This window comes from Pinus tabuliformis, chromosome 5_2, assembly GCF_031772625.1.
Source record: "Pinus tabuliformis cultivar Carrire ecotype Pingquan chromosome 5_2, CPIR1, whole genome shotgun sequence".
Lineage (NCBI taxonomy): Eukaryota > Viridiplantae > Streptophyta > Pinopsida > Pinales > Pinaceae > Pinus > Pinus tabuliformis.
Window position 1 is genome coordinate 65,019,693 of NC_142306.1, and position 72,089 is coordinate 65,091,781.

Below are 72,089 nucleotides of genomic sequence, written 5' to 3' on the forward strand. Positions count from 1 at the left end.
GATCACTTTATTGGTGCTTTCTACCTGGCCATTTTCCTGCGGGTGGTATGGAGTCATGATTCTGTGCATGATATGATGATTCCTTAATGTTGTGGCGATCTTATGGCCTATGAATTGTGGCCCTCCATCCGTAATTACCTCTCTAGGCAAGCCATATCGCATGAATAGTTGGAAAAGAAAGTGGATTACCGAGTCCTCTATTGCCCTTAGTAGTGCCTCTGCCTCCACCCATTTAGTCACATACTCTGTTGCAACTAGTATATATGTCTTTTGATTAGATGATGGGTTTATTGGACCGATGAAATCTAACACCCATCGCTCAAAAGGTTCAATGACTATCTGCGGGTGTAGGGGCATCTCATCAGACTGCCTAGGGCATCCCATTCTTTAGCAACTGTCACATGCCTAGACAAACTTCTTGGCATCTTTAAAAATGGTGGGCCAATAATAGCCCATCTATAAGACCTTGTGACCAGTCCTGCGATCTGCAAAATGTCCACCGCAAGGCCCATCGTGGCAAGCTTTCAAGATGTCGAAGATCTCATCTTCCCTGATGCATCCTCTAATGTGCATATCGGCCCCTGTGTAAAATAAATAGCCTCCAATCCAAGAGAATCGGGTGTTGTACTGTACTATTTGTTTTCTTTCATTAGGCATCAGGTGCCTGGGTAACTTTCCCACTGCCAAGTAATTTGCAACATCCATGTACCACGGTGTTTTCACAGTTATAGCAAATAAATGTTCATCAGGAAACTGGTCTTCTACTGTTGTCAAGTCATTTGTCTTTGGCATTTGTGAAAGGAAGTCTGCTACTGGATTTTCTTTTCCTGGTCGATCTTTGATAGTGATATCGAATTCCTACAAAAGAATCAACCATCTTGTCACTCCTCCATTTGTAACAGGTTTAGGCGCCAAAATTTTGACTGATAAAAGGTTCCTTTTAAACTCCTAATTATCTTCACATTAATTATCAATCTGGGCAAGTCTTTCTATTTCAAGAGTGTACACAACATGTGGCTGCTATTTGATTCAGAGAGTAATGTTTCATAACTTGCAGTATAGATCTTTTAATACAAGAGTAAATGGATGCAGCAAGTAAATTCTAATTGCAATTAAAAGAAAACTCAATGCTTTAATGAAATCAAATCCTACAACAATTCAGGTAAAAACAATATGTGATTCAAGTGGCAGCAGTATCAGTTAAGAGTATAGCAGTGATAACTCTTCTCTTAGAAACTGATTGAATTTAAATCAAATGCATTCCACTGTAAAACAATGATGATATCAATCTTAGATCCTAGCAACAGTAGTTAATACTCATTATAGTTGATTACATCGAGCAGGATATTTATCTAAGAAACTCAATCCAAAGAGAAAGGAAACTAATTAAACAACAATGTTGTAAATTATACAAAACAGAGTTATTCTGTTAACACAAAGAAATAAGGAACAACAACGAAATAAAATAACAGAAAGCAATAATACTATCAAACTGTCACACTTGCAATAGTTGAAAATATATGACACAAGTGAAGCAGTGAATTCCACCGGAAGCCGGGCCTTTAGCTGCCAGTGTACACTGCTTGTTACTTCAGATAAATGAAAAGGAACAACAACTCCTCTTATGTATTAGTCATGAAAGAGTATTACAATGTGTTTGCGTTCTTCGCTACAGCAAGAGTCTGTAATTAAGAATTACAATAATAATAACAACCGTCGTCCCCCTTCTTCTTACAATCGTTGGACGTATCTACAACCGCCGCGTTCCCTCCTTAGCCTGTCGATGTTTGTTATTTCTTCACAGGGAACAGCATTTGTCCCTTTCGTGATTTTCCTGCAGAAAGGAAGGTAATAATTAGCCAAAGCGTAACTGCAAATAATTTCTGTATTTCTTACCATAATTTCTTAATAGATTAGCATATTGGGATATAGAAACGATAAGAATGAAGGAAAAGGATAATAAGTTAATAGTAAATGCATACCTTTTCCATGACCCAACACACCTCCTTTCGTCATGTTGCATTGTGCTTCCCAATGCTGCACTGCAAATCAATTACTGAGAAGTAAGTAACTGATCTCCCAACTGACTTCCCTGTTGGGCTAGAAACACCCTCTGATGTTGAAGCTCCCTCTGCCACTTCATCTGCATCTATCTCTATCCACTCAGCCAGTCCTGCTACTCCTCGTCGGGGCTCTCGTAGCAAGGTTTAATCAAAGAGGCTGGGTACCTCAAGGATCCTACCCCTATTTCAGCCTTCATGGGACTATCACTTCACATCGCCCCACCTCACACCTGGAGGTATGGCTGCATGTGATCCCTCTTCCCACTTGGCTTGAAATTTCCCCCTATTGGAGGTCTCTGCATGAGTGGATGCCTCCACTCGGTCTCCTCTCAACATCTCCAATTTTGGCTCCTCCACAATTGTCTGAGACTTCTTCTGGGGCTGCATGTTGAGAGGTAATTTACTCTCCCTCTCAAACACCAAGTCTCTAACATTTTCCTTGCTCCTCAAGGCCTTGCATGCATCTTGAACCTCAAGAGCATATAGGTTCTTGACTCGTGAACCGATCTGCTTCACCTATCTCGTGGTGATGTGTCTAAGAAAAACCTTTCCCTTATTGAAGAAAACATCGTAGCCTTTGTCCTCCAACATCACGATCGATACCAAGTTCTTCTTCAGTCTTGGCACATACTTCACATCTGTCAAGGTAATGAGAGCTCCATGCTCCCTCTGAAAAGCAACCGTGCCCACTCTTGAAACACTATACTTTTCATCATTACCCATCTCTATGCGCATCTGCAAGTCCTTCTCCTCCAAGGTACTAAATAAACTCTTATCGTCAGTCATGTGGAATGAGGCTCCACTATCAAGAAACCAACCACAACACATCATCGATGAAACCATGCATGCGATGAGGGTAAAATCCAATTTGAACTGAGAGGCTAGGGCCTCACCTTCAGATCCTTCTGAGGATCCCTTCTTGAATTTTTTCAATGGACAATTAGTTTCATAATGGCCCACTTCATGACAATTAAAGCATCGTACTTTAGATTTGTCAATCTTCTTTCCACCATGGGAAGAACTCAATTTGGAATGAGAATCCTTCTCCTTCCCTTTCCTTGCCTTACTAGCTAAGGCTAGATTTTCTTCATCCTCTTTGGATGAAAAACCATCTTTGGTTCTTCTCCTGATCTCCTCCTGCATCAGATCCTACCACAGTTGTTCCCAATCTGGTAGTTTCTCTCTTCTATTCACTGAGTCCTGGTAGCTATGCCAGCTCTTAGGAAGACAGAGGAGAGAAAGACTCACCATGTCATCATCGGCTGTCATGATTCCTACACTTCCAATCTCATCTCTGCAGGAAGTGAGCTTGTTCAGATATGTAGATATCGTGTCGCCATTTTCACACTTGATTTTCCAAAGCTTTTCCTTCAATGCCAGCTTCCTCTAGTCGCTATTGTTCTGATATAGATCCTTCAATGTCTTCCACATTGAAAATGGAGTCTCCTTCCCATGGAGACTCGAGACAATATGGTCTCAAACTCCCTCCAGAAGAATCCTCTTCGATCTTGCCACACATTTCTTCCATTCTGCCAATTCTTGGGAATTAGTTGCTATTGGCTTGGGGACTTCTCGATCAATGAAGTCCTTCAAACCATTGTCCTTTAATACCTCTTCCAGGCGATCCTTCCAAGCTATGTAATTCGAGCTACCATCAAGGGCATACTCGAGTCTTGAGCCATTGAATGCCATTGGTGAACTTTGAGATGTGATAAGAAATTGATTATGTACCTACAATCAAGAACTTCAAACTTAGAACTTCTCCCTTCTTGTATATTGTTCTCTGGTTTGATCATCTTTGCTCTGATACCATGTAGAAATTCTTCTCTCTACACATATTGTAGAGAAACTATAGAATAATCTGATTATGCAATGTACTAAAGAAAAATACTCAATCTACTTCTACTATCAAACTTGCGGAAGCTTAATCAATTTTAAGCAAGATCAACCAGAACACATATAACAAAGAAGAAGATTCAATCACACATGAAACACAGAAGAATACTCTAGGGAAAGCCTCAGCTAAAAACCCCACTATCTGTATTATCATACAAGTGGAAATATCTCAAGATTACACAAAGCTTTAGCTCTCAAGCTATCCATCTCTCAGTACAATCCCTCACTGTTGCTCATAGATAGAATAGACAACACATATGCCTTCCTTCAGTCCTCCAAGCCTCATATTTCCTTGTGCAGTTTCTCCTGGGTCCTCCAGCTACCACATGTGTTATTCTCACCTCACACACTAATCTGACCTCTGAAATAACTGTGCAATCCTAAAGGAGTTAATTCCTTCTGCATGGATGAGTTTCCTTTATAGGAAAATTCCTCCAACTGATAGTACAATTTCCCTGCCTTTCATCTCAACTGGATCTCTGTCTGAACTGACATGCATGAGTTATTTATGAGAGAATATTCTGTTATCTAGAGAACACTAGTTGCATGCGTGCATGCATTAACTGATTGAACTTACAATCAGTTCCACAAACTATTTGGAACTAATCTAACTGGACTTAACTCAGTTAACTGAGCTAACTAATTACAACTCAAATACAACTCATCCTCATCTCCTTAATTAAGGGATAACTTCCTCAATGAAAGGGATAATTGTTACATGTCTTCACAAAGACTTCATGTTTGATTTTCTCCAACTAATTAACTCAAGGTGAATTAATTCATTTTTTTCAAACAGCTAGTGAGACTAAATTCGAATTTTAATTCTCAATTTTGATTCAAGGAAAAATCAAAATTGGAATATATCTCGAAATGCTATTTATAGCAATGCTATTTTTAGCATTTCTATTTTTTTCTATTTCCAACAGAGTTGGAGTATATCCTGAAATGTTATTTATAGCAATGTTATTTTTATCATTTCTTGTTGCTTCTTTCAACACTAGCATCCAGTGAGTGCTCTGAGTGATCAACAATGGGTGCATCCGTAGATGAAGACACACATACAGAATCAGGGATGGCAGGTTCAACAAAGAATCTAGGAAAGAATGGAGGGGGCTCGGACGAAGGGGAGTCATCATTCGCCGAGTGTTGATGTTCAAGCTCCCAATCATACTCTTCATGAATAACAGTGAATGTTGGTTGTGCAACACCAACTCCATCAATGGGTTGTTCCTTGTTCACAACAAGTGAAGAGTCTAGAATGGATGAACACAAGACAACATCATCTGGAGGAACACCTGGGTGTGAAGATGGAGGTTGAAGAAAAGAATTTATATGGGAACTCGAAGGACTAACAACCAAATCTGCACAAAAATTGAGTGGAGTGATGTTGGGAGGGTGTGAAGAATGAACAGATGTGTGAACATGATCCTCAGCATCACTGGGCGATGGTGGAACTATTGAATGAAAGGGAGGTGGATAGTCCGTTGAGACAATGCCTGCTCCCACATGGGATTGTGCAGTTCCATCAACGAAGAATGTTGAGCGAGGTTTGACATCAAGCTTTCTCTTGGGAAGAGAAGGTAGTATTGAAACTGGTCCCAAAGATGAGTGAACTTCATCTGTCTCTTCGGAGCTTGAAATTGTAAGTCATGAAAGTGCTACCAAAAATCAATAACAAATTCATGCGGGGCCTTTCGTTGTTGTAACAGTTTCCGGTCAAGATGGTATGGATCAAAATGATGGAATGTGTCTTCAATAAGATCACAGAAGTTCTTACATGAGTGCATGGTTTCGGCCGATAGGCTGAGCACCCAATGAAATGGGGATTCGGGAAGTGTGAATGAAAACAACAAATCGGCCTGTTCGTCAGTAAACTCATCTTCCTCATAAATCATGGAGAGGAAGTTATGTAAGTGCTCAGGCCAGGCCACTTCACCTTCGCCATCATATGTGTGAGTGGACAAGAGATTGAAAAGCTTCCCTAAAATGGAGACATATTCACGATTCAAAAAATACCTCGGGGGAAGAAGAATGCAAAACTCCATGGAAGATATGCAAAGGTTCAAAATTGGATGAGAGGACACTACTTGTCATCAGGCCCTCCTTCTAGCACCAGAAATGTTGACGGTGTTGGTCCTGCCAACATGTCAAGGGGATCTCCCCGTAAGAAGTCCCAATTAGACCTCAAAGCGTTTGGTGTAGGAATCCTAGCAGCGGGTCATAAGATAATGATTTTACCACAATGTCGTAGAGAGACAAGTAAGATAACTCTATCAGTAGCAAGGGTGTGACTGATGTAGTGAGTCCAGGAATGAGTATGAGATTACAACACTTCAAAGGGGGAGGACAGTGAAGGTGAGTTCCAGGTTGAAAGGGATCAGTCCCAACTCGGCTAGGAACACACATCACAAAATACATGCATAGCTTCTGGTAAAGAAGTCGACACAGATGCAGGAGTCCAACATACAAGGTAAGATAACACAACCATCACTCATGGATTAGTATGAGATGAGTGTTGGGCGCGGGATCCCCCAAGGGCAGTTTTGGGACTTAAAGCCCAGATTTTGGTCCAATTTTTGTAATCCAAATGTAAAGACTCTGCATTTTCTGGTCGCGGACCGCGTAGATGTTAAAGAGTCATAGGGTTGTCTGCCCTTATTTTGATAATGTAATGTAGGTTGTAAAATATCTACCATGGTCCGCGGACCATGGGATTGTATAAATAGAGCGAAGCTCTAAGTAGATAGAAAGATCAATCAAGAAATGAAGAATGATATGATGTATGAGAGATGGTTCTGAGTAGAAGTCTAAGTCTTGAGTCATAGCATAGGTAGAGGCTCTGCAGCTGAATGCGCAAAGGCCTAGAAGTCTGCAACTGAGTGCGCGGACCCCTACAGCTGAGTGCGCAGGGCGATTCGAGTCTGTAATCATCTAGAAGTATCAATAAAGAGAAGTATTCTATAATTTCTACGTCTTTAATTCATGTTTATGCATCTGTTATATTGGGTATGAATTTCGATTCTAATGCTTATATGATGCACGAATGTGTATAACTATAATGGTTAAGTGAATACAAGTAAGAACATATATTTACACAAAGCTAAATAAGATCTATTAATAAGATAAGTAAGATACTTAGCATAGTTTGGGAAATATCACAGTTCACTACCCTAGCAGTGTGAAAGCATATCATCCCCTGGTTAGGGTAGCGCAGAAGCCGATTGTAACATTTCGTGAAGGTACTAAAGGGTAGAATAGAGGGATAAGTAACTTGCAGGAAGGCGGGTATAGTTGGAATAAACCGACATCACATCCATCTCAAGGGTGCGGAAACTTGGTTCTAGCATCCCCCCATATTGCTTCGGGTGAGACTTCAGTCTGTGCTCCGCGGGCTGATGCCGAAAGGGTTAGTAGTGTAGGGATTTGTTTGGCTAACTAACATTGAACCTGGGTCAGCCCCCCATAACCCAAAAATTGGTTCAGTTGCCGGGACCAAAATCTGCATGAGAGATTTGTGATGTCGTATTACTGGAATCCAACTAAGAAATAAATCGAAGGCTAGTTGGACAAAAGGATTCACAAGTTTGTGGCGTAGGAGAAAAAAAACCCGCGACTGTCAAAAGAATAGTGGTTGGACCAATACCTATATACAGATATCCACGAACTCTTTTCTGCCTCTTTCCCTACTAAGCTATATGAGTGGATCGTGAAGCTAGCAGATATCCAAGGAAGGTGGAAACTTGACAGTCCTATTATGTGGACCCCAGAGCTAGTGTGAAGGTTGGAAGCATCAAGAGATAAGATCGTGCACGTCGTCGATCATTGGCTTGATCATATTATAGGAGGATTTGTTAGTGAGTTCGCGGTCGACACCTCAGTCAGCTATAGTGAGGTAGAGTGACGCTTTCCAAAGGACCACGAGGTGAGTACGTAAAATCTTTGAATACTTGGATTAAAATGTTGTTGTGCAGAAAATGGGTTATGCAGTTACCTTGATTTTTGGGAATACGCGAAGTGAAAAAAGTTACAGAAATGAAGGGAATAAGGGTCCGGAGTATAGCCCCTTGATTTCACCACCATGAAGAGACAAAGAAGGGATAGTGAAGGTCTCTCCACGAAGCGCTATTCAATTAATAAGACAGAGATTTCTGTGAATACCACCTCCACCCACACCACCTCCATCTTCACCGCCATCACCTCCAACTTTGCCCATACCACCTTCACCACCACAACAATTCAGTATGGCAAACACGGTGAAGTTTCCTTTGTCCAAAGGATTGGCAAATGAGGACCTAGACCAATTCTGGTTCGTTGTGAGGGTTGTATGGGAAGCTAAGGGTGCTACAAATGATAACATAAAGAAGGAAACATTGGTTAGTGCTCTGCAATATTGCGCGCTAACCTGGTATATTGAGTACTCCAGCGATAACCCAAATGCTAGAGTAGCGGACATCCAAACAACACTGAATAGGGAATTTAGTAGACCTAAATTGGAAGTGCAATCGATTGTGGGATTCAAATAGATCACGATGCTTCCAGGTGAGACACCTTGGGAACTAGATCAGAGGCTGAAATGTATGATCCACGAAGCCAACATGAATTTGACAGATGGGAAACATCACGAGTAGTTTGTGGCTTCACTACTACCACATTTAAGGAGTGCGTTATCACAACAGAAGATAACAACTTAGGCAGAGGCCTTGGAGATTGCCATGGGACTACATGAGACCTCGATGCAAGATCCTAATCTAGGAGTTTAGTAGAGCCACGCGCAGCTGAATAATCTGTGCCTAGAGATGCAAAGCTTGAAGCAGGATAGGATGGTTCAGCCAAAGGTACGTGAAGAAGTATGGTGCACGAAATGCAAGAGTCAGGTTCATGACAAAGACCACTGCCCGGTCTTCACAAATTACCTTACAGGAGGAGGACCGATGCCTTTAAGTCTAGAATCTCAAGCAGGACCTAGCACAGTGCCTGCTTTGTGGTGCGCTATCTTTCAAATAACTAGAAAACATGCCACAGATAATTGCAATCTGATATAGAAGTATACACAAACTCCGAAATAGTTGTTCTGCAACTTTTACAGATCGGTGGGACATGACGATCATACCTGCAGGAGCTATGAATTGATGATGGATAGAACTCCCACCTACAAGATTCAAGCCGAAATGCGGCCCCTTGACCAAAATGCAGGGATGGCGCGGTCAGGATTTCAAGGGTGTGGACGAGGCCGAGGCATAGGAGGACCTGGTAGAGGTTGCAGACAGTTGATTTTCTACAATTGTGAAGGGCCAGGACACTATGCCCGCGATTGCACTAATCCAACGCGCCCATCGTGCAAGTATTGCACGTTGTTTGATCATGAAACAGAAGATTGTCTTACACTGATATCTAGGATATAGGACAAAGGAGCGCTACCGCCTCCCCCTACTCAGAACCTACAGATGATGAGGTCTGAGCCGTGGGAGGAAGATCTGAACGTAAATATAGTGCTCCGAAGTGGAATCGCGACGAGAGATGACAAGGGAAAATAGCCAGAAGACAGTACAACGGTTCGCAAAGCCCTAGAGAAAGAGGTTGAGTTTGATTTGGAGCACGCTTAGGAAACCTTCATGGAAGCTAAGAAGAGCTTTGCTGAGGCCTCCACTTCAGGAAGCAAAGATAAACTAGAGCCAGAGATGGACCCCTCTATGTTGACAACTTTCCTCGAAACCTGTATGAAGTTATTGCGCAATAGTAAGGTTGTAAAAGGGTTACAGGAACTTATCAATAGATGTGTTGGGACCACACCAAGTGATACATGCGTAGTTTGCAAGATCAGAAAACACAAGACAAGGACGAGACGTGAAATGAGACTCACCGTGTAGATCAGAGAATATGAGATGGATCAAGTTATTCTAGATTTGGGATCAGATACGAATGTTCTACTGAAATAGACATGGGAGGGAATGGGAGACCTACACTATAATGGTCTCCAATTCAGCTAAGAATGGTGAATCGGCAGAAAATAATACTGATGGGGCGCTGCACGGAATAACCGTGGATATTGAGGGAGCGAGTGCGTTGGCAGATTTTGAAGTAATAGAGATTGTTGATGACAACAATCCCTACCCCGCGCTATTTGGAATTGACTGGGCTACTGATATGAATGGGGTAATCAAGTTGAAGAAGCAAAAGATGATGTTTGAGAAGAAATCACTATGCGAAATAATACCCCTGGACCCTGCTGAAGGATCGTGATATACGGAGCCGGTCCACGACTATGGAGTGATGATGGCTTGGACTACATCTATAAGATAACAGTGTGAGATCAAGAATAGGTGAATCCCACCGCAGATGGATGGATTACGTGGGAGCATGAGAGTTCCTGCACTTCAGACTCCAACGAGGAGATAGAACGCTGGCAGAATCGGTTACATGAAGTAACTATGTTGAATTGCAATATGATGACCAGGTCATTGCGCTGTGTATCGTCAGAAGTAAGAAATATTCCTATTTATGATGGACTGAATGAGGTAGATACCTTTTTGGATGCATTTGAGAGGGAAGTGCTAGAAAAACAACGATTCCAGGCCTTGGACTGGGCACTACGCGCTAAGCCTACAAGATGGTGGGGTATGCACAAGGGAAGTTTTGATGATTGGCGCGAATGTAGGAAAATGATGCGAACACGATTTGGGAAGCCTACGATGCGATTGACAAACAAGTATGATAGGAAAAATGATCCACACGTGCATCTAGCCAAGTGGACACAAGCTTATGGGGAAAAGCCACAACTTGAGTGGGTTCACCTATTTTTTCATACCCTGGATGTTATCCCACTGAATTGGTATGTAGAAACAGAGCTTCGCCATGGGACAGGTGAATGGGATATCCTGCACGAAGGATTCATCATGACATTTAGTTTTGAGGACAATTTTGACAGTATTGAGGAAGCGTTACAGGAGGTGAAAGCAGCCATCTTTAGGATACCATAGGATCCTTTAGACCTGACACAGCCTGAATGGGCTACTCAGTGTAGTCGTGCGCTGGAATGTTACAATGTAACTGTTGAAGAAGAGGACAAGGATCCACAGAAGATTAACATTCCAGAGACAGAAGGCCACTGCGAGGTTTAGGGACCACAAATTGAGAACCTTGATATAACCGCGCTAGTGAAAACTAGACACGTGAACATTGGTACGGAGGCAGAACCCAACTTCGTGAAGATCAGAGACAACTAGGATGACGTAATGGTGGATAAGGTCATTGAATTACTCCATGAATATCAGGACTTATTCCCTACCAAGTTTACGGACTTGAAACGAATAATCAGAGACCTGGGAATGATGAAGATCACGCTAAAGCATGACGCGAAGCCAATTAAGAACAAGCCTTACCGTCTAAATCTGAAATACAAGGAGAAGGTATGCTTAGAGCTAGAAAAAATGCTAGCAACAAGCATCATTGAGCCTGTGGAAGGGTCTGATTGCGTAAGCCCAATGGTGGTGCAAGAGAAGAAGCAGAAGGATGAGATAAGGATATGTGTGGATCTTAGAAAGATAAATGATGCATGTGTGCATGATCCTTTCCCAACTCTGTTCACAGATGAAGTGTTGGACAATGTAGGTGGCCAGGAAGCATACTCCACTGATGGGTTCTTGGGGTACTAGCAAATCAAAATCGCGCTGGAGGATAGGAGCAAGACAACCTTCGCGACTGAGTAGGGTTGCTTTCAATATTCTGTAATGTCATTTGGGTTGAATAATGCGCCTGCTATCTTTTCGTGCGTGGTGTTAGCTACCTATACCAATGGGTTTCATATTTCATGATTGGCTATCAAAAGGTCCAAATATGCTCTGCTTTGATGATTCAAAGATCACATATTTCCAAGAGAATCCAATCTGTGCTTATAGCTTGGTATGGACTCAAATTTTGATGGATGGTCCAACAGCCTAATCTGGATCATGTCATGTTTTAAATTTTCAGTTGTAGAATAGAGAAAGGAGTCTGACCTGTTTAATCTTGGCAGACAAGTAGTTTAGGTAGAGAGAAAAGGCTCCCAACAGCTTAATCTAGGACCTTGGAAGAAATAAGGGTAGAAGTAGATAGAAAAACAAAAGAAAAAGCCAAAGAAAAGAAAAGGCAAGTAAGGGTCTGCAAGTCCAAGTGCACCCTCCAAGAAGAAATAAAAAATGCTAGGCAAATAGATGGGTAGGCAGTTGGGGTTGCAGAAAGGTCATTTCTGATAAGTGGCATGTGTGCTAACTCTGTTTACCAAAGCAAAATCAATGAATTGAGAAGGTGTCATTCTTCATCAAGTTGCAGCAAGCAAGAAGCATGTCTAACCTCCCTTCTTCCCCTTTCCATTTCATTACTAACACTCCCTCATCAGCTGAGATTCATGGAAGAGATTATGGTTTCATGGTGGTTTTTAAACTTTTTAGAAGCCACATTTCTTGTCTAAAACTCTTTTCATTTTGATCTACTCCCTAAACTAAGTAAGTCTCAAATAAACTTAGTGATTTTCCCCCCTCATTCACATTTTCCCCCATATTAACTCTAACTCTACTATGTAAATCCCCTATATTACCTTTCCCCTAATATTATTAACACCATGGTGTATAAACCCCAAATTTTGTATAAATATCCCTCCCCTTGGCATTATAGCCAATAGGTCCTCTGTCAGGGATCAAATTGGCATCTGGTCACTTTGATGAACCTAAACCTTACCCCTCTCCCTTCTTTGAAGTCATTCCACCCATTAAGCCTTTGATTGTAAAGAAAAAACCTTGTAAAAACCCCTCCTACCCATAACCCCTTTGAAATTATGAAAAAACCCAAAAACCCACCTTTTGCCGCTTATCCAAAGTTTCGGCGCATATAGTTGATTTTCCAAAATACATTGAGAAACTTTACAAAACCCATACCCTAATGTTTTCCGCCAGGCGCAGCTTTCAAAACAAATAATAAATTAAACCCGCCCCCCCTCCGTATTGTTCGATTACATCGCCCTTCCGTCCACCGTCGGATCGGACCCATGTGATCCGACGGCCCTCGTTAATATCGGAGTGACCCCCACGCCCGACAGTTAGCGCCCGAGAAAATGACGAAGGGTTACGTCAGTCCTCGGCCACGCGTCACCCTCTCAAGGCTCTCGGAGCGGCCTCTGACAAAACCGGGGCCGTATCGTAAGCGGTCCGAGAAAACCGTAACCACTATTGCAATTACCGCCCGGTTTGCTGGTCCCACATCAGAGCCACGTCGCCGTCGCATCACCCCACTCGTCCGTCCCTCCGCTGACATGTCCGCCACTTCAGCATATTCATGGACCAACCAGGGCTTGCCACATCACCCGGTGACGTCATGCTGACGTCATCCCAAAAGCGCGCCAATATTGCCAAAATCTATTTTAAGCCAAAATTTCGTGTTTTTTCTACTTTTGCTGAAAGAGACCGTTGTTGTTGCTGCATGAATTTGACGACCATACCAGCGCCAACCTGCACCGTTCAACTCTGAAACCAGGGGCGCCTCCGCCGTACCTGCATTTGCAACTATCAGTGACAATCCGCAAGGTATTTTTCGAAATTATTCTCTGCACCTGGTTTTTATCCAAATTTCTTCGAACAAACTGTTAAGGGAGTGTTAAAACACTGAATTCACCGTCCAGTATCCAGTAACCTGCACCTATTTCCCTCTGGCAAGACAACGAACAGTTTACGAAACCTGCATTCAACTGAAACAACCTGAATTCACAGGTAGCTCGCGCAACCGTGAGCTAGAAACCGCTGCTGGCTAAATTCACCATAGAAAAGTTCTGGTCAGCCCTGCTATTTGTCTTTGTCAATCTGTTAAACAGTATTTCAATTGTTGTATGCTCATTTCACCCTCTGGCCCCTGAAATTCATATTTTCATTGTAAGGAATCACCTCTGTGTTGTTCTGCTTACTTCAACCAGTTCACCTGCAAGTCAGAAGCTTAATAGACCATGGAAACTCCAATTGCACTGAACATCAAGCCTCTCAATACCCCTCATAGGGAGTTAGAATGGAAAGCTCTGGGAGATATGAATTATCAAATGTTGGATTGGTTTCCATTAGGCTCTAAATACAATATTCAGTTGCTAAATGAGTTGAAAGCCCAGCACCTTAGTGGAGCTGATATCCTAGGGATTTGGGACTCAAACTTGCCCATCTACAACCTCCCCCAGGTAAATCCTATGCCAGAGTTGATCCACAGATGCCAGGAGTGCTATGATCCATGCCAAAGAGCTGTCCTCAGCCCCACAGGCTCAATTCTGTTCCATATCACCCCAGAGAGCATAAATGAGATGCTGCATTTCCACACTGCAAAACCATTGACCCCCCTCTACATGCAGAACTTGATAAAGAAGGGGACTAAGTTGTCAAATGACCAGATCATCAAAATCAATCAGCTGTTTGTACAACCAGGCTCTGAAGCCATCAGAACTCCTCCTATTGGATATGCATACTTAAATGAATTGGGCAGAATGCTAGTGGATTTGATCAGCTATGTCCTAGGGTTCAGGGGAGTGGAGGATGTGGATGATATTATAATGGCAATGCTGTCTATATTCTCTCCTGGAAAGCCTCCAGCTGTACATTATGACTATGCCACATATATTGCAGATAGGATCCATGACCAGCTGATGAATCTGCAAAGGGAAAGACTGTTCAGATACACCTCCTACATTTACCATCTAGTCTTGTTTTATCAACCAGGCAGCTTCCTCATTCCCCTGAAGCAAGTTAATGCCCAAGGGAATCCAAGATCAGTTGTGTTTTGGACCTCTGTTTTTCATTGCACCTCTGTATCACCATACACATACTGTGAGTTCATAGACTTGTTCATTCATCCAGCTATGACATTATTGTATGGTGTCTCTCCTCCAAGGTTAACTGATGACATGAGGAGAATTCTCCATCTAAACAAAACCTACAGCATTGGTAATTGGTACTTTTACCAAGACCACACAGTCATCAGAGTATATGGCTGTGAGTTGAAGCCTTATAGGCTGCCAAGGTATGTCCCTATGAGACTTTTTGCCCTAGAATAATTCAGGCAATTTGGGAATGCCGACTACCTCCACTTCCAAAGTAAGAACAAGAAGGTGCAGTTGAAGGTAAGGAGCCAGCTGGGCCCTTTCCTATATAACAAAAAAGAGGAGGGATGGAAAGAGGAAAATAGTATCCTAGAGGCTCTCAAACTGCAAACTAGTTTTGAGTGGATACCCTATGACCCCAATCATTTTGTTTCCCTCAGGAGGATAAGATACAAATTGGGTACCTATTCACATGTGAGGCAGCCTGAGATTGAGCAGTATGCCAATGCATTGAGCTGGGAAGAAGGCACCCTAGAAGAGGAAATTACTAGTGAAGAGCTGCTAGAAAGAGAGGCTAGAAATATTCAAAAAGAAGCTGACTTAGAAACTTGTGGACAGGTCCCCCTCTCATATAAAAGACAACTTGGAGCAGCTGCCTCATCCTCAACAACACACCAGCAAGATGCCATGAATACTCCACAGACAGCTAACAAAAGCAAAGAAAAGCAGGTGGAACAGCCACCTCCTATGACAGAAGAGCAAATGGAAACCCTAGTGCAGCAACAAGAAGAGATGGAGCAGCAGGGAGAAGAACAGCAACAACAGGAAGAACAAAGGCAGGAACAGCCTGTCCAGCAAGAGCAAACAGTGGAAGCCCCTAAATCCACTGAACAAACTGTGCCTCCAAGGCAAGAAACTTCAGCTGAGGCATCAATCCTCCAAACTCCACAAAAGGAGGATACAAGCAGGAAAAGGGATAGAGAGACTCCCCTTACAACATTAGCAACTCATGGGGAGAAAAGACAGAGAATCAATCCCTTCTCAGAGGAAGAAATGCCAATAGGACAGTCTTTTGGTATGGTCCCACCCAGCAGGGAAGCATCAGCAAGTTCCTTTCAACAAGAACAGGATAGAGCAATGGGAGGAGAAGTGAGTTCCTCAAATCAGCAAAGGGAAGGTGGACCCAGCATTAAACAGAAGTTAATCGACATTAAGAGGAGAAATGAGCCCATCAAGATACAGCTGTATAACCATCTGTTAAACATGGCCCCCACCAATCAACAAAGACTCATGTCTGCATATGATGTGCAGGAAGGCAAAATGATCATGAGTCATTTTATGCCAACAGCAGTGCAGCCCCAATCTGCCTCTGACTACTTTAGGACTAACCTGGAAGTCCTTGCCAAGGATATTCACCCAATGGACAAGATAGAACTGCATAAGCAAACGGGTGAGATGGTCTATGCTTCCTTGGCAGACCAAACATTGGATAACTACAGGCTACAAAATAGCCTTAACAATATAGCCTCTCAGCTAGAGTTGGAGAGAGCATCATCCCAGGCAAAGGACAACAGAATAAGGTCCTTAGAGGACATCATCATAGAGATTAGGCATGATCCCAAAGATATCAAGGGCATACAAGAGATATTAAAATTGAGGGATGCAGACATGGCAGCCTTGAGGAGAAAGATCAAACTCCCAGCCACAATTCACCCTCAAACAGATGATGTTGCCCAGCAAAGACATGATCAAGAGGCCACAACCTTGTTGATATCTCTGTACAAGCAGCTAATCCAAACTCAGGAAAAGCTGGGAGAATCGGAGGCTGCAAAAGCAGCACTACAGGCAGCCTTGAAACAAAGAGAAGAAGGGCAAACCTCCAAGCCTCCTCCTGAAGTAATCAACCTTGAAGAAGCTGCTCCAACTACTGCTCCTCCTCCTCAGCAAACAGAACCTACAACACCAACTACATCGACAGCTGCACCAACAACAGAGCAGACTCATAGTCTGGATATGCAGAAGCTTCAAAATGAAATTCAAGTCCTGGAAGCTCAAATGCTAGAGCTTAATCAAGCCAAAGAATCTCTGGCTAAAGTAAATGAAAGATATGATAAGAGCAAACAGAATGTGGCTGAGAAGGAAAGAGATATAAAAGCTCTCAAAAAGAGAATAATTGAGCTTGAGAAAGAGCTCACACTAGATAAGGTGACAGCAAAGCTCAAAACAGTCCTTTGGGCCAATATTGGCCAGTCCATTACCGATCAGTGGCAGTTCATTGAGACCATAGATGAACAGTCAGTACTCATTACAAAGGCAAATAGGGAAATACACAGAGCAAGAGCAAGCCTTGGCAACATGCCTGATGCTGCCAACAGAATGATCAACATATTGAATAACAGGACAAGCTCTCAACTGACCACCATGGGAATTTCTCACAGGACTGAGACAATCTCAATGGTTAAAAGGGTCCTGACATTAAGAAACCTGGTTGGAACATTAGAAAGAAGAACCCAAGACATGCAGACCGAAATCAACAAGTTCATGGACAGGTTTCAGGTATTGCAAAACAGAGGCCTCCCCAGCCTACTAAGCAGTGTGGGAAGACTGCTTACCCATGAAAACTATGCTAAAAGGGTCAATGCCTTTGCTGCAAGTCAAATTGCAGGACAGCCCAGCACTTCAGCAGAATCAGGGCCAGCATCAGGGCAGACTCTATATAATAGGGTGGAAAACCTATTTTTTATCATGAAAGAGATCAATCATCTGTTCGATGTGCCTCCAAATTTCTATAAATATACAGAAGGAGATGAAACCATAGAGGCAATTGTGAAGCACCAATTGCCCACACAGGAAGTCTGGAATAAATTGACACAGCTAATATTATCAAGCCAGAACCTGTAATGTTATGTTTTGTCCAATTTATAAGTGATCATACACAGGGAAAATTTTGGTAGATCAACATACAGAGGAAAGATGAAAGGCTGAGCCAACTCAGCAGGGCTATTCGGTCACCACAGCAGCAAGCACAGTCACAGGTGGCAGGGCCGAGAAAATACAGCGCAGCAAACGTAAAGACACATTTTACAGCATTAAAGCAAAGCGGTTCAACCGACTCAGTGACCTCCAAAGGTCAAAATATCCTCTGACAGACTTAAAGAGCAGTTATTTTGCATTCAAAGCTGTAATAACTTCTTTTCTACTTTTCTGTACGAAGTAATGAAAATATTTCTCTCTCAGATGACTCAATGCCTGAGATATTTTGTATAAACATTTCTATAAAGTCCCCTTCGCATGAGTTTGCAAGGGTTGTTGTTGATTTCATTTCTATATTTCTGTTGTTGTACAACTCTCAGAGAAATAATACAAAAGGTGGATGGAATTTCCAAAGCCCTGTGTTCCTTGATGCACTGTGGTGGCTGGCTGAATGTTACAGGATTCTTGCATGTTTCATAGCACAATAAGTCGTCTTTAAACATTTGTGTTATATGTTTTCTAGGCTTTCATGTTCTTTCATGTTTCTGTGTTTTACACTTAATGGCAAAGTAAAAGAATAGTTCCAGGATTTAATCGCAGATTACCCTGAACTCAGTCTAAGCTGTTATAAATGTTTTCTTCCAGATAGAGTAAATAAGGTGTAATTCTTAATTGCTACACTTTCAAGCTATAATCTCTCACTGTGATAAATATTTTCAGGAATTCAAGTTTGCTCCTGAGGCATCTATCTCTTCCCCACCCCAGCTTTAGTGGAAAATTCTTAAATGCTTTTCAATGGTTGTTTACATGTCACCATCATAATCTAACTTTGTTATATGAAATATTTAATTGGCCCTGTAATTTCAGTAAATCACCTCAAGGTTTCTAAACACTTCTAGCCACAGACTCCATTGCCCAATGAAATAAACTCATCTGCATATTGCACACTTCAGGTACAGAAAGATATCCTTCAACCAAAGCATAAAGCTAAACACACTCATTTCATAGCTAGCCTAAAATCATTTCAGAACAGAGACAAATTTATAAAGAGAGAGCCCTCTCTGATTACAATGTGGCTAGGCACTGTAATCCAAAGATTGGTTAGTGGTTACCCAGGCCGTATTCCCTTGGGAGTCATAGGGAACAACCTGGGTGTTAACATAATTGGCGACTCCACTGGGGACTTCTTAGGATTTTCCAATTTCTATACATCCCTCAAAGCCTGGAATCAAGCCTGAAACAAGTCAGGAGGCCTTCAAAACTGTTTCTGTGTAACATTGACAGTTTTAGGGAAGAGCTCTTTCAGTGAATCTTCATCTCAGCTTTGAAGTATATATAGCCATTCCAAAATCTTTATCCAGTCCTTACAAATATAAAAACTTCCTATAAAATCCTAAAAAACAGTTAGAAGTTGGCTCCCAAGAAAAATCCACGGCACACTAGGGCAAATCCTGACCCTAATCCACCCATCATTGTTGATAATCCAAATACCATCCCTAGAAACATTAGGAGGCAGCAAAGGCAGGAGCAGCCTGCTGATCTAACTTCAGATTCAGATCATCCCAGCCTTATCTCTACCCCATGCAAGGTCCTTTTCTGGTCTACCCCTAGTTCCCCTAGTTCACCATCCACATCTCAAAGTCCTCCTCTCACATCCTCATCCACTGCACATATCCCCTTGACCAACACTCTAGGTTCGCCCCTACTTGTCACCCCTGTGGTACCCACTGTTCCTATTATCCCAGCTGCCCCTGTTAATCCTCTAAACCCTGTAAATATGGCTAACAGATATGCACCCTTGCAGATACCAGCTAATGCTGCAGCTCTACCTCAAGATTACCAAACCAAAATCTCATATTTTGACTCTAATGGCCCTCTGACAGCTGTCCAGCACGCTAAGAGGATGCAAGACCATTTTGAGACCTATGAAATAGATGATGACAGTGTCAGAATGAGGATGTTTGTTCAAAGCCTAACTGGGGATGTAAGAACTTGGTTCAGATCCCTGAATGCAAACTCCATCACAACTCCTGATGAACTGTACCAAGCCTTTACTAGTAGATGGGAGAAGAAGAAAGATCCTCTGCACATACTTGGGGAATATGACACTATCAAAAGAGGTCCCCAAGAGACTATTTTGGAGTATTGTGCAAGATTTAACAATGTATATAACGCGATCCCACAAAATTTAAGACCCCCTCCTGATCTAGCTTTGTACAAATTCCCTGATGGTTTTGACCCTGACATGGCCTATCAGTTGAAGGAAAGAGATCCTCAATCCCTTGCAGAGGCCCAAAGGGTTGCTGTTACAGTGGAAGCCAACCTAATTGCCAAAAGAAATAGGGCAAGGTTGGAAAAGAGGACTGCTTTCAAAGAGGAACCCTCTGCCTTTGATCAAAAGCTAGATGCAATTCTCACTGGAATGAAAAGATTGGGTGATAGAGTGGAATCGGTTGAAAGAAAATCATCATGGGAAGCACCACAAAACAACCCTCCTAGGAATCCAAATTTTAGGAGAACTCAAAACCCAAATGTTGGCAAGGCCAGTGCTGACCAAGACATAAGACCCCCTTTCCAAGAAAATTATGCAGAAACTTCCACATCAACAGAGCCCAATGAAGATCCTGAGATTAATTTAATGGGTCTAGATGGTGAAAGTCAAGTTTTCTTAACACAAGAAGATCATGAGGATGATGAAACCAAACTGTTTCAAACTAAATCAGGTGAATCCTTTGACTTTAAGCAAGGCTATGACACTGCTGTTTATGAGGTCCATAAACAATACAAGCTAAGGAGCAGAACTGTGAATGTAAACCAACCCGAAAAGATAAAGGATAATCAGCAGCCTGAAAGAGTCATAGTCACAGAACCTAATGACAAAACAAAGTCACCTGCAGAAGAAGTGATTATTGAAGAGATCACTGAACCACTGTCCTTAAAACAGCAGCCTATGGCTACTTCATCCTCTCACCCTAATCCAAATATTACTCCTCAAGAGATGAGTAAAAAGGATAAGTCCCAAAGTCAAGGTAAAAATCAAGAAGAAGATTTAATGAACAAGGAAAGGACTGTTATCCATAACCCCAAGACCCAATCTGAAAAACCTTTTGACCTAGAAACTGAAATTGGCAAACTAAAAATAGCAATCCCTCTCTCAGAACTAGCCAAGCATGACATCTATAAACTACAAATTAAGAAGTCCCTTCAACTCACTAGCAACAAAGATGATGTCAATGTGCTGGATGACACCCCAGAACTCCTGTTTGGCCCAAAAGTGGATGGAAAAACGGTAGGCACAGGGGTATTACCTTTCTATGTCAGTTTACATATTCATGATAAAATATTACATAATGCAATGTTTGACTCAGGTGCCTCTCACAATCTCATGCCAAAAGCAGTCATGGAGAGATTGAACCTAGACATAACAAGACCATACAAGGACCTGTTTTCCTTTGACTCCAGCCAAGTCAAGTGTTTAGGTCTCATAAAAGACTTATGTGTGTCTCTGGTTCAATACCCAAACAAGACAATCCTAATGGATGTGGTAGTCGCTGATATTCCACCTAAGTATGGGATGTTGTTATCAAGATCTTGGGGAGCTAAACTCCAAGGTTCCCTGTAATTAGACATGTCATATGCCACCATCTCTGTTTTTGGGCAACCAAAAAGACTGTACAGAGAAACACTCATGAAATATATGGTCAGCAGTGAAGAAAAGCCTCAAAACTTTCCCATATATGCTGTCCATTCAGACATAGACTCATACATTCTCTTCAATGACAGCACAACTCCCTCAAAAGGTGAGGTTGAAACCAAGATACCCATACAGGAGGAAGAATCAAATGAAAGAATTACTACCCATGAAACAACAGTCAATCAAACACTAGATACTGCTGTTGTTCCAAATATCAAGCATACCCAATCAAATGATGAAACTGTCCTAGAAGACAAGCTGGATGAAAAACCACAACTTCTACTCACATTGCCAGCCCATGAACAGATCATTAAATCTCCTGCCCATCAGGATATTCTATGGTTCCTTGAATTTGATGGCTCAGTCAACAAGTTAGGGGCAGGAGCTGGAGTTTGGGTGCACAATAAAGAAAATAATCATGCAGAAGGCAGAGCCTATAGATTAAACTTCATATGTACTAATAACATGGCAGAATATGAAGCTCTTTTACTAGGCCTCAAGTTAGTAAAGTTCTTACAAGCTGCCAGGGTTTCAATCATGGGTGATTCAGATTTAGTTATTCAACAAGTGAAGGGAAACTTTGTCACCAATGACAAAAGACTAAGGACTTATAGGTCTGCTGTTGCTGAGGTACTAAACTTTTTCTCTGAATTCCAAATCACTAAGATTCCTAGAACCCACAATCTGCATGCTCATAGTTTAGCCACCTTTGCAAGTACCTGCAAGTTGCCTTTTGAGCCCCATCATTGTTTTACAGCTGAGGTAAAACACAGACCCTCCATTCCAAACAATGTTAATGATTGGCAAGTATTTGAGGATGACAAGCAAATAAACCATTTTTTAACTCTGCAACAAGAATTTGCAGGATTAAATATTGACACTAATACAGCAAGTCAATCACAAATACTTGATACAGCAAGTCAATCACAAATACTTGAAAGAGCAAGTCCATCACAAATACTTGAAAGAGCAAGTCCATCACAAATACAGTTTCAACAGATTACTCACCCAATATCACCTAGAACAGCAAAGCAAATGCTAAATCCAACTATTTTCAACAAGGAGAACATTCAGCAAATTCAATTAATCAATTGTGAGGAAGTGGCCAATGCTGAAACTGAAATCATAGAGCTGAAAGACAATTTTCCACCAACAGGCCTAACTCCACTAGAAGACATCTTTGACTCAAATGATATCCCCAGAAAACCAAAAATGCAGCCCTTAAATGCAGCCATTGAAGAATGTAACATAGGTACAATTGACAAACCCAAAATAATTAAATTGTCTGCATCTTTACCTCCTGACCAAAAGCCTAAATACATTGACCTCTTTAAAGAGTTCCAGGATGTCTTTGCATGGAGTTATGAGGACCTAAAGTCCTATGACACCTCTGTTATCCAGCATACAATCCCTCTCAAGCTTGATCAAAAGCCCTTTAAACAAAAATTGAGGAGAATCAATCCTATGCTTCTCCCAGCAATGGAACAAGAAGTACAGAAAATGTTTAAAGCAGGCATCATAGCACCAATCAGATTCTCTGAATGGATCTCCAACTTAGTCCCTACAAGAAAGAAAACTGGTGAAATAAGGCTGTGTGTGGATCTAAGAAATCTGAACCAAGTATCCCTCAAAGACAACTATACCTTACCCAAGATGGATCACATCCTCCAAAGGGTGGTAGGGGCCTCAAGGATCTCATTACTGGATGGGTTTTCATGCTTCAATCAAATCCTGGTGCACCCTGATGATCAAGATAAAACAACATTCACTACCCCATGGGGAACTTTCAAATATGTAAAGATGCCTTTTGGATTGAAAAATGCAGGGGCAACTTTTCAAAGAGCAATGGATATTGCTTTTTCCAAAGAGATTCATGACTTTCTAGTCATTTACCTAGATGACCTTACACCTTTCTCAAAATCAGACCAAGAACATATAAAACATTTGAGACAGATCTTCCTAAAATGCAGAAAATATGGAATTTCCTTAAATCCCAAGAAATCCCTGTTTGGTTTAGAGGAAGGTAAGCTGTTGGGCCACATCATTTCTAAAGATGGCATTAGAATTGACCCAGATAGGATACAGGCTATCCTACAAATGCCCCACCCAAGAAATGTCAAAGAGTTGCAAGGATTCTTGGGAAAAATCAATTTCTTAAGAAGGTTTATCCCAAACTTAGCAGAACTAATCAGATTATTAAATAACATGCTAAAAAAGGATTCAAAAGTCAAATGGACTGTTGAAGCCAATCAAGCCTTTGAAGGTATAAAATTGGCCCTTACCCAAACCCCAGTGTTGACCAATCCTCAATTTGACAGGGACTTTATCATTTTCTCTTTTGCCTCCCAGCATACCATTGCGGCTGTTTTATTACAAAAAGATGACCAAGGAAATGAGAAGCCAATTGCTTTCTTTAGCAAAGCTCTTAGAGATGCACCTTTAAAGTATCAAATCATGGAAAAGCAAGCTTATGCTCTGGTCAAAGCCATTAAAGACTTTAGGATTTATATCCTTTATTCCCATGTTATAGCATATGTGCCAAGTCCTATTGTCAAAGACATTCTCACCCAAGAAAATTTAGAGGGCAGAAGAGGAAAATGGATTGCCAACATCTTGGAATTTGACATTGAGATAAAACCTACAAAACTAATAAAAGGGCAAGGCTTAGCCAAATTAATGATAGAAGCAAATTTCCAAGCCTTAGACATTAACCAGCTGGACAGTGAACCGGAGCTGGCGACTCCAAAGATCAATGTAGCCTTTGAACAATCCCCTTGGTACTCTGATATATGTTATATATTGCAAAACCTGTGTGCTCCCCCAGGATTGTCCAGAACTGAATGTAGGTTTTTAAAAATGAAAGCTTCTAAATTTTGTGTTATGGATGGAAATTTGTTATGGAAAAACCATAAAGGAATATTGCTAAACTGCCTAATTGAGAATGAAACTGACAATATCATCAAGGAATTTCATGCAGGTGACTGTGGTGGACACTTGTATTGGAAGTCCACTGTGGATAAAATACTAAGGGCTGGGTACTACTGGCCCACCATGTTCTCTGATGTCAAGAAATGCACCACCTCCTGTCATAAATGTCAACTGTTTGAGGGAAAGAGACAGCTGCTGCCCCTTCCCTTAAAGCCTATTGCAACAGAGAGACCTTTTCAACAATGGGGCTTGGATTTCATTAGGGAAATTCATCCCTCATCTTCAGGCCAACATAGATGGATCTTAACAGCTACAGATTACTTCACCAAGTGGATTGAAGCTGCTCCATGCAGACAAGCAAATGATTCCACTATCATTCAGTTTTTGGAGAACAACATATTGGCTAGATTTGGCTGTCCTGAGAAAATAATAACAGACAATGCTGCTGCTTTCAGATCCAAGAAAATGGTGAACTTCTGCCATAAATTTCACATCACCTTGGGCCATTCTACTGCATACTATCCCCAAGGAAATGGCCTTGCTGAGTCATCAAATAAAAGTCTGGTAAACATCATAAAGAAAGTGCTAGAAGAGAACAAAAAGAATTGGCATAAGAAGCTTGTGAATGCCCTATGGGCAGATAGACTAACAACCAAAAGATCAATTGGGACCAATGCATATGAGTTGGTTTATGGATTAGAGGCCAAATTTCCTTCATCACTAGGAGTGCCTGTTATGAAACTTCTTCAAGAAAGCCAAGCTAAACCAAATGATATGCAAAGAAGAATCAATCAAATCATTTGTTTACAGCAAACTAGAGACCAAGTTTTCAGCAGAGTTCAAGTTCTACAAGAAAAATTAAAGAAGGCCTTTGATAGAAGAACTAAGGCAGAAGATTTCAACATTGGTGACAAAGTCCTCAAGTGGGATTCAAGAAGAGAGGATAAGGGAAAACATGGAAAATTTGACTCCCTTTGGAGAGGACCATTTGCTGTCCAAGCAGTACAAGGAAACAACACTTATTTCCTTAAGAGTCTCAATGAAACTGATTTGGATGAAGGTCCTGTGAATGGCAGGATGTTGAAGCACTATTTTGAATATCACCCATAAGTGCACCCTGAGTTTTCCTTGTACATATCCAGATGTATATATTATTTTCTGTCAACATGTAGAAATGTAATTTCTCAAAGTTTTCCTAAACTGCCAGCGAAAGGTGAATACAATCAGAAGTCTACCAAGGAGAGAAGCACATAATTTTGGCATTTTTAAAGCATCAAACTTCAAGGTTGGCAAGAGCAGTCAAGGAGCAAGGCAATCTGACCTGCTGTTCTTGGTCTTTCAAATGAAACACCACCCCCATGTGGAGCCACTGTTAGCTACCTATACCAATAGGTTTCATATTTCATGATTGGTTATCAAAAGGTCCAAATATGCTCTGCTTTGATGATTCAAAGATCACATATTTCCAAGAGAATCCAATCTGTGCTTATAGCTTGGTATGGACTCAAATTTTGATGGATGGTCCAACAGTCTAATCTGGATCATGTCATGTTTTAAATTTTCAGTTGTAGAATAGAGAAAGGAGTCTGTTCTGTTTAATCTTGGCAGACAAGTAGTTTAGGTAGAGAGAAAAGGCTCCCAATAGCTTAATTTGGGACCTTGGAAGAAATAAGGGTAGAAGTAGATAGAAAAACAAAAGAAAAAGCCAAAGAAAAGAAAAGGCAAGTAAGGGTCTGCAAGTCCAAGTGCACCCTCCAAGAAGAAATAAAAAATGCTAGGCAAATAGATGGGTAGGCAGTTGGGGTTGCAGAAAGGTCATTTCTTATAAGTTGCATGTGTGCTAACTCTGTTTACCAAAGCAAAATCAATGAATTGAGAAGGTGTCATTCTTCATCAAGTTGCAGCAAGCAAGAAGCATGTCTAACCTCCCTTCTTCCCCTTTCCATTTCATTACTAACACTCCCTCATCAGCTGAGATTCATGGAAGAGATTATGGTTTCATGGTGGTTTTTAAACTTTTTAGAAGCCACATTTCTTGTCTAAAACTCTTTTCATTTTGATCTACTCCCTAAACTAAGTAAGTCTCAAATAAACTTAGTGATTTTCCCCCTCATTCACATTTTCCCCCATATTAACTCTAACTCTACTATGTAAATCCCCTATATTACCTTTCCCCTAATATTATTAACACCATGGTGTATAAACCCCAAATTTTGTATAAATATCCCTCCCCTTGGCATTATAGCCAATAGGTCCTCTGTCAGGGATCAAATTGGCATCTGGTCACTTTGATGAACCTAAACCTTACCCCTCTCCCTTCTTTGAAGTCATTCCACCCATTAAGCCTTTGATTGTAAAGAAAAAACCTTGTAAAAACCCCTCCTACCCATAACCCCTTTGAAATTATGAAAAAACCCAAAAACCCACCTTTTGCCGCTTATCCAAAGTTTCGGCGCATATAGTTGATTTTCCAAAATACATTGAGAAACTTTACAAAACCCATATCCTAATGTTTTCCGCCGGGCGCAGCTTTCAAAACAAATAATAAATTAAACCCGCCCCCCCTCCGTATTGTTCGATTACATCGCCCTTCCGTCCACCGTCGGATCGGACCCATGTGATCCGACGGCCCTCGTTGATATCGGAGCGGCCCCCACGCCCGACAGTTAGCGCCCGAGAAAATGACGAAGGGTTACGTCAGTCCTCGGCCACGCGTCACCCTCTCAAGGCTCTCGGAGCGGCCTCTGACAAAACCGGGGCCGTATCGTAAGCGGTCCGAGAAAACCGTAACCACTATTGCAATTACCGCCCGGTTTGCTGGTCCCACGTCATGCCCACGTCAGAGCCACGTCGCCGTCGCATCACCCCACTCGTCCGTCCCTCCGCTGACATGTCCGCCACTTCAGCATATTCATGGACCAACCAGGGCCTGCCACATCACCCGGTGACATCATGCTGACGTCATCCGACTCTGACCCCACCTGATGACGTCATGCTGACGTCATCCCAAAAGCGCGCCAATATTGCCAAAATCTATTTTAAGCCAAAATTTCGTGTTTTTTCTACATTTGCCGAAAGAGACCGTTGTTGTTGCTGCATGAATTTGACGACCATACCAGCGCCAACCTGCACCGTTCAAGTCTGAAACCAGGGGCGCCTCTGCCGTACCTGCATTTGCAACTATCAGTGACAATCCGCAAGGTATTTTTCGAAATTATTCTCTGCACCTGGTTTTTATCCAAATTTCTTCGAACAAATTGTTAAGGGAGTGTTAAAACACTGAATTCACCGTCCAGTATCCAGTAACCTGCACCTATTTCCCTCTGGCAAGACAACGAACAGTTTACGAAACTTGCATTCAACTGAAACAACCTGAATTCACAGGTAGCTCGCGCAACCGTGAGCTAGAAACCGCTGCTGGCTAAATTCACCATAGAAAAGTTCTGGTCAGCCCTGCTATTTGTCTTTGTCAATCTGTTAAACAGTATTTCAATTGTTGTATGCTCATTTCACCCTCTGGCCCCTGAAATTCATATTTTCATTGTAAGGAATCACCTCTGTGTTGTTCTGCTTACTTCAACCAGTTCACCTGCAAGTCAGAAGCTTAATAGACCATGGAAACTCCAATTGCACTGAACATCAAGCCTCTCAATACCCCTCATAGGGAGTTAGAATGGAAAGCTCTGGGAGATATGGATTATCAAATGTTGGATTGGTTTCCATTAGGCTCTAAATACAATATTCAGTTGCTAAATGAGTTGAAAGCCCAGCACCTTAGTGGAGCTGATATCCTAGGGATTTGGGACTCAAACTTGCCCATCTACAACCTCCCCCAGGTAAATCCTATGCCAGAGTTGATCCACAGATGCCAGGAGTGCTATGATCCATGCCAAAGAGCTGTCCTCAGCCCCACAGGCTCAATTCTGTTCCATATCACCCCAGAGAGCATAAATGAGATGCTGCATTTCCACACTGCAAAACCATTGACCCCCCTCTACATGCAGAACTTGATAAAGAAGGGGACTAAGTTGTCAAATGACCAGATCATCAAAATCAATCAGCTGTTTGTACAACCAAGCTCTGAAGCCATCAGAACTCCTCCTATTGGATATGCATACTTAAATGAATTGGGCAGAATGCTAGTGGATTTGATCAGCTATGTCCTAGGGTTCAGGGGAGTGGAGGATGTGGATGATATTATAATGGCAATGCTGTCTATATTCTCTCCTGGAAAGCCTCCAGCTGTACATTATGACTATGCCACATATATTGCAGATAGGATCCATGACCAGCTGATGAATCTGCAAAGGGAAAGACTGTTCAGATACACCTCCTACATTTACCATCTAGTCTTGTTTTATCAACCAAGCAGCTTCCTCATTCCCCTGAAGCAAGTTAATGCCCAAGGGAATCCAAGATCAGTTGTGTTTTGGACCTTTGTTTTTCATTGCACCTCTGTATCACCATACACATACTGTGAGTTCATAGACTTGTTCATTCATCCAGCTATGACATTATTGTATGGTGTCTCTCCTCCAAGGTTAACTGATGACATGAGGAGAATTCTCCATCTAAACAAAACCTACAGCATTGGTAATTGGTACTTTTACCAAGACCACACAGTCATCAGAGTATATGGCTGTGAGTTGAAGCCTTATAGGCTGCCAAGGTATGTCCCTATGAGACTTTTTGCCCTAGAATAATTCAGGCAATTTGGGAATGTCGACTACCTCCACTTCCAAAGTAAGAACAAGAAGGCGCAGTTGAAGGTAAGGAGCCAGCTGGGCCCTTTCCTATATAACAAAAAAGAGGAGGGATGGAAAGAGGCAAATAGTATCCTAGAGGCTCTCAAACTGCAAACTAGTTTTGAGTGGATACCCTATGACCCCAATCATTTTGTTTCCCTCAGGAGGATAAGATACAAATTGGGTACCTATTCACATGTGAGGCAGCCTGAGATTGAGCAGTATGCCAATGCATTGAGCTGGGAAGAAGGCACCCTAGAAGAGGAAATTACTAGTGAAGAGCTGCTAGAAAGAGAGGCTAGAAATATTCAAAAAGAAGCTGACTTAGAAACTTGTAGACAGGTCCCCCTCTCATATAAAAGACAACTTGGAGCAGCTGCCTCATCCTCAACAACACACCAGCAAGCTGCCATGAATACTCCACAGACAGCTAACAAAAGCAAAGAAAAGCAGGTGGAACAGCCACCTCCTATGACAGAAGAGCAAATGGAAACCCTAGTGCAGCAACAAGAAGAGATGGAGCAGCAGAGAGAAGAACAGCAACAACAGGAAGAACAAAGGCAGGAACAGCCTATCCAGCAAGAGCAAACAGTGGAAGCCCCTAAATCCACTGAACAAACTGTGCCTCCAAGGCAAGAAACTTCAGCTGAGGCAGCTGAGGGATAGAGAGACTCCCCTTACAACATCAGCAACTCATGGGGAGAAAAGACAGAGAATCAATCCCTTCTCAGAGGAAGAAATGCCAATAGGACAGTCTTTTGGTATGGTCCCACCCAGCAGGGAAGCATCAGCAAGTTCCTTTCAACAGGAACAGGATAGAGCAATGGGAGGAGAAGTGAGTTCCTCAAATCAGCAAAGGGAAGGTGGACCCAGCATTAAACAGCAGTTCATCGACATTAAGAGGAGAAATGAGCCCATCAAGATACAGCTGTATAACCATCTGTTAAACATGGCCCCCACCAATCAACAAAGACTCATGTCTGCATATGATGTGCAGGAAGGCAAAATGATCATGAGTCATTTTATGCCAACAGCAGTGCAGCCCCAATCTGCCTCTGACTACTTTAGGACTAACCTGGAAGTCCTTGCCAAGGATATTCACCCAATGGACAAGATAGAACTGCATAAGCAAACGGGTGAGATGGTCTATGCTTCCTTGGCAGACCAAACATTGGATAACTACAGGCTACAAAATAGCCTTAACAATACAGCCTCTCAGCTAGAGTTGGAGAGAGCATCATCCCAGGCAAAGGACAACAGAATAAGGTCCTTAGAGGACATCATCATAGAGATTGGGCATGATCCCAAAGATATCAAGGGCATACAAGAGATATTAAAATTGAGGGATGCAGACATGGCAGCCTTGAGGAGAAAGATCAAACTCCCAGCCACAATTCACCCTCAAACAGATGATGTTTCCCAGCAAAGACATGATCAAGAGGCCACAACCTTGTTGATATCTCTGTACAAGCAGCTAATCCAAACTCAGGAAAAGCTGGGAGAATCGGAGGCTGCAAAAGCAGCACTACAGGCAGCCTTGAAACAAAGAGAAGAAGGGCAAACCTCCAAGCCTCCTCCTGAAGTAATCAACCTTGAAGAAGCTGCTCCAACTACTGCTCCTCCTCCTCAGCAAACAGAACCTACAGCACCAACTACATCGACAGCTGCACCAACAACAGAGCAGACTCATAGTCTGGATATGCAGAAGCTTCAAAATGAAATTCAAGTCCTGGAAGCTCAAATGTTAGAGCTTAATCAAGCCAAAGAATCTCTGGCTAAAGTAAATGAAAGATATGATAAGAGAAAACAGAATGTTGCTGAGAAGGAAAGAGATATAAAAGCTCTCAAAAAGAGAATAACTGAGCTTGAGAAAGAACTCACACTAGATAAGGTGACAGCAGAGCTCAAAACAGTCCTTTGGGCCAATATTGGCCAGTCCATTACCGATCAGTGGCAGTTCATTGAGACCATAGATGAACAGTCAGTACTCATTACAAAGGCAAATAGGGAAATACACAGAGCAAGAGCAAGCCTTGGCAACATGCCTGATGCTGCCAACAGAATGATCAACATATTGAATAACAGGACAAGCTCTCAACTGACCACCATGGGAATTGCTCACAGGACTGAGACAATCTCAATGGTTAAAAGGGTCCTGACATTAAGAAACCTGGTTGGAACATTAGAAAGAAGAACCCAAGACATGCAGACCGAAATCAACAAGTTCATGGACAGGTTTCAGGTATTGCAAAACAGAGGCCTCCCCAGCCTACTAAGCAGTGTGGGAAGACTGCTTACCCATGAAAACTATGCTAAAAGGGTCAATGCCTTTGCTGCAAGTCAAATTGCAGGACAGCCCAGCACTTCAGCAGAATCAGGGCCAGCATCAGGGCAGACTCTATATAATAGGGTGGAAAACCTATTTTTTATCATGAACGAGATCAATCATCTGTTCGATGTGCCTCCAAATTTCTATAAATATACAGAAGCAGATGAAACCATAGAGGCAATTGTGAAGCACCAATTGCCCACACAGGAAGTCTGGAATAAATTGACACAGCTAATATTATCAAGCCAGAACCTGTAATGTTATGTTTTGTCCAATTTATAAGTGATCATACACAGGGAAAATTTTGGTAGATCAACATACAGAGGAAAGATGAAAGGCTGAGCCAACTCAGCAGGGCTATTCGGTCACCACAGCAGCAAGCACAGTCACAGGTGGCAGGGCCGAGAAAATACAGCGCAGCAAACGTAAAGACACATTTTCCAGCATTAAAGCAAAGCGGTTCAACCGACTCAGTGACCTCCAAAGGTCAAAATATCCTCTGACAGACTTAAAGAGCAGTTATGTTGCATTCAAAGCTGTAATAACGTCTTTTCTACTTTTCTGTACGAAGTAATGAAAATATTTCTCTCTCAGATGACTCAATGCCTGAGATATTTTGTATAAACATTTCTATAAAGTCCCCTTCGCATGAGTTTGGAAGGGTTGTTGTTGATTTCATTTCTATATTTCTGTTGTACAACTCTCAGAGAAATAATACAAAAGGTGGATGGAATTTCCAAAGCTCTGCGTTCCTTGATGCACTGTGGTGGTTGGCTGAATGTTACAGGATTCCTGCATGTTTCATAGCACAATAAGTAGTCTTTAAACCTTTGTGTTATATGTTTTCTAGGCTTTCATGTTATTTCATGTTTCTTTGTTTTACACTTAATGGCAAAGTAAAAGAATAGTTCCAGGATTTAATCGCAGATTACCCTGAACTCAGTCTAAGCTGTTATAAATGTTTTCTTCCAGATAGAGTAAATAAGGTGTAATTCTTAATTGCTACACTTTCAATCTATAATCTCTCACTGTGATAAATATTTTCAGGAATTCAAGTTTGCTCCTGAGGCATCTATCTCTTCCCCACCCCAGCTTTAGTGGAAAATTCTTAAATGCTTTTCACTGGTTGTTTACATGTCACCATCATAATCTAACTTTGTTATATGAAATATTTAATTGGCCCTGTAATTTCAGTAAATCACCTCAAGGTTTCTAAACACTTCTAGCCACAGACTCCATTGCCCAATGAAATAAACTCATCTGCAGATTGCACACTTCAGGTACAGAAAGATATCCCTCAACCAAAGCATAAAGCTAAACACACTCATTTCATAGCTAGCCTAAAATCATTTCAGAACAGAGACAAATTTATAAAGAGAGAGCCCTCTCTGATTACAGTGTGGCTAGGCACTGTAATCCAAAGATTGGTTAGTGGTTACCCCGGCCGTATTCCCTTGGGAGTCATAGGGAACGACCTGGGTGTTAACACGTGGTTGTTGCGGCATTCAAGGAATTTATTCATAAGTTCCTAGAGGTCTATTTTGATAATTGGACTGTATTTGAACTGGTTAAGCACCATGTAGCGAGCTTGCGCTTGATGTTGGATACCTGTCGAAGATACCAGATCGCGCTCAACCTTAAGAAGTGTATGTTTTGCATTCCTTTTGGGAACCTATTGGGACATGCAGTTTGCAGACAAGGGCTAATGGTAGACCCCGCGAAGATTGTGCTGATTATGAACTTGGAAGCGTTGAGAAGTGTGAAACAGCTGTGCGCTACTCTAGGACATACGGGATATTACAGAAATTTTATCAGAGGTTATGCCTAGATCACCATGTTGATGGAAAAGTTGTTGAAGAAGGATGTCTCATTCTGCTGGAACGATGACTGCAAGAAAAGCATGTATATATTGAAAGAAAATATGGTTACCGCGCCAATTCTAGTCTTCCCGAACTGGAAGAAAGTATTCCATGTACATGTTGATGCGTCATGTATAGAACTGGGGGCAGTACTAACACGGGATGGTGGAGAAGGCTTGGACCACCCTATCACATTCGCAAGTCACTAATTATCCAAAGTAGAGAAGAACTATTCCACTACAGAGCGCGAAGGGCTAGCTATGATGTATGCACTCCAGAAGTACCGACACTACTTGCTAGGAGGCAACTTCAATATGTATACGGATCACTCCGTGCTAAAGTACCTGGTCAATAATCCTGTGTTGGGGGGGCACATCTGCAGATGGCTATTATTGTTCCAGGAATATGATTTTGAAGTTGTTGTGAAGCCTGGACGATTGAACGTGGGACCAGACCACCTGTTGCGTATCAAGACAAGAGAAGAACCTACTAATTTGGAGGAAGGATTACCTGATGCATAGCTTTTCATTGTGCACATTGCGGATGGACATTTTGAGGATATAATACACTTCCTAACAACTGGAACTGCGCCGAAAGGATACTCTGTCCAGCAAAAGAAGGAATTAGTGGTTCACGCGGCAGATTTCTCTGTCATTGCTGGGCATCTATAAAATATGGGGAATGATGAAATATTGCGAAGGTATGTACCCAAGTTTGAAATAAACATCATCCTCGTGGACGCTCATGGGGGTGCCGCGGGAGGACATTATGCAAGGAGAGAAACCTCGTAGAAGATTCTACGCGCAAGGTTTTGGTGGCCAACCCTTCATCGGGATTCAAAAGCATATTGCAAGGTGTGCGACATATGTCAAAGAATAGGAAGGCCATCATGGAGGGATGAAATTCCTTTGAATCCACAAATTACATTGCAACCTTTTGAAAAGTGGGCAATAGATTTTGTAGGACCTATTCAGCCCCAAGGAAAGAAAGGCGCGAGGTACATTATCACTATGACGGAGTGTTTGAATTGTTGGGAAGAATCGTAGCCGTTAAAAGATTTCACGAGCCTATTTGAACATGTACTGACGCAATTTGGATGTCCAAAGATTTTGATGAGTGATAGAGGTCCGCACTTTCTGAACGAAACGATCAGCGCACTGACGGAAGAATTTCAGGTGTATCATCAAAAGAGCATGCCTTATCACCCACAGGTTAATAGGACAGTGGAGGCATTCAAAAAAGTATTGGATACCTTGCTAACCAAGGTATACAATGCTCAGCGAAGTGATTGGGACCTACGCATACCTGTAGTATTGTGGGCTTATCGGACAATATGCAAGAAGTTAACGGGACAGACACCCTTTAGGCTGGTATACGGGGTTGAAGTTGTGATGCCTATGGAATACATCATGCCTAGTCTATGCATAGCAGTGCTCACAGGTATGACAGATCGTGGAGCTCTGGAAGAGAGGCTCACATAGTTGGATGAGCTCGAAGAAGAGAGATTTTTGGCTGGATTTCACTAGCAGGTCCAAAAGCAGTGCGAAAAGGAATGGCACGATCGACATATTAAGCTACGCACCTTTAAGGTGAATGACTTGGTGCTACTATATGACAGTAAGTTTGATAAGTTTCCAAGGAAACTCAAAATGCATTGGTTGGGGCCGTATGTTATTAAGGAGATTACCAACTGTAGCGCGGTCCAGCTGGTTAAGTTGAATGGACATCCCTTCCCAAGAAAAGTGAATGGAAATTATTTGAAGCCATACAAAAGTGGCCCGACCATCTGACTAGCCAATAGAAGCATATTATTAGCACTCCAGGCAGCTGAAAGTTGGCACGAGACTATAAACTACAATGCCCAGGAGCTGCACGATTTCAGGACTATGCGAAGCAGCGAGGTGTCACAGGGTCCGCGATAGCGTGAAGACAGTTGCACTCGCACGTAGGTCTACCAGAAAAGTAACCGCTAAAGTCACTATTCATGATTTGATGGTTGGTTGGGGGCCAAATGGAGTGGGTGGCAGGCATTTAAGGCGAACAGTGCAGTGGCAGATTGCATCTAGTTGTTCAAACAGTCATTCGAGGTCCTAACCACCGTGCAAGAGGACCCGAATGTAGAGCACCTAGAGATAGAGGCATGTGAGCTACAACAGAGGTACAATGAGGTAAAAGGGACCACGCAGATGGTTTCCCTTACACAGAGGATTGCATGGATGCAGGAGGCAAAGGTGCTCAAGGAATAGGTAGATGCCACTCAGCACAAAGAAATGGTCTTAAAAGCACACCTACAGCCATGTATTGATGAGGATTACGCGATCACAACCTCCATTGAAGGAAATTTCATGAAACTGCAGGCAGCTCAGCATAATATTCAGAGCAGTAGTCACCGAATAGCACGTGGAAGAAGTCTAGTAGGCGACCGCTCAATGCACTGCTGAAGTTGCGATGATCTGAACAGATCTAGGAGGTCTTCACGCTAAAATCTCCATACCTGCAGAGTGACTTGAGGGTGAGTCACGATGTTTGTATTGGGGGTTGGTTGGGCGTGGGATCCCCCAAGGGCAGTTTTGGGGCTTAAAGCCCAGATTTTGGTCCAATTTTTGTAATCCAAATGTAAAGACTCCAAATTTTGTGGTCGCGGAGCGTGTACATGTTAAAGAGTCATAGGGTTGTCTGCCCTTATTTTGATAATGTAATGTCAGTTGTAAAATATCTACCCATGGTCTGCGGTTCATGGGATTGTATAAATAGAGCGAAGCTCTAAGTACATAAAGACATCAATCAAGAAACGAAGAATGATATGATGTATGAGAGATAGTTATGAGTAGAAGTCTAAGTCTTGAGTCGTAGCGTAGGTAGAGGCTCTGTAGCTGAGTGCGCAGGTCGAGTCGAGTCTATAATATTCTGAAAGTATCAATAAAGAGAAGTATTCTAGAATTTCTGCGTCTTTACTTCCTGTTTATGTGTCTGTTAAATTGGGTATGAATTTCACTTCTAATGCTTATATGATGCGTGAATGTGTATAACTGTAATGGTTAAGTGAATGAAAGTAAGAACATTTGTTTACACGAAGCTAACTAAGATATGTTAATAAGATAAGTAAGATACTTATCGTAGTTTGGGAAATATCATAGTTCGCTACCCTAGCAGCGTGAAAGCATATCAGACTCTGGTTAGGGATGCGCAGAAGTCGATTGTAACATTTTGTGAAGGTACTCAGGGGTAGAACAGAGGGATAAGTAACATGTGCGAAGGCAGGAATAGTTGGAATAAATCGACATCACATCCATCTCAAGGGTGCAGAAACTTGGTTCCAGAGACTTCAGTCCATGCTCCGTGGGCTGATGTCGAAAGGGCCAGTAGTGTAGGAATTTTTTTGGCTAACTAACGTTGAACCTTGGTTAGGCCCCCATAAGCCAACAATGAGTGTGACAGTTGATATAACAAGGTTCAGAGAAAGGCTTGTCTGGTGTCTGGAAGAGTAGTCGACACGGATGGTGACAGCATTAACAACATATACAACAAATTAACAACAAGATTCATATAATTTCATGTGAATTAGTTCATACACAAGTACATAAGTTAAACAACATATATCATTAAGGCAACTAGAGAAGTCCAACTACAATAACAACATATGCATGAAAATGTGTTGGATTTTATTATATAAGGAAATGTAAGTCACAATCATAAAATACACCATGTAAACCTACTAGCCCTATCAGTAGAACATTACAGCCACATCTGCTTGCTCCTCCAAAGAGATGTACTAGCTCCATGCAGTGGAGAAGCCAAGGCGCATTACAATATTGTCCAAGCCTTCTTCAAGATAGTCTTAGTAGAAGCTTTGCTAATCAAAAGCCTATGCAATGAGTTATGAGGGACTATTTGTAGCAAAGGGTGGGGTGACCCTTGACATTCCACTTTGTGACAATTCAACTACCCTCATGACTCTTCACCTACTCTATGACTATTACGTCCAACTATTGACACTCAACTCACACTTGACATGACTCAACATTACAATGCACATGTACTCATGTGAGACAACATGGCTTGAGTAAGCCTTGCAAGACATCACTGGCACTCGATCCACTGTGACGAAACCAACTCTTTGACATGCTTATGATGGTGAAGGTGGTGAGCTGATGCCAAGCTTGGTCGTCCATGATGGTGTGCGTGCACCTCATGGTGACATCTTGCTGAAGCGAGCTCTTGCCTCCGTTGCAACTGGTGCATTGGGTTGGCCCCTTCATCCAACTCGTTTGCTAACATGTGCATGGTCTTCTTGGGTATGGTTGAATCGGCAACACAATGATGCATAATGTCTGTGCTAATCGCCAAGTGTGTGTTGGTCTTCATGTGCATCAACTTACCAAAGTACATGTTCAGCCCCAGTTGGACTTGCTTCTTGTCTTCACCTTGGTGAGTGTGTTGAATGGGTTGGATTGCATGTGTGCGCTTGATGAGCCCCAAATTTGGTAACATTTTGGGCTCATTTGGCCTACTCACCCTTGCTCAACCCTTCATTTTTCATCACTTATGCATCATTTTTTAGTATATTCATGTTATTCGTAGGTAGGAAGGAGGGCAGTCACTATTCCTAGGTGGCTAATACATGTTTACTTCAGGTTTTTTGACATTAAATGGAGCAAAACCACGCAGATGAAGGCAAGGAGACAGCCAAGGTGGCATTGAGGTTTTGTAAGAAGGTTGTCCACAGCCTTGAATGGCCTTCCTCGTGATCTCCACCCACAACTCCGATCTCCAACAGCTATCACCACCGAGCTAGAAGGCAGCCAACGGATTCTAAGGGAGCAGCAGTTTACTTTTAGTTGGTCAACCAAGCCCCACTAATTTAGGAGGCCAGCTTGGCCCTCATAATGTATAAATATTGAGGCTATAGCCTTCGATGGGAACTTTTGAACCTTTGTTGCAGATTCTGAATTACGAGCTATAGCTCTGTTTTGCTTTTTGTAAGCCATTTTTGGCATGTTGTTAGACTTATGACTATGATCTTTTAATAAAAGGCAGGCAGAATTGAGTTCAGTTCTGAGTTCTTAGAGGAGCTATAGCTCTCAGGGTTGGGCCCAACCTGAGAGCAATAAGCCTCCTTTCTTTGTATTGTTACCTTTCTTTCTTTCAGCATTATATTTCTTTTCCTTTACATGCACTTGGAAACACAGTTTGCTGATTCGGATTTCTTGGTGTGGTTACATAGGTTAGTGTTATGAACAAAGTTGCTTTCAGTAGTTTAGATTAGAGTAAGGAGATTAGAGTTGATCAGAGCTCCAAAAAAGGGTTGATTGCACACTCACTTCCACCTCTGTTTAGAGATTGGGATTGCAACTCGTGCCACCCACCGAAAACACAATTTTACATGTTCATGCAAGCTTTAACGTAATATTTCCGTTTGTAGAAGTGTCCATGCATTTAGATCTTGAGAAATAACTCTTTGTTTCAGCACCATGCACGATTTTCTCTTAAAAACGACATTGTTGTTCTTTGGTTTCTAATAAAACAGTTAGAGTAGGTTGATGACATTTCGGTTATACGCAAGACAGGGGTGATTTGTTTCATTTACATTGCGCAGCACCACTCCATCATTTCCTTATCCTTCTAAGCCGTGCCTAGGCCATCTACTTATCTCCCAGTTATATCATTTTCCTCCCAACTCTTCTATCATCCACGTTGTTTTATCTTTTCGGCCTTCCATTGCCTCTACCCTCCTCTAGACCAACCAGCTTTACACACCCCCTCTCCATCTCACCTCTCTATCCATAAGCCATCACAAGCTCCCCTCCTACCTCCCTATCCACCCATACAGCTCATTCACTCATCCATCACCCAAAAATCCGATTGCAGAACATCCTGTAGAAATTACGGAACTTCCTGTAGAAATCCTGAACTTCCTGTAGAACCCCCTGCAGACATCCTGTAGAAGCTCACAAACACGGTTGCCAGGCATCTGAACTTTGTGAACTTCTGTGGAATGATGTTAGGGATCCCTTGGACCCTCTCAGAGTCCTCCTGACCTTTTCCAAGCCTTCCTCCCCTTGATCTACCCTTGCACAGTCAAGACCCAGTAAGAAGCACAGTCATAATAACTCCAACAACTTGAGCAAAAATACAAAAACATGTTCTCTTCAGATGAAAGTAGTTTAGACACATGCATCTCATCTCAATAGAAGTAATGGCATCACTTTTAGAAGTTGCACTCCCACCATTGCATCATAAGGATTAAGCTGGTAGAATTAGGGTTTACTAGGGTTTCCATGTTTTGTTGGCTTTCAGTTCATTCTTGCAAAGTAGGTTAATTTCCTTTGAGATAGCTTTCGTTCATCACATAAAAAGCTTCTTCTGAGAACATATAGAAGTTGGCTTGAGCCCTAGCAGACTTGTGCCAGCTAACCAAGTGACAGCTGCGACAAGAGCTAGTACTTGTGCATACAGCACCGTCGCTTCCAAGTTTGTTACGAACTACCGGGTTGATAAAATTAGAGAAGGAAGCTCCAGGAGTTGTAGCATTATTGCTACAATACTGGAGCCCACCATCTTTTTGGCGCCGTTGCTGGGGAAGCGTCAGAGTATTAGTAATTGTTGCTTTTCTTCTATTTTCCTACTCTCGCCTTCTGCCAAGTAGTTTATTTCATTTTCATTCTGCAAAAGTAGCATAGACATTTCCTGCTTTCATAGATTAACATTTCAATTCCGCAATTTCATTTTTGCAAACATAGATTAGCATTTCAATTCTGCAAGCGTAGACTAGCATTTCCATTCCTGCAATTTCATTTGAGCAAATTAGATTAGTTCTTTCCTGCTTTCATTTCAATTCTGCATTTTCATTTCAGCAAGATAGTTAGCTGTAGATCAATCTGTTTCAGTTTTTGCAGGTACCAGAGAAAAAACAAAAGCAATCAAAAGTCTCTCCATTTCATGCCTCGTAGGAATCGAGATAAAACAGCCAAATTCTTACCCAACACCCCCACCACATCAATGAGTCACCCTTCTCTCTTCTTCGGTGACAGTGATCCATAAGAACCTATAGGTGAACCTCCTGAGATATACGAAGATCCTATAGCAGAAGAAGAATTAGAGACCATTCCATCTGAAGCTATGGCTGACAATAGAGGAGAAGATGATAGAATAGAAGGTGCCTTCCCCATCCGAGAGACCAATGGAGACATGAAAATGAAGAACATTAGCCCCTCCACTTTACCTCACTTCCATGGACTGACTACTGAAGATCCTGATACCTTCCTGTTTGAGTTTGCTATCCTTTGTCGAACCTATGACTATACTGAAGATGAGCAGAAGCTGAAACTCTTCCCCTCAACCCTTAAGGATGCAGCATTACGCTGGTTCATGGGCTTACCTGGGAATAGTATCACCACTTGGGCTCAGATCCAACAAGCTTTCAATACCAAGTACCGGGACTGCTGTAGGTCCAAGGAAACCAAGGGAGAAATCTTTCGGATGACCATGGGAAATGATGAGTCCTTAGAGGATTATGAGGAAAGGTTCCAACTTAGCTATAAACGGGCCAGGTGCACACTTGACCCTGAATCCCTCAAATTGGTCCTGCTCCGAGGAGTCCCTGAAGACCTCTTAGATACCCTTCACATGTTGGCTGGAGGAGATATTTACCAACTACCTTATGAGGACATAAAGACTGTGTTTAGAAACCACTCTAGGGCAGCCCGGAAACGAGGTAGAGGAAACCTCCTCTCAGCTGGTATTCCTTTCTCCAAACATGAGTTTGAAAATCAATTAGAGGATCTCAAAAGTGAGGTGAGACAAACCATTGCCATGCAACTTGATACATTCAGGATCCAGCAGAAGAAGGAAGAAGCTGAGAGGGCCTTGGCTATCTTCTGCCCTAGGTGTACAAGGAGACACCCTAAGAACGAATGCCCATTGCATACGGTTGAAGTATGTTTCGTTTGTGAGGAGGACCATCCCACGAACCAATGTCCAACCTTACCTGGGCTTAAAGCCATGTATCAAGGGACAGAAGCCCCCACCGAACCTCTCTATTTCCTCAACCAAAGGAGGCCAAAAGGACCTAGACCTTACCAGCAGGGGATGCAAGGGGCACCCCAAGCTTATTACAGCCCCAACCAATCTACTCCTATGCCTTCCTGGGGCCCCCCTGCTCATCCTTCCTGGTCTGTGCCCCCTCCATGGTCTTATCCACCTTAGTACCATACTCAACCCACTACTCATTCGTATCACTCACAGGCCCAGCCACAGCCTCAGTGGAATGCACCTCCATCGAGGTGGAGGCCCCAGTACAACACTCCTCCCGCCATTTTTCCTCCACCACCAGTTCAACCTCAACCATTACCTCCTGCTCCTCCAAGGCAACCTCAAATTCCTGCTCAACCGAACCCGAACCCCAACAATAGACAGGCCCAGCAGGTATACACTAGGGAAACATCATGCCCTACCTATGTTGTGGAGATCCAGGAGATCAATCTTCGATCTGGAAAGACTCTTCCGGATCGCCAACCTCCTCCCGCAGAGGATGAGGAAGATAAGCAGGAAAGTGAACCAAAAGCTATTCCACCCTTTCCTGAGAGACTAACAGCCACCACACAACCCAACCCAGAGGAGGATGAGCTTCTGGGAGAGCTCAAGCAGTCGTGTGTGAAAATACCACTTCTCCAAGCCATCAAGGATGTGCCAATATACAACAAACTGGTTAATGAAAAGTGTTTCAAACACCCAGGCCGGCGAAAGAGGGATGCTTCAACCATCAATGTCATAGGACAACTGTCTGACCTTATGTTGGGACAAGTCATCTGCCCAAAGTACCTAGATCCTGGGAGTCCTGTAGTAGATGTCCACATCAATGGAACCATCATACCTCACACCTTGATTGATCTGGGGGCTGCCATTAATGTGATGACCAGGGATACCATGCTCAAACTCAACCTTCAGGGTTCCTTGAGGAAGACCTCGACAGTCCTACAACTAGCAGATCGCTCCACCGTGACTCCCGAAGGGATTGTGGAGGATTTCTTGGTCTCTGTTGACTCTTGGGAATACACAGAAGATTTCTTGGTTCTGCAACCAAAGGCAAAGCTTACTGGATATCCTCTTATTTTGGGAAGGCCTTGGTTAGCCACTGCAGATGCTTACATAAGTTGCTGTGCAGGAAACATGACCATCAAAAATGGTCCTATGTCCAAGCAGCTAGTCCTATACCCTCCTGCCCAACCCTCATTAGAGCATGACTTACCACTTTGGCTGGAGGAAGGAGAAGAAGATGAGGTGTACTCAACACCTTTGTGCACCCTAGACACCACTAGGGGAGACCCCCCGACCGAGGATGATTTGATTGAGACCTTGATCCAGAATCCACCTCCCAGTGCATTGACCTTAGAAGAATTGGTGGAGGATGCCCAAGCCAGCACCTTAGTGGACCTTTGTGCAACCAACCCTGTCACTCCCAGAGTCAAGAATGTGGAGTTCGGCCCTGAGAGGACGTTAAAGATCAGCTCCTCCCTATCTCCTTCTCAGGAAAAGGAGCTGTGTAGTCTGTTGGCCAGTCATCTAGATGCTTTTGCTTGGAGCTATAAGGAGATGAAAGGAGTCCATCCTTCAGTCTGTACCCAGCACATTTACATCAAAGAGGATTGTAAACCGGTTAGGCAACCCCAGAGGAGGATGAATCTAGCCCTTAAGGACATTGTCAAGGAAGAATTGCAAAAATTGTTGGATGCCGGATTCATTTACCCCATCTCAGGTAGCGAATGGGTGTCCCCTCTGGTGTTGGTTCCCAAGAAAAATGGGAAGTGGAGAATCTGTGTGGACTACCGAGAACTGAACAAAGCTACCAAGAAAGACCATTTCCCTCTACCTTTCATAGATCAAGTGTTGGATGGATTGGCAGGAAAGAAGTTTTTCTCTTTCCTGGATGGGTTTAGCGGGTACAACCAAATCCAAATCAGCCCGGAAGACCAAGATAAGACCACCTTCACTTGTCCTTGGGGTACCTTTGCCTACCGAGTTCTTCCCTTTGGGCTATGCAATGCTCCTGCTACCTTCGAGAGAGCCGTCTGGAGCATCTTTTCTGAACTGGTCCATGATGCGGTGGAAATCTATATGGATGACTTCACTCCTTATGGGTCCAACTTCAAGGAAGCATTGTCCAATCTGGGAAAAGTCCTAACCAAATGCATTGAGATGAACCTGTCCCTTAGTCCTGAAAAATGTGAATTCTTGATGACTGAAGGGACCGTGATAGGCCATACCATTTCTTGCCAAGGGTTACAAGTGGATCCTAACAAAATTGCTCTCATCAAGAAGGTTCCACCTCCCCAAAAGGTAAGGGATGTTCGGAGTTTCTTAGGATTAGCAGGGTATTACAAGAGATTCATTAAAGACTTCAGCAAGCTAGCCTCGCCATTGTTTGGCCTGTTGGCAAAAGATGTGGAGTTTAAATGGACTGACGATTGTCAGAGGGCTTTGAATGAATTAAAGGACAAGTTGGTGTCTGCCCCAATCTTGAGAGGTCCAAACTGGGCCTTACCTTTCCACATCCACACTAATGCCTCGAACAAAGCCATAGGGGCAACCTTAGGACAAGTTGAACAAAAACTTTCGTATGCCATTTACTTTGTCAGCAAAAACTTGTCCAAAGCAGAACTGAATTACACTGTAACCGAGAAAGAATTCTTGGCTATGGTCCATGCACTGAACAAGTTCCGACATTATATCACTGGCTATCAAACATTTGTACATACGGATCATGCTGCAATTAGATATTTAATGAAAAACCACATGTGAATGCTCGTATTATTAGATGGTTACCTTTGTTGCAGCAATTTGATTTGACTATCGTTGACAAACCAGGTAAAGAAAATGTTGTTGCTGACTTTTTATCTAGATTGGATCTATCTGCAGATGAGGATGGAACAGTGGATGACCAGATGCCCAATGAACATCTGTTTGCTATCTCAGTACTCTCTCCATGGTTTGCTGATATAGCAAACTACCTTGTTTCAGCACAGTTCCCTCCGCACCTATCCTCAAGAGAGAAGAGCAGAATCATCAGAAAAAGTGCCTCATTAACTTGGATCGGGGGCAACCTGTTCAAGCTTGGCCCTGATCAGATCTTAAGGCGTTGTGTAAGGGAGGAGGAAGTCTTTGATATCCTCCTCACCTGTCATGATGGGCCTTGTGGAGGACATTTTGCAGCAAAGAGGACTGCCTTCAAAATCCTGCAGGCAGGCTACTATTGGCCCACACTTCATCAAGATGTCAGAAGGTATATCAGCCAATGTGACCGATGCCAAAGAATGGGGAAACCGACTCAAAGGGATGAGATGCCTCTCCAACCTCAAGTGACTCTTGAGCCATTTGAGAAGTGGGGTATGGACTTTGTGGGTCCAATCAACCCTCCTTCGAGGCAAAGGTCTTACATCATTGTGTGCACTGACTACCTGACAAAGTGGGCAGAAACTAAGGCAATCAAAGCAGCAACAGAAGAAAAGGTGGCTGAGTTCTTAAGAGAAAACATCTTCTACAAATTTGGCTACCCAAGAGAGCTAGTCACCGATCAAGGAAGCCAGTTCACATCCAACTTAATTGAAGACCTACTAGCTCATCACAAAATCAAGCATAGGACTTCCACCCCCTATCGTCCACAGGCAAATGGGCAAGTGGAAGTCACCAACAGAGCATTGGAAGGGATTTTGACTAAGGTGGTGAGCAGCAGTAGGAAAGATTGGGCAGATCGCCTGGTTGAGGCCACATGGGCTTACAACACCACTTGGAAGACCACAACCGGCTTCACACCTTATGAGCTGGTCTATGGGAAGAGAGATTTGTTGTCAATTGAATTTGAATATAAAACTTTGAAGTTGGCAGCTCAGCTGGACCTAGATCTCAGCCATGCCCAACAAGAAAGGTTATTGCCGCTGAATGGACTGGACGAGCACCGAATGCAGGCCCTCCTTCACTCAAAAGTGGTTCAAATTCAGAGAAAGGTGTGGCATGACCAACACCTCAATGACAAGCAATTCCAGCCAGGAGATTGGGCGTTGTTGTATGATTCCAGGCATAAATATTTCAAGGGGAAGCTGAGAACCAGATGGCTGGGACCATATGCAGTGGAGAAATGTCATGAAAATGGATCTGTTCTCATTCGTACCATTGATGAGGAGGCCATCCCCATGCTTGTCAATGGGCATCGACTGAAAATCTACAGGAAACCTCTCTCAAGACAAGAATTCATTAAAAATGTGGAGAAATCAGTGCTGGTCATAGAGAAGGGTTCTACCTCTGCTTTGGGCATACCCTGAAAGATCTAAAAAAAAAAAAAAAAAAAAGATCCTTGGGTGAAAACCTTTCTGAGGCTCCCAAGGCAGGTGGTAGGGGTGAAAACCTCATTGGGGCGCCCCTATTGTCTTCCAAAAAAAAAAAAGGATTTGAGAAAAAATCCTTGAGTGAAAACCTCTCTGAGGTGCTTAAGGCAGATGGCAAGGGTGAAAACCTCATTGAGGCGCCCCTCCTATCTTTCAAAAAAAAAAAAAAAAAGGATTTGAAAAAAGATCCTTTAGTGAAAACCTCTCTGAGGCACTTAAGGAAGATGGCAAGGGTGAAAACCTCATTAATGCACCCCTCCTATCTTTCAAAAAAAAAAAAAAAAAAAGAGAAAAAAAAAAGAAAAAAAAACAATAAGCAAAAAAAGACAGGGACAACAAGTTTATAATGTGGAAATGCATGCAGGTTGCAGGTATTCTATGAAGGAGCGGAGGTCCCTCAACTTGAAGACAAGGGTCCATATCATGCTGCCAGGAGACCCTACCAGCACCTCCTCCAAGAATACTCATCTTCTCCAAGGTATGGGCACGATTTCATCAGAGCTCAGACTTTCTACAGGAAGTTACAGACTTTCTACAGGAAGTTCTGTATTTCTACAGGAAACTTCCTGTAGAAGTTTTGGACGGCCCAGAACTAATTATATGAGGAGATCTAACGACCAAGGTTCGGTATGGACGCATGCAAGCTACCATTTTCTCCCTCACACACTGCTGTCACCTCCTTCTACCACCCCTGTCGACATGCAATGAAGATACCTGCACAATCAAAGCAGATCATTGAGTTATCAAGAGAAAGCAATTTTTAAATGAAAAAAGACGCTGAGATGCCATGCCATACCCATCCCAGCTATCCAAGAGCCCTGTGAGCGTGATCGTGAGGCCACTGTCTTCATCGTGCAGCATGCACCTGAGGAGGAAAAACTGCTACAGGACATCCTGCAGGAGTCCCGTAGCAGTTAAGCCAACTAGAGTGTACACCATTCCATCGCCTGCAACATGCAAGGATAACGCAGGCACATGCAGCCGAATCATAAGATTCATCGTCAGCGGCCTGTGAAGAGGAACCTCCGGGCCTGTGCAATCAAGCAGCAGCAAACAAATCTAGTCATCGTCGTCCAAAAGCCTGAAGAATCATGTCGCGGTCGCACAGGTAAGTGCCTCGCCCTTTCTTCCGTCGAATTGCATGAATTTTACTTTGAAATGTTTGCGAGTGTGAAGTGAATGGGTTGAGCGGTCGTATGGCCATTCGACTGGCCGCGTCGACCAGTCAGATGGTCTAGTCGGATGGTAAACGGTGGTCGTGGCAAAAGGAACGGGAAGTGCACACGTGAGAGCCATCCAGTCGGGGAGAAGCGCGTTTTAACAGAAATGACGGTGGCGGATCTGCGGGGAATGATGTGGCAGTAAGGGAACTTGCAGAAGAATGATGGAGTGACGTCGTCCAACGTTCTAGCAGAGACAGCTCACCCCCGCGCCACGGATTCCGCCGGATTCAAATCTAATCGGCTAGATTGCCACCCCACGCATTTATCATTCGCCGTTTGAAAGTCGAGTGAGCATTCGGATTCCTCTGAAGCTCGACACTCCAAGTCTTAGGCCATTCGAACGCCTGTTAAGCAGCACAGAGAGCGCAGACCCACTGCAGTATCCTCCAGAATTCGTGCGCTGCTTCTACAGGAAAGCTGCTTCTACAGGAAATTGGGTTCCTCACGTCAAAAGGTGGCGGATTAAAAAGGTAAGCCTGAACCTTCCATGCAATTGGTTTCGAGGGTGGCAGAGTCGACGTTCTACAGTCTGGTCGTAAAAAAATTGCAAGTATTGTCTGCCATTTGCATGAATTGTCGTCCTACAGGATGTGAGGATAATTAAGCCGTGTTAAGGTCATCGGGAGATAAGTTTTCGTGAATTATATGCGTGACAGAGGCGTAATTCTATGCTCTGTCCCAGTAGGCCAATTTTCTTCCGCACTCACCACCTCCAGCTAACGCAACAGTTTTTCACCATGCCGGGTGGGTTCATCAGAAGGGAACCAACCGACTCAACAAAGCTAAGAGAGAATCCTGAGGTGGTGGAGCTATTCACGCAAGCGCAATGGATGTCGTTCTGCGACAAATTGCAGGGCTATGACGATGAGGTGGCAGAGGAGTTTTTGCAAGCTTTGAAGCCGAAATCCAAAACATTGGCCACCGTCAACTTCAGGGGTTTGAGCCTCAGACTCACCCCACAATTCATCAGCCGAGTTACTGAGCTTCCAATGGGATTACCATGGGATAAAGAAGAGAGGAAATTGGGCCAGAAGGCTAAGAAGGAATTCTTCCCCCCAGAGGAGGAATTCTCAGAAGATAAAAACGGGGTTCGTAGAACCAGCTTACTGCCACTTTGGAGTGAAGTTAGCCTCCAGATTATGAAGTACATCACCTGCGAAGGTCAGTTTAGCATTGTATATCGGTACCATTTTCGGTTACTCATGGAATTAAGGCATCAAATGGACCTACCTGTAGAAAACAAACTAAGTATCCCCTACTTTCTACTACAATTTATGATTGAATGTGCCACCAAGTTGAAAGAAGGCACACCAGACCAGGTAGCCCACCATGGACTCACTAAACTCCTCATGGAGGATGCGCTCCACACATACAAGGTTCCTCTCTCATGGGAAGCCTTCAGAAATTTGACCAAGGATGGTGATATAAAGATGTTGACCGAAGAGCTCGGTTCATCCAGCAGTGAGGAGAAGGAGTCAGTGCCCGCAGGGAAGAAAGAAAAAGGCCAAAAGACCACGACCACGGAGCATAAGAAAGAGAAAAAGAAGAAACAAGAGAAAAAGGGTGCCAAAGAGAAGGATGACACACCCATGTTGACGGACAGAGAGAAAAGACTACAAAGCAGAGTGGACAAGGCTGAGCTGGTCCACATCAGCAAAGGCACCTCGACAGCAGCCTCGACCAAGTCAAAAAGTAAAACACCCTCAGCAAAGCAACCTAAAGTGGTGCCACCTGTTCCTACAGGAAAACCGAAACCGGCTTCTACAGGAAGCCAGAAATCAACTGAAAAAGGGTCTTCTGCAGGAAGCCTTGAGAAAGCGAAACCCAAGGAGAAGAAAGTTGACATTCTTGCAAGGGAGGCAGCAGCCGTGCTAGCCGCCCTCAGTACACCTCCTAAGCCCAAGGAAAAGAGAAAGAGGGAGGCCCCTCTATATTTTAAAGCTAGGAGAAGTGTGAGAATAAAGACGGGCAAGCCACAGCCTCCGTCCAGCAGCCCAATCACTATAGATGATGCCCCTACTTCGCCCAAGGAGAGGTCCCCCTCAAAGATATCAGTCACCTATGAGAGGGGGAGCCTGAAGAAAACTACTTGGAAAGAAAGGTTAGACCAATTGGCTTCAAAAGCTCGGCTACAGGATGCTGAGGATGCTCTACAAGAAACCTTAGCCCGGCTTAAGGAGACCGAGAGGATGGAAGGAGAAGCACCCTCATCACCACCGAGGGAGGGCGAAGTAGAGCCACCAAAAGAAGTGGAGAAAGAGCATATTCCAGAGCCTAGCCCTCAGCCAAGTCTGAGTTCATATTACAACTTCTTAGAGGCTGGCAAAATTATACCTCAGAAATTCACTGTGCCACTGTTCTTTGCATTGGAGGAAGAGAGAGTACGTACACACACGTGGATGAAAATAGACAAGTCAAAGGGTGTGGTGGACATAGGTCCCTTGGAGGAGCAGCTCAAGGAGGCCAGAAGTGAATTAGCCATGGCTAAACACGTGGCAAATTGCCAATGAGTGTTCCTACAGGAAGAAAACGAAAAGCTTTGATTGCAGCTACAGGAGCTGAGGACAGGAACAGGTACATCCTCCGGGGACACCACAGTAGAACAGCAAGGCAAAAAGGAACTGCACACCGGTCTTGGGGAGCCAACCACACATCTACAGGAAACAGAGCTGCAAGCACAAATTGAGGTGCAAGCTCTCAGACAACAGCTGCAGCAGAAAGAGGCACAATTGGCCTGCATGGCCAGTTGGGCCATGGATGCTATACAATGCAGACAGCCGGCCAAACCTTATGGCCTGTACCTGAAAGACCAATGGCTGCAATTTCAAATCAATACCTTGGCTCAAAGGGGTATCTCTCAACTCCAAGACCCGCATCAATTCACTGAATTATGCAGTACCAGCTCATCAGAGGATAAGGCCAAATTAGCGGAGTTCTACCTCCATAATTTGGCCCTGCCTAACGTAATTTCATGGGATCCCAATACGGCCTTAGGAGATATGCAATTAATGGCATTTGCCTCATGGTTGAACCATGAGGACAAAAGAGCAACAGAAGCCGAAGCGGTCATGAACCGAGAGTTGAATGAGCCATTGCTAATTAGAGCAGAACCAGGGGATCCAGTTGCACTAATCTCGGCACACCAACACTTGTCCACTGACCCTCAAGCTTCATTGAGATATATGGATCAACAGGCCCAAGCCATAGCGCATTTTGAGGACATGGAGAGACTGTTAGGAGACAACGCTATCCAAGCTTGCACCCGCCGATGGAATACATTGGCCCACAGTCTGAAAATCAGAGATTATCATACCCCAACTCAGATGAGGGAAGCTCTAGTACGGGTGGCCCTCTATAAGAAATCCATGCAAAAACTCCAGGCCAGCTGGATTGGCCTCAAGCTAAGCCCACCACTGCTACTAGGATTGATGGAAGGTAGCACAGAGAAGGATGATAATGAACAGTGGGAAGAGGTGAACAGAAGGGCTGGGTTCCATATCAGCAAGGAGGACACTACTACAGAGGCTTGGGATGTAAGGGTGGCAGTAAAGGCAATGAAGGATGAGGAGCTGGACTAGTTGCTCAAGGATGAGCAAATATTTTAGCTGGGGGGTGATGATGAGCCCAAAATTTGGTAACATTTTGGGCTCATTTGGCCTACTCACCCTTGATCAACCCTTCATTTTTCATCACTTATGCATCATTTTTTAGTATATTCATGTTATTTGTAGGAAGGAGGGCAGTCACTATTCCTAGGTGGCTAATACATGTTTATTTCAGGTTTTTTGACATTAAATGGAGCAAAACCACGCAGATGAAGGCAAGGAGACAGCCAAGGTGGCATTGAGGTTTTGTAGGAAGGTTGTCCACAACCTTGAATGGCCTTCCTCGTGATCTCCACCCACAACTGCGAGCTCCAATAGCTATCACCACCGAGCTAGAAGGCAGCCAACGGATTCTAAGGGAACAGCAGTTTAATTTTAGTTGGTCAGCCAAGCCCCACTAATTTAGGAGGCCAGCTTGGCCCTCATAATGTATAAATATTGAGGCTATAGCCTTCGATGGGAAATTTTGAACCTTTGTTGCAGATTCTGAATTACGAGCTATAGCTCTGTTTTGCTTTTTGTAAGCCATTTTTGGCATGTTGTTAGACTTATGACTATGATCTTTTAATAAAAGGCAGGCAGATTCGAGTTCAGTTCTGAGTTCTTAGAGGAGCTATAGCTCTCAGGGTTGGGCCCAACCTGAGAGCAATAGGCCTCCTTTCTTTGTATTGTTACCTTTCTTTCTTTCAGCATTATATTTCTTTTCCTTTACATGCACTTGGAAACACAGTTTGCTGATTCGGATTTCTTGGTGTGGTTACATAGGTTAGTGTTATGAACAAAGTTGCTTTCAGTAGTTTAGATTAGAGTAAGGAGATTAGAGTTGATCAGAGCTCCAAAAAAGGGTTGATTGCACACTCACTTCCACCTCTGTTTAGAGATTGGGATTGCAGCCCGTGCCACCCACCGAAAACACAGTTTTACATGTTCATGAAAGCTTTAACATAATATTTCCATTTGTAGAAGTGTCCATGCATTTAGATCTTGAGCAATAACTCTTTGTTTCAGCACCATGCACGATTTTCTCTTAAAAACGACATTGTTGTTCTTTGGTTTCTAATAAAACAGTTAGAGTAGGTTGATGACATTTTGGTTATACGCAAGACAGGGGTGATTTGTTTCATTTACACTGCGCGGCACCACTCCATCGTTTCCTTATCCTTCTAAGCTGTGCCTAGGCCATCTACTTATCTCCCAGTTAGATCATTTGCCTCCCAACTCTTCTATCATCCACGTTGTTTTATCTTTTCGGCCTTCCATTGCCTCTACCCTCCTCTAGGCCAACCAGCTTTACACACCCCCTCTCCATCTCACCTCTCTGTCCATAAGCCATCACAAGCTCCCCTCCTACCTCCCTATCCACCCATACAGCTCATTCACTCATCCATCACCCAAAACTCCGATTGCAGAACATCCTGTAGAAATTACGGGACTTCCTGTAGAAATCCTAAACTTCCTGTAGAACCCCCTACAGACATCCTGTAGAAGCTCGCAAACACGGTTGCCAGGCATCTGAACTTTGTGAACTTCTGTGGAATGATGTTAGGGATCCCTTGGACCCTCTCAGAGTCCTCCTGACCTTTTCCAAGCCTTCCTCCCCTTGATCTACCCCTGCACAGTAAAGACCCAGTAAGAAGCACAATCATAATAACTCCAACAACTTGAGCAAAAATACAAAAACATGTTCTCTTCAGATGAAAGTAGTTTAGACACATGCATCTCATCTCAATAGAATTAATGGCATCACTTTTAGAAGTTGCACTCCCACCATTGCATCATAAGGATTAAGCTGGTAGAATTAGGGTTTACTAGGGTTTCCATGTTTTGTTGGCTTTCAGTTCATTCTTTCAAAGTAGGTTAATTTCCTTTGAGATAGCTTTCATTCATCACATAAAAAGCTTCTTCTGAGAACATATAGAAGTTGGCTTGAGCCCTAGCGGACTTGTGCTAGCTGACCAAGTGATAGCTGCGACAAGAGCTAGTACTTGTGCATACAACACCGTCGCTTCCAAGTTTGTTACGAACTACCGGGTTGATAAAATTAGAGAAGGAAGCTCCAGGAGTTGTAGCATTATTGCTACAATACTAGAGCCCACCAGCGCTCAACGACATGCATGTTGTTGGATCCTTTGCATGTGATCAACAACACTACTCACCATGTTTTCTCTATGTCAGCTGCTAGGATGGATCCTTAACTTGGACTGGCTCAGTTTCATCCATGAGTGCATGTTGCACCCACTGTTCTTCATGTTCCTGATGTAAATCATTGGTCTATCTATGAAGCTTCATGTTCTTCTTGAGTTCTTTCTTCGGCACATGTAACTCCTTCTTTGTTCCATCTTTTGCCTTCACGCGATCTTCATGTCGCGTTGTCACTTCATAGCCTGAGTCTCCAAACTTGCTTTCATTATCAATGGATTTGCTTGATCTTGAAACTTTGCTCTGCCTCTAGGTTGTCAAAAACCTTCCTCTTGCCTTCGTTCTGTTCACTGCATTCGGCATGCTTGTTGGATTGTGGGGGCCTGACCCAGGTTCAGCGTCAGTTAGCCAAACAAATCCCTACACTACTAGCCCATTCGACATCAACCCGCATAGCGCGAACTGAAGTCTCACCTGAAGCAGTATGGGGGGATGTTGGAACCAAGTTTTTGCACCCTTGAGATGGATGTGATGTCAGTTTATTCCAACTATACCTACCTTCGTGCGCCTCCCGGGTAGTGTAGTTTATAGTTCCATGCCTCCTTTCAACTACCTGGAGCGTTGAGACTATGTTTCTGTAGGCTAGTCAGGTGGTTGGGCCACCTGTGTATGGCTTCAAACGACTGTCATTCACTTTTCCTGGGAAGGGATCTCCATTCAACTTAACCAACTAGACCACGCCACCATCAGTAATCTCCTTAATAACGTACAGCCCCATCCAATGCATTATGAGTTTCCCTGGAAATTTATCAAACTTACTGTCATACAACAACACCAAGTCATTCACCTTAAATGTGCACATCTTAATATTTCAATCGTGCCATGCCTTTCTGTGTTGCTTTTGGACCTACTGGTGAAATCCAACCAAAAATCACTCTTCTTCGAGCTCATCCAACTATACGAGCCTATCCTCCAGAGCTCCATGATCCATCATACCTATGAGCACTACTATGCGCAAACTAGGCACGATGTATTCCATAGGCATCACAACTTCAACCCCGTATACCAACCTAAAGGGTTTTTGTCCCATTAACTTCTCGCATGTTGTCTGATAAGCCCACAATACTGAAGGTATGCGTAGGTCCCAATCACTTCACTGAGCATTGCATACCTTGGTCAGCGCAGTCTCTAGTACTTTTTTGAATGCCTCTACTGTCCCATTAGCATGTGGTTGATAAGGTGTGCTCTTTTGATGATACACCTGAAATTCCTCCATTAGTGCATTGATTGTCTCATTCAAGAAGTGTGTACCATGATCGCTCATCAATATCTTTGGAGATCCAAATTGCATCAATACATGTTCAAATAGAAACTTCGCAGAAGTCGTGCCCATGCAATCCTTCACCAGCTACGCTTCTACCCAACAAGGCAAATACTTCGTCGCAATGATAATGTACCTCGTGCATGTCTTTCCTTGTGGCTGAATCGGTCCTACAAAATCTATTGCCCACTTTTCAAAAGGTTGCAACGTCATTTATGGATTCAAAGGAATCTCATCCCTCCGCAATGGCCTACCTATTCTTTGACATACGTCATACACCTTGCAATATGCTTTTGAATCCTGATGAAGGGTTTTCAACCACAACCTTGCTCGTAGAATTTTCTGTGCGGGTGCACTCCCTGCATAATTTCCTCCTATAGCACCCCCATGAGCATCTGCGAGGATGTTTCTTTGTCTGAATTCAGGTACATACCTTCGTAGTATTTCATCATTCCCCATTTTGTATAGATTCCCAGTAATGACAGTGAAATATGCTGCGCACACCACTAATTCTTTCTTTTTTCTGGACAGATTATCCTTCCGGCACATTTCCAATCATTAGGAAGTGTATTATATCCTTGAAATTTCCATCCGCAATGCCCATAGCAAAAAGTTGTGCGCCAGGTAATCCTTCCTCCAAATTAATGGGCTTATCTCCTGTCTCGATGCGTGAGAGGTGGTCTAGTCCCGCGTTCAATCGTCCAGGCTTCACAACAAATTCAAAATTGTATTCCTGGAACAATAATAGCCATCTACAGATGCACCCCCCAACACAAGCTTATTTACCAAGTATTTTAGTGCGGAGTGCAGGCGCACCTGCTCAGGTTGGGGCTTTTCTTCATAGGCCTGTGGTCACTTGGCCAGATGCGCACGCAGGTCATTCTGCCCATCGTACTTGTCTTTCAGTCACACCTTAGGCTTCCCAAATCATGTTCACATCATTTTCCCACATTCGCACCATTCATCAAAACTCCCCTTGTGCGTACCCCACTGTCTTACGGGCGTAGCACGCAGTGCCCAGTCCAAGGCCTGGAATCGTTACTTTTCTGGCACTTCCCTCTCGAAAGCATCCAAAAAGATATCTACCTCATTTAAAGCATCATAACTAGGAAGATTCCTTACCTCTGATGATACGCAGCAAAGTGACTTGGTCATCATATTGCAATTCAGCGTAGTTACTTCATGTAACTGATTCCGCCAGCATTCTATTTCTTCGTCGGAATCTGAAGTGTAGGAGCTCTCGCACTCCCATGTAAGCATCCCATTCACAGTGGGATTCACAAAGTCTTCGTTTCACATCGTATCTTATAGATGTTGTCCAGACCATCATCACTCTCATAGTCGCGGACCGGCTCTGTATAGCGCGATCCCTTAGCAGGATCCAGGGGTATTATTACGCGCAGTGATTTCTTTTCAAAGTTCATCTTTCGCTTCTTCAGATTGATTACCTCATTCATATCAGTAGCCCAATCAATTCCCAAGAGCACAAGGTACGGATTTCTGTCATCAATAATCTCTATTACTCCAAAATGTGTCAACGTGCTCGCTCCCTCAATATCCATCGTTATTCCCTGCAGCCACACCATGGGTATTATTTTCTACTGATTTGCCATCCTTAGTTGAATTGGAGACCATTGCAGTACAAGTCTCCCCATTCACTCCCATGTTTGCTTCGGTCGAACGTTTGCCTCTGATCCCAAATCCAAAATGACTTGATCCATTTCATATCCTCCAATTTGCGCGGTCAGTCTCATTTCATGTCCCATCCTTATCTTATGCCTTCTAATCTTTCGAACTATGCGCGGTTCACCTGGAGCAGTCCGATCACATCTATTGATAAGTTCTTGTAACCCTTTCACAGCCTTACTGTCACGCAGTAACTTCATACAGGTTTCTAGGAAAGTTGTCAGCATAAAGGGGTCCATCTCCGGCTCTGGTTTATCCTTGCTTCCTGAAGTGGAGGCCCCAGTGAAGCTCTTCTTAGCTTCCATGAAGGTTTCCCAAGTGTGCTCCAAATTGAACTTAGCCTCTTTTGTTGGGGCTTTACAAAACCATGCACTATCTTCCGATTGTTTTCCCTTGTCATCTCCCATCATGATTCCACTTCGAAGCACTATATTTACATTCAGGTCTTCCTTGCGTGGCTCAGACCTCATCATCTGCAAGTTCTGAGTCGGGGGAGGTAGTAGTGCTCCTTTGTCCCATATCCTAGCTATCAGCGTAGGACAATCTTTTGTTTCATGATCAAACAATTTGCAATACTTGCACGACGGGTGTGTTGGATTAGTGAAATCATGGACATAATGTCCTAGCCCTCCACAACGTAGAAAATCAACTGTCTGCGACCTCTACCAGGTCCTCCTCCACCTCAGCTTCATCCGCGCCCCTGAAATCCTGTCTACGCCATCCTTGCATTTTGGTCAAGGGGCCGCGTTTCAGCTTGAACCCTGTAGGTGGGAGTTCTATCCATCATCACTTCATAGCTCCTACAAGTACGCTCGTCATGTCCCACCAACCTACAAAAGTTGCAGAACAACTGTTGCAGGGTTTTCATATACTTCTGTAACAGGTGGCAGTTATCCGTGGCATGTTTTTCAGCTATTTGATAGATAGTGCACCACAAAGAAGGCACCGTGCTAGGTCCTTCTTGAGCTTCTAGCCTTAAATACATCGGTCCTCCTCCTACAAGGTAATTTGTAAAGACCAGGCAGTGGTATTTGTCATGACCCTGACTCTTGCATTTCACACACCATACTTCTTCGCGTACCTCTGGCCGAACCATCCTATCCTGCTTCAAGTTTTACATTTCAAGGCATAGATTTATCAGCTGTGATGGATCTGCTGAACTCCTAGATTAGGATCTTGCATCGAGGTCTCTACCTGAGTTGTTATCTTTTGCTGTGATAGCTCACTCCTTAAATGTGGTAGTAGCGAAGCTACAAACCATTCGCGATGTTGTCCATCTATCAAATTCATGTTGGCTTCGTGAATCGTACATTTTAGCCTCTAATCTAGTTGCCAAGGCGCGTCACCTAGTAGCATCGTGATCTCTTTGAATCTCACAATCGACTACGCTTCATATTTAGACTTGCTAAATTCACTATTCAATGTTGTTTGGATGTCTGCTACTCTAGCATTCAGGTTATCGCTGGAGTACTTAATATACCAGGTTAGTGCATGATCTTTCAGAGCACTAACCAGTGTTGCCTTCTTTATGTTATCATCTGTAACACCTTGAGCTTCCCATACAGCCCTCACAATGAACTAGAATTGGTCTGAGTCCTCATTTCCCAAACCTTTGAACAAAGGAAACTTCATTATGTTCACTATACTGAATCACGGTGGTGGTGGAGGTGGTGTGGGTGAAGTTGGAGGTGATGGTGGTGAAGATGGAGGTGGTGTGGGTGGAGGTGGTATTCGCGGAAATCCATGTCTTATCAATTGAATAGCACTTTGCAGAGAGACCTTCGCTATCCCTTCTTCGTCCCTTCGCGGTGGTGAAATCAAGGGGCTATACTCTGAAACCTTATTTCCTTTGTTTCTATAACTTTTTTCGCTTCACATAGTCCCAAACATCAAGGTAAACACATAACCCGCTTTTCGCACAACAGAATTTTAATCCAAGTATTCAAAGATTTTACGTACTTACCTCGCGATCCTTTGAAAAAGCATAGCTCTACCTCGCTATAGCTGACTAAGGTGTCGGGCGCGAACTCAGTAACAAATCCTCCTATAATGTGATCGAGCCAATGATCGATGACACGCGCAATCTTATCCCCTAATGCTTCCAACCTTCACACTAGCTCTGGGGTCCATACAATAGGACCGCCAAGTTTCCACCTTCCTTAGCTAACTGTTAGCTTTGCGATACACTCATATAGCTCAGTAGGGAAAGAGGCAAAAAATATTTCGTGGATCTCCATATACAGGTATTGGTCCAACCATTTTTCTTTTGACAGTCGCGAGTTTTTGTTATCCTGCGCCATGAACTCATGAATCCTTTTATCCAACCAGCCTTCGATTTCTTTCTTAGTTCGATTCCAGTGATAAGACATCACACATATCTCATGTAGATTTCATTCCCAAAAACGGAACCATTTTTTGGCTTGTGGGGAACTGACCCAGGTTCAGCATTAGTTAGCCAAACAAATCCCTACACTATTGGCCCTTTCGACATCAGCTCAAGGAGCGCGGACTAAATTCTCACCCGAAGCAGTATGGGGGGATGCTGGAACCAAGTTTCCACACCCTTGAGATGGATGTGATGTCGGTTTATTTCAACTATACCTGCCTTCATGCAAGTTGCTTATCCCTTTGTTCTATCCTTCAATACCTTCGTGAAATGTTACAATCAGCTTCCGCGTAGCCCTAACTAGGGGCTGATGTGCTTTCACGCTACTAGGGCAGCGAACCGTGATAATTCCCAAACTATGCAAAGTATCTTACTTATCTTATAAATAGATCTTAGTTAGCCTCACGTAAATAGATGCTCTTACTTGCGTTCACTTAACCATTATAGTTATACACATTCGCACATCGTATAACCATTAGAAGTGAAATTCATACCCAATATAGTAGATGCATAAATAGAAATTATAGAATACTTCTCTTTATTGATACTTCCATATGATTATAGACTTGACTCACCCTGCGCACTCAGCTGCAGGGGTCCGCACACTTAGCTACGAACTTCTAGGCCTTTGTGCACTCAATTGCACAGCCTCTACCTATGCTACGACCCAAAACTTAGACTTCTACTTCAAATCTATCTCAAATACATCTTTGTGATCTTCCATCTATCCCTTAACTACTTAGAGCTTCGCTCTATTTATAAAATACCATGGTCCGTAGATATTTTACAACTGATATTACATTATCAAAATAAGGATGGAAAACCCTATAACTCTTTAACATCTATGCACTTAGCGACCACAAAAGGAGGAGTCTTTACATTAGGATTACAAAAGTTGGACCAAAATATGGGCTTTAAGCCCCAAAAATGCCCTTGGGGGATCCCGTGCCCAACAATGTTGCCTTCAACTTTTGTTCATGATGTTGCTCACTTTGATGATGTTGCTTGATGTCCTTGTCCATGAACAACTTGATGTCTTCATGATTAGGTAAGCCCATGGACACTTGATCTACTACATCCCCAAGTGTGCTCTGAACGGTGTCTTCATCTCTGCTCTACTAGAAACCATTGTACCTATACTGCTGAGAGGCAAATGAACACCTTTGATACCTAGAGATGTGGAAACACTCATAGCAAGCAATCTTTCAGTTGAAAACCAAAATGAACATGAGAACTAACTTGCGACATACCTGGGTGAATGATCATGAAGGTTGCACAATTTTGGTTGGGAGGTCAAGGGACCGACTTCCAAAACTACAAAAGGCACAATCCTAGCTATTGGGAGACTGCCTGACTATTGCAACTGTGTAATGCATAGTCCAATTGGGCAGTTGGCTGTTGGGATTTCACAATGCGTGATTCCAGCTGGGAAAGACTGTTGGCATAGGGAGAGATTTGCACAAATTTTTAGGCCAAGGAGCCACTGACCTCCAGAAATGTGCAATTCAGTCCAGGAGGCCAGTGTTGGGCTAGAATGCACAAATCTAAAGAGGAAGGTGAGCCTTCCTTTCCCAAATTGTGCAATGCAGCCTTGGAGAAGGCAGATACCAGGCCAAGGTTGGCCCTACTCTCTAACGGGAAACTGAAATCAAGTAAGTCGATGAAAATCATGGAAAAACTAAGTGATAGCAGAAGTGATAAACAGGGCATAAAAAATATGAATAGAGGATTGAGTAAATAGATCAACATGCACATGGGTGAGGTCATTCGTCGATTGGGCGAACTTCTGTGAGAAATAGTTTCATGCATGCGATGGCGATGAGATAGCAACGAAAATTGAAATAAATCTAGAACAAGCTAGAATATATGTAAATGACACCAAGCGTTCAAAGAAATCAAGAAAATAGTACTCATACAAGCAAAAACCCAAAAAGCGACAAAAATGCAGCACAAGGCATGGGAATCGAGCTTACCCCAAAACAGTTGAGTTGAATGTGCTGACTGCTCCTAGATGTGATGTGGGATGTCAAAGGTACAAGTTTGATGTGAGGAATGAGCTCTGCAGTGCCCAATTGATGAGTTTTGATAACATCGAGGTTATGACGCACATGCCACAAATCTAGGGGAAGCAACACTTGGAGGGAGGTTTCCAAATTACTCCTTGCTTGTAACCTCCAACTGCTAAACATAGATCCCTGAAACAATGGATGCCTTTGCATGCTACCTTGGGAGAAGCAGCCTATGCATGCAAGTCTATTTTTCTCAATCCCGAAGGGAACTGGTCAACTCAGCTGCACATGCAATAGACTACTTGACTTCTCGAGAAAAATGTGCATTCCTAACTGTAAGTTGGGCTGACTACCCAAGGGGATTGCATAATTTCTGGGCCCAACGGCTAACTGCTGCCCAAATTTGTGCAAATCCTGGGCTGAACTGACTGTTGATGGGAAAAATTTCGCAATTTCTGCTAGGAGGGTTGGCTGGCAGGATTGCGCAATGCTAGAACCCAGCAAGCTGTCAGAGCAAATTGCAAAATTCCTGGAGGGAAAAGCTAGTTACCCTTCAGAAATGCACAAATTCCACTAGGAAGTTGCTCAAACTGCAGCTGGACCAAGTCCGAGTGAGCAGCTCGTGAAGGAAAAAGATCAAATTGTGATCGACAGGCTACCTTAGAGCAAGAAAGACACTGAAGCTTGAGGACTTGACAAAGCAAGCCAAGCTACTATGAAGGTTTGTAGGGAGGCTCCAAAAAAGGCTAAGGCAAAATTTTGGACGGTGGTTGTAGCTGCTACACCAAGGTCCTATAATTTATAGGATCTCAATGTAATTGAGTATTCTATCTCAAGAATCTTATTTTATAAATACTTGTCAATTTGCCAATGATTTCCAAATAAAAAGAAAAAAAGAATTAAAAAATGAAAAGAGGGTATAAAGAAGAAAAATAAAGAGAAAAACAAGAATATTGAAAAAAAAGAAAAGATTGAACCCCACCAAAAGAAAGAAAAGTAAAAAAAAAGAATAATACTGAAAGTGTTGCAAGTCTAAATGCCACTACTCATAGATAGTTTTTGCTTCATTTCTGTAAAATAAAAGTTGTGTGCAACTTGTTCAAAATGCCACAATCACTAGTTTTAGTTTAATCATACAGTGTAATCATGATTAAACTTCTTTCAAATTTTGTAAATTAAGATAGAGAATAAAGATTTACCCAACAGTTTAATCTGGGTAAATCATTAGTTAGGTAGAAAATGACATTAATCCAATTGTTTAATCTGGATCAATAGGATAACTAAGGGATAGATTAGGTAGTTTTTAATGTAGAAAATTTGTGACAGGTTAACCTGATAATGCAATATAAATCAAAGAAGAATACTATAACCTACTTCTACTATCAATTTACGGAAGCTTAAAGATCGAGATGAACAATATAACTAGAAGAAGAAGAATCAATGGCACAATACACATGAAAATACTTTGGGGAAAGTCTCAGATAAAAACCCCTCACTATTGTATTATCATACATGGTGAAAATACATAGGAATTATGCAAAGCCTTAGCTCTCACAGCTAGCCAGCTCTCAGTACAATCCTCACAAATGCTCACAGGGAATATTGGTTTCTCTCCAGCCTTCCTCTTTGCCCTCCAAGCTCCTATTTCCTTGTGCTATTCCTTATGGATGATTAACCTATTACCAAGTGGAAAAACAAGCCTTCAAAACTATGCAATCTTCAAGGATGAATCCTTGACTGCATAGTACACTATCCTTGAACATTAATCTCAACTGGGTCTTTCTCAGAATAGACATGCATGAGTTTCTGATGAGGGAATCTTCAGTTAACTGGAGTAGCACTAGTTGAGTGCATTAATGCATCAACTCATTGTTAACTCACTATTAGTTCCTCAAATAGTTTGGAACTAATTAACTGGACTTAACTCAATAAACTGAGTTAACTAATTACAACTCAAATATAACTAAATCTTATCTCCTTAATTTAAGGGATAACTCTTGCATGACTTCAGAAAGACTTCTAAGTTGAATTTCTCCAACTAATTAATTTAAAATAAATTAATTAATTATTCCCAAGTATTTGTTAATACTAAATTCGATTTTAATTCACAATTTAATTCAAGGACAAATTAAATTGGAATATTCTTGTTGCCATATTTCAACACTCCCTCTCAACAAGAAAGGGATTATCTGCCACCCCGATCCTATCTCTATGGAACTCAAATTTACACTTTGACAATGCCTTTGTCAAAAAGTTAGCATCTTGCTCCTTTGTCAAAATATACTACGGTAACATGATCCTCCTCGCTACACACTCTCTCTTGGTGTACCAAGCACAAGGTGCTTGCTTCAGCCCATACAACGCTCTCTTGAGTCAACACACATGCGACTCACGATCGAAGGTCTCAAAACCTTCCGGTTTCTCTATGTACACCTCTTCCTCAATCTGTTCATTGAGGAATGCAGTCTTCACATCCATCTGATAGATCTTCCAGCCCATCTGTGCTGATAGTGCCAACATAGATCTAATAGATGAGTACCTTGCGACAAGAGAAAAAGTCTCATCATAGTCAATCCCCTTAACCTATGAAAATCCACAGAAAACAAATCTTGCCTTACGCTTCTCCACAATACCATCAATAGCTTGCTTTACCTTGTAAAGCCAATGGGAACTCACAACTGAGTTATTCTCTGGTCTCGAAACCACGTCCCAAACACTGTTACAAACTATGGAGTCATACTCCTCCACCATAGCATCAACCCAAATCAGTTGTTGCATTGCTTCCTCAAAGGAAGATGGCTTGGTCTCAACACATTCCCCGGCAACGGCCATGTATCCAGTGTACCTCTCAGGTGACCTCCTCTATCTGCGCTGAGAAGATGGTGCTCCCACATTCTCTCTCGCATAGTCCAACAATCTGTCAGCTTCTCTTGTGGGCTTTCATCCATCTCTGGAAGACTCTACTTGAGTGGATGTCTCCACTCCTGGAACCTCTACAAGCAGCTGCTCCGCATCAGTCTGAGGCTCCTCCTCCTTAGGAACCAACAGTTCCTCCATAGCCTGTAGTTGGAGCTCCCTCTCAAGGGAAACTCACATGGCCTTCTGCTCATCAAACATGAGATCTCTGTGAACCACTGCCCTCCAACTGGTAGCCAAGTATACCTGATAGTTGTGAGGTGTATCAGTGTATCCCACAAATATCCCCAACTCTATTGTCGACTTAAGCTTCTTCCATGCATCCTCTGTCACATGGCAATATATCGATGAGCCAAAGATCCTGAAGTGACCCACATCTGGTCTCTTACTGGAGAAAGATTCCTCTAGTGTCTTCATCCCAAGTATGCGATGTGAGCTTCTATTCTACAAATAGACCGTTGTGTCGCATGCCTTAGCCCACAAGTGAAGTGGTAGGCCTTTGTCATGCACCATTTACCGTGTTTCCCCTACAATAGTTTTGTTCTTCCTCTTGGCCACCCCATTTTGTTGTGGGTTATGAGGTGTCGTCAACTCTCTTTTAACTCCTTTTGCTGCACAGAAGTCCTTAAACTCTTAAGAGACATATTCTCCATGGTTGTCTCTTCTCAAGGCCTTGATCTTCTTCCTTGACTCTTTCTCGACCAAAGCTTTGAACTCACAAAACTTTGTGAAGGTTTGGTCCTTCTTCTGCATGAAATAAATCCAGCATTTACGAGAATATTCATCAATGAAAATCACATAATACCTTTGCTTCACTGTGGATGTCGTCGAGAATGGTCCACACCAATCAGTATGAACTCGCTCTAAGATAGCCTCTGCTCGACTGCCTTGATCATGAAAGGAAGACTTGGTGTACTTTCCCAAGGTACAACCTTTGTATGTGTCAAATTTCTCAAGTTTACCTTTGGGAAGTCCTATAGATATCTGTTGCATTATCTTCAAAGCCCCATGATGCAAATGGCCCAACCGCCTGTGCCACAACTCACCAATGTCTTGGCTTTGCACCAATTCTGCTTTCGTACTCAATGTTGCACAATCATCTACCTCTAGTTTATAGAGATTCTTCACCCGAATCCCTATCCTCTTGGTCTGACTCATGGCTATGTGTCTTAGGAATGCCTTTCCTTTGCTAGAGACAACATCCTAGCCTTTTTCCTCCAACATCGTGACTGATACCAAGTTATTTTTCAATCTAGGCACATACATCACATCTGTCAAGGTGAGAGAAGCTCCATGCTCCCTCTGAAAAGCAATCGTGCCCACTCCTAAAACATTATACCTTCCATCGTCACCCATCTCTATCCGCATCTTGAGGTCTTTCTCCTCCAAGGCGCTGAATGAATTTTTATCACCGGTCATGTGGAATGAGGCTCAACTGTCAAGATACCAGACACAACCCATCATCGATGACACCATGCATGCGATGAGGGTAAAGTCAATTTCGAACTGAGAGGCTAATGCCTCACCTTCCGATCCTTCTGAGGATCCCTTCCTGGACTTCTTCGATGGGCAATTAGTCACATAATGTCCCAACTTGTGACAATTAAAGCATCTTACTTTAGACATGTCACCCTTCTTCCCTCCATGAGAAGAATTCAATTTGAAATGGGAAGCCTTCCCCTTCCATTTCCTTGCCTTGCTAAGGCTAGATTTTCTTCATCATCATTCTTGGATGAATAACCATCTCGTGTGCTCCTCCTGATCTCCTCCTACATAATATTTGACCACAGTCGTTCCCAATCCGACAATTTCTCCCTTCCATTCACAAAGTCCTAGTAGCTATTCCAACTCTCTGGAAGGCCAAGGAGAGCGAGCTCACCATATCATCATCAGCAGTAATTATTCCCACACTACCAAGCTCATCTCTGCAGGTGGTGAGCTTGTTCAGATATGTGGAAATAGTATCGCCCTTCTCCATCTTGATTCTTCGAAGCTTATCCTTGAGTGCCAATTTCCTCAGGTCGTTATTGTTCTGGTAGAGGTCCTTCAATGTCTTCCACATTGAAAATGGAGTATCCTTCCCATGGGGACTCGAGAAAATATGGTCTCGAACTCCCTCAAGGATGATCCATCTCACCTTCGCCACACACTTCTTCCACTCATTCAAATCTTGTGCATTAGTTGAAGTTGGCTTTGAGATTTCTTGATCAATGAATTCCTTCAAGCCATTGTCTTCTAATACAGCCTCCATTCTATCTTTCCATGCTATGTAATTCGAGCTATCTTCCAAGGCATACGTGAGTCTCAATCCATAGAACACTATTGGCCAACCTTGAAGTATGATATGAATTCGATTTGCACCTGCAACCCCAAACTTCAAACTTCAAATTCTCTTCTCAGTAGATTGTTCACAGATCTAATACCATGTAGAAAATATTTGATAGGTTGTCCCGATAATGCAATATAAATCAAAGCAGAATACTATAACCTACTTGTACTATCAATTTACGGAAGCTTAAAGATTGAGTTGAGCAATATAACCAAAAGAAGAAGAATCAATGGCACAATACACATGAAAATACTTTGGGGAAAGTCTCAGATAAAAATCCCTCACTGTTGTATTATCATACATGGTGAAAATACATAGGAATTATGCAAAGCCTTAGCTCTCACAGCTAGCCAACTCTCAGTACAATCCTCACAAATGCTCACAGGGAATCTTGGTTTCTCTCCAGCCTTCCTCTTTGCCCTCCAAGCTGCTATTTCCTTGTGCTATTCCTTATGGATGATTATCCTATTACCAAGTGGAAAAACAAGCCTTCAAAATTGTGCAATCCTCAAGGATGAATCCTTGACTGCATGCATGAGTTTTCTCCATGAGAAAACACATGCAACTGATAGTACACTATCCTTGAACATTAATCTCAACTGGGTCTTTCTCATAATAGACATGCATGAGTTTCTGATGAGGGAATCTTCAGTTAACTAGAGTAGCACTAGTTGAGTGCATTAATGCATCAACTCATTGTTAACTCACTATTAGTTCCTCAAACAGTTTGGAACTAATTTAACTGGACTTAACTCAATAAACTGAGTTAACTAATTACAACTCAAATATAACTCAATCTTATCTCCTTAATTTAAAGGATAACTCTTGCATGACTTCAGAAAAACTTCTAAGTTGAATTTCTCCAACTAATTAATTTAAAATAAATTAATTAATTATTTCCAAGTAGTTGTTAAGACGAAATTCATTTTTAATTCACAATTTAATTCAAGGAAAAATTAAATTGGAATATTCTTGTTGCCATATTTCAACATATAATTTTGTATAAAAGAAAATAAAAATGGGTTTGCTAGTTTAAGTGCACCCTAGAGACATAAATAAAAATGCTAGTCTAGCTAAGGGTAGGTAGATTAGGTGATTTGTTAAATATTTGCTTATACAAATTTTATCCCAAGTTTTGAGGATATCATGAAAGCTCATAATATGCATGTTGGGATAAAGTCTTTTATATGTTTCATTATATATCCCTTATCCTAAGTTCAAAAGGGAAAATATGTGTGCTATGGTTGATATTTTTCATTTGTTCATTTTCCCTTATCCTAAGTCGGGAAGCAAAGGTCAAAAAGCGTAGGCCCACAAAATTTCTTTGTCCTATTCAGTATAAAAAACACTCCACTCACTACCCTCGAGATCTGCTCCCCCACTTCATCCACTGACCTCATCCATTTTCAGCCCCCCCTTTCCATTTTGTCTTTGGCGTTGGGGGGGTTCCGGAGTTTCCCCCGTCAGGCCCCATCCCTTATGTGTCGCCCTGAGGTGATTTTGCACCCCCCCAACTAAAAACATTAACTGCTCGCTACCCCCTCCGAAAAACATTTTCCCTCATCCATCATGTCATGCCCCACCACTCTTTCTCCACCACTCTCCATCTGCCACATGGCATGACCGTTGGACCAATTAAATGTGTTCTTAGCCAAAAAACTCGTTCTTCATTTATTTCGATTTCTCCGGGGTAACCGTTCAGCCTAATGATCCCACGCCATTTCCAACAGGACATTCGTCATAGTATTTAAACGCCTTGAAGCCTATCATTCTCACCCCTTTTCACTCTTGCTTTTTTTGTTATTCACAGTTTCCCACAGCGATCTCTATTGGAGCGATTTCATGGCTAGATTACTACAGAAATTGACATTTCCTTTCCATTTTCACCTCACAGTCCGTTATCATCCTGTCTTCAGTAAGTTCATTTACAAATTCATCCTGTACTCAGAATTTTACAGTCATGCCTCCCAAAACTAAAACTCAAAATAATCCTACTAATCCTTTAATTCCCCCTTCTGTAGATTTAGATCATACACCTTTATCTTATAGGGATTACAGGATAAATGAAACACAATGTGAGTATGATTTTCTCGAATTATATTGCTAGTTAGAGGTTAAACACAAAGAAAAGACTAATGAAATTGGGCTCTCGGAGTCCAACCTCCCCCATTATATTTTACCCTTGACATTCCAAGCTCCAGAATTTATCAGAAGATGTCAAGCTTATTATACCCCTACCCAAAGAACCATTATTTCTCCTACAGGTGAAATTATTTTCACCATCACATCCCAGTCCATTGACAAAATTATGTTTGCCCCCACTGTGGAAAATGATGCCCCTTTCTCCCAAAAAGCCCTCACCCAGCTTTATCAAAAGCTAGACTTTGCCACCAGAGCCAGAATTTTTGAGATTTTATTGCTATAGAATGCCCAATTACCCAAAATGAATCCTCCATATCCTTCTTCCATCTTCCCTGATCAGGCCAAGCAGATTATTTCCATGATTTCTTACATTTTATGCTATCATTCTGATCAGTGGATAGACGATCCCATTTTAGGATTCCTCGTCATATTTTCCACTGATAGCAAGCCCTCCTTGGTGTTCAACTTCAGTCAATTTTTGGCTGATATATCCTTCAACAGTTCATAAAGTTTCCGACAAAACATGTGTTCAATTACACCTCTCTTTTGATTTATATCTTCCTCTATTATCAAGTAGACAAATTCATTTTTGCATTGCAGAAGCTTGATGATGCAGGAACCAGCAGCCAGTGATATTTTGGACCTCATTGGTCATGATAGAACAGCAGGAATTCAGTAATAAGTAGTTTATTGAAGACTTTTTTCATCCAGCCATGAACATTCTGAACAGTGCAGTACATCCCAGAATCAGTGAGGACATCAAGAGAATTTTACATTTGTCATACCAAGCAAATATTGGAGATTGGTACCTATACCAAAATTACACAGAAATTAGGGTGTACGGATGTGAATTGGCCCCCTACAAACTCCCCAAATACCTCCCAATGAGGATTTTTTACCTCGCGTATATCAGGAAGACGTTGAATTCAGATGACATCCACGTTGTAGTGGCCAGGAAGAAGGCACAATTCAGGATAAAGACACAGGTGGGCCCATCTATGTGCAACACAAGAACAACAGATGAAGAGGCAGATATAATACTTAAATAAATGAAGTTCAACTTGAGCTTTACATGGTCTTATGACCCCTGTGGCATCATCTCAAAGCTTAGAGTGGAAAACAAAAACACTCCTTACATTCATACTTCAAGGCCAGACATAGAACAGTATGCTAATCAGCTGGAGTGGGCAGAAAATACCTTGCAGGAAGCTGAAGAACAACTTGTTTCTACTTCTAGTTTGCAGACTCCTATTCCTCAGGAAAAATCAATTAAAAGACAAAGGAAGGAAGCATCATCTTCTACAACTAAGATTGAAGCTAAAGAATTCAGAAGCAGTTGTAGGAAGAGAGTAAAGGTAACTCCAACAGTAGAATTGGACAAAGAAACTGAAGAGAAGGCAGCCATCATCATCACAAATTCACCACCTGCAACTATCAATTTCACAACATCTCCTTTTGAACCTTCATCTTCATAAGGTTACTAGGAAACTAAGCTAGAATCACAAACTATCCAAATAGAAAAATAGAAGACAGTTTTTGATAGGTACAGGGAGATAAAGCTCAGAAATGAAATTCTAAGGAACAACACTTATAACAAATTTTGGAAGTAGACCTCCAGCTCATAGAGTTGGTTGTTTTCAGTCTTTGACACAGAGCATGGTAAAATGTAGATGGCCTTTCTTGAGGCCTAGATTCCACAACCAAAATCAACAGCAGACTACAAGAGCACTACCTTTGAATTTAGCACAAAGGACATATATCCCATTGATCAAATGGAGATGCACAAGAAAACTGGTGAAATGATATCCTCCACTCTAACTAACACTACAATGTCACTATCTAAATTGCAGGTTTCTTTTGCAAATGTCCAATCACAACTGAAGATGGAGAAAGTGTCCTCCTTGGCCAAAGATAACAGGATCAAGTCTTTGGAATACTTGGTGATTAAGATAGGGTATGACCCTAAAGATGTCAATGTTGTTGAAGAGATTGTTAAAAAGAAGAACCTAGACATTGTAGCATTGAGGAAGCAACTCAAGCTGCCAGCCACAGAAGATCCAATGACTAAGGATATTGAAGAGGGTGAAGCACAAAAATCAGATATGATGAAATTGATCATAGAACAGAATATAAAGATTAGGAAGATGGAGGTAGAGATGGAGAAACTAATAAAGGAGAAGGAAGACAACCTGAAGATGGCCATTGTCCCCCTAGATGCTATACCTATTTCTCATCTTCCATCAACGGGGACAACCACTGCACCTACCTCTTCCACTCAGACTCCAAGTGTTGAACATGTAATGCAGACACTACAAAACATGTCACTGTAGTCAAAGTAAATTGAGACTTTTCAAGGCCAACTTAAAACTTTGGAAGTGAAAAAGGCAAAATTTGAAGCTGCTCGAGTTATTGAATTGGAGAAATCCCAGAAACTATTGGAGAAGTTGCGCCAAGTAGAGAGAAACACTTCAATTGGTCAGACCTTGGCTGAAGCCAAGGAAACTATTTAGATGAATATATTAGACTCTATGAATGAGATTTGGCCTTCTATCCAAATCATATTTGAGCGGAAAGAACTAATAGAGAAGGCTACATAAATTATTGTGCAAGGAAGATAAACGTTGGGAGAGATGCCAATAGAAGCTGCTAATATAGTCAAGTTCTTAAACTCAAAGTCCAGGTATGGGTTGGAGGAGGTAGGAAATAGTGATAGAACTGCCACCATTCTATAAGACAAGAAAGTATTGACAAAGAGGAATATCATTCATCAATTGGATGAAAGGTGTGAAACCTTAGAATTGTAGGTAAACAGGTTCACAAACAGAATTGAAGCCTTAATTCAAAAGGGATTTCCCAGTGTATATGTTATAAATGACAAACTGATCACTCAGGAAGACTATATCCTGAAGATGAAGGAAGTGGCCAAAATCAGCATTAAGTTTAGTGTAATTAAGGGAAGTATGACAACAAAGGCGTTTATGGAAACCATGTAAAATTATTTCCATGTACAGAATGAGGTAAAACACATTTTTACTATGAAGCCAACTTTTTCCAAATACAAGGAGGTGGATGAAATTTACCTCAAGCTAACAAAATTGACAGTGCCAGATGAAAAGAGATGGGAAAAATTGGTTGATTTACTGGAATGAAGCATAACTCAGGAGCAATAAAACAACTTGCCATCGCAGCAGCCAACACGATGGTCAATTCAGAATTGCAGCACTATTTCGGGTTGACTCAGCAACTAAAACAATCAAAACTAGGCCACCTTTCTTTTCAATAGCCTAAGTGGCCTATTCTTCTGCCAATATTAGATGATATTGCTTGTAATTAGGCTAATAATACACTATTAGTTTGACAGCGATTTTGTAAAGAATTTTTGATATTTTCATTATAAATACTTCACACTTTGGAGTATCAAAGGTTGATTTCCAAATGTAATTTCCTTCTACATATTGTAATTTTCAAAGCACTGGAGCATCAATAATACAGGGACCTTTCACAGGATTCCTGTGGTGTGCTAAATGGTGATGTGTCTCTTCTATTTATTTGTTTAAACATTGTTATTTCTTTCTATGTTATTCTAAATATCTGAATTAATCAACAGAAACTGGGATAAATAGGATTGGTTATCTAGAGCGCCCTATTTTGGTTTTTGTTAATTTTAATGTTTTCCACTGAAGTTAGAACAAGGAATTCTTAACTTCTCCTTGATTTCTACTGAAACTTACACTTCTACTATTCCACAATTCATTTAATTTCTAAAAAGATCCAATTAGTGCAACCTAGCTTGCCCTGGGAGAACTCCTCTAAAAATTGATGCAAAACTCCAGTTTAGTTTATAGATTCCATAGCCCAATGGAATTATAACACTCAAATAAACCAAACCTTTCAAACAAAACAAATAAGTACAATCATAACTAGCCTAAAACTTACACTAAAGCAAAGCTAAATTAAACAGAGAGATCCCTATCTGAAGCTGGTAGGGCTAGCTCCTAGCTTCAAAAGTGGTTTTGACATTGTCCAATGTATTTACTCCCTCAACCTCAAAAATACAGAACGACAACATAGTGGCGACCATACTGGGGACGAATACTTCTTAATCTAAAACATTATTAATCCCTAGTATCTAATTAGTATTTCTATAAATCAAGACTTATATATCATTATGAAATACATGATCTGAGGTTGTTATTTTGTAAATATTCTACATTGTCATTGATTTGATTTTCATTTGTACGATGATTTTTAATAGGCTTGGCTCCCAAAAGAATTTTCACTAGATCTCACCCTGACCCCAACCCTGCTGAATTCGTAGATAACATGAGAAGTTGGTGAGAAAGAAATTTTTTACAAAGATTCAAGGTAGTAATATCCCATTGTCTAGATTCAATTCTCTTCCTAAGAATATTCCTTTGTCAAGGTCTAATTCACTCCCAGAGAAATTTGAAACTATAAAAGATATAGAGTTTGATTTTCCTTTCCAGCATAGTTTGTTTAGATCAAAGTCTGAGGCTTTTTCAGACCAAACTGTAGTTGATAAATCCATACTACAACCATACATACCCCAAACCCAACATTTTGAAGCAGATCCTGATCTAGAAACCTTACAACAATTTGACAAATTACAAGGTCTAGTTTCAATGT